A 72089-nucleotide genomic window follows, 5' to 3' on the forward strand; every position below is an offset into this window, starting at 1 on the left:
AGCACTGACTAATTACTAATGGGTATATATATGATTTGAGTTTATTATATATAACTTCTGATTTCAGTTTATTATATATAACTTCACTAGATATAATCGTCTACTATATATAATTATTTAGTATATATACTTCTATTAGATTTTTGCTATAAATAGTAAGCCTCCATATCGAACATTATAGAGCTCAAATAGTCAGAGACTGACATCATGATGGAACAAAAAGTCATTTACATGCCCCTAGCAAAATGCCTAGTAGTAACGGAGTCTAACCCAACGATCATTCAGACAAACATCCATCAATCAAGAGGGGTGAAAATGATAACGATAGTACAGTTGAGAAAGAATCTTAGCCATGATGAATCTACACTTGCTGCCATTGTTGTATTTGAAAAGGGGGAGCTCAAGTGTGCCAACCTCAACAAAAACTTTATTGCCACTACATGAACACCACGACCCAAAACAAGAAGATCAGATAATGGGTTTAACCCCACTATGAGAGATAAATCACAAGATTAGTTTTATGTCGCCTGCCACAAACAGATGTCATGCGGCTCAACTTGAGCTAGTTGAATTCTACATGTAGCAAAATGACATGTTCACAGTCGGGTTTATTAGACCTACAAAGTTTCTTGTCAGTGATCACTAAAATGCTTGGCAAAGACACAAAGTCAACACCTCTACTAAAGAAGGGAGACAAAAACAAACCACTAAAACAACACATGTTCATGCAAAAATACCATCCAGACGGATGAAGAGAAGGGTCGACCAGAAGCGTCGACCACGATAATTTCAAAGAAAATAGAGAGTTATGATAAGTTAAGGTAAGATCAATTTTGAGTTCAAAGCAACAAGAACCAAAGACTGATGCGAAAATCACAAGATTAGTTTTATGTCGCCTGCCACAAACAGATGTCATGCGGCTCAACTTGAGCTAGTTGAATTCTACATATAGCAAAATGACATGTTCACAGTCGGGTTTATTAGACCTACAAAGTTTCTTGTCAGTGATCACTAAAATGCTTTGCAAAGACACAAAGTCAACACCTCTACTAAAGAAGGGGAGACAAAAACAAACCACTAAAGCAACACATGTTCATGCAAAAATACCATCCAGACGGATGAAGAGAAGGGTCGACCAGAAGCGTCGACCACGATAATTTCAAAGAAAATAGAGAGTTATGATAAGTTAAGGTCAGATCAATTTTGAGTTCAAAGCAACAAGAACCAAAGACTGATGCGAAAATCACAAGATTAGTTTTATGTCGCCTGCCACAAACAGATGTCATGCGGCTCAACTTGAGCTAGTTGAATTCTACATATAGCAAAATGACATGTTCACAGTCGGGTTTATTAGACCTACAAAGTTTCTTGTCAGTGATCACTAAAATGCTTGGCAAAGACACAAAGTCAACACCTCTACTAAAGAAGGGAGACAAAAACAAACCACTAAAGCAACACATGTTCATGCAAAAATACCATCCAGACGGATGAAGAGAAGGGTCGTCCAGAAGCGTCGACCACGATAATTTCAAAGAAAATAGAGAGTTATGATAAGTTAAGGTCAGATCAATTTTGAGTTCAAAGCAACAAGAACCAAAGACTGATGCGAAAATCACAAGATTAGTTTTATGTCGCCTGCCACAAACAGATGTCATGCGGCTCAACTTGAGCTAGTTGAATTCTACATGTAGCAAAATGACATGTTCACAGTCGGGTTTATTAGACCTACAAAGTTTCTTGTCAGTGATCACTAAAATGCTTGGCAAAGACACAAAGTCAACACCTCTACTAAAGAAGGGAGACAAAAACAAACCACTAAAGCAACACATGTTCATGCAAAAATACCATCCAGACGGATGAAGAGAAGGGTCGACCAGAAGCGTCGACCACGATAATTTCAAAGAAAATAGAGAGTTATAATAAGTTAAGGTCAGATCAATTTTGAGTTCAAAGCAACAAGAACCAAAGACTGATGCGAAAATTCTATGGACTAGTCGAAGTTATCCACAAGATTAGGAAGACATCATATAAGATCCAATTGCTCCTATGGATACGGACTAACCCTGTTGTCCACGTCAGTAACTTTAAACGTTATTATTCCGACCAAGAAAACATCAAGTAGAAGCAGGTGGTATAACGTCATGCAAAGAAGAAAGAGTTTCAAGTGAAGAAAGTTGGAAAGACACCAACAGAGAAGACTTAAAGAGTTAACAAACGGAGAAGTGCAACAGCTAGTTGAATTCTACATATAGCAAAATGACATGTTCACAGTCGGGTTTATTAGACCTACAAAGTTTCTTGTCAGTGATCACTAAAATGCTTGGCAAAGACACAAAGTCAACACCTCTACTAAACAAGGGAGACAAAAACAAACCACTAAAGCAACACATGTTCATGCAAAAATACCATCCAGACGGATGAAGAGAAGGGTCGACCAGAAGCGTCGACCACGATAATTTCAAAGAAAATAGAGAGTTATGATAAGTTAAGGTCAGATCAATTTTGAGTTCAAAGCAACAAGAACCAAAGACTGATGCGAAAATTCTATGGACTAGTCGAAGTTATTCACAAGATTAGGAAGACATCATATAAGATCCAATTGCTCCTATGGATACGGACTAACCCTGTTGTCCACGTCAGTAACTTTAAACGTTATTATTCCGACCAAGAAAACATCAAGTAGAAGCAGGTGGTATAACGTCATGCAAAGAAGAAAGAGTTTCAAGTGAAGAAAGTAGGAAAGACACCAACAGAGAAGACTTAAAGAGTTAACAAACGGAGAAGTGCAACAGAGAAGAAGAGTTTCAAGTGAAGAAAGTAGGAAAGACACCAACAGAGAAGACTTAAAGAGTTAACAAACGGAGAAGTGCAACAGAGAAGAAGAGTTTCAAGTGAAGAAAGTAGGAAAGACACCAACAGAGAAGACTTAAAGAGTTAACAAACGGAGAAGTGCAACAGAGAAGACTTAAAGAGTTAACAAACGGAGAAGACTATCAAATCTAAAACATGTGATGGCTTAGTTTGGAGAGCATTAGATTGAATATTGGAAGGTCTGGCTTAGTTGAGTTGGGAGATGACGAAGTTGCATAACTTGACTATCAAATCTAAAACATGTGATCTTAGTTAGGAGAGCATTAGATTGATGACTAAGTTGCATAACTTGACTATCAAATCTAAAACATGTGATGGCTTAGTTAGGAGAGCATTAGATTGAATATTGGAAGGTCTGGCTTAGTTGAGTTGAGAGAGCATTAGATTGAATATTGGAAGGTCTTGTGTTTGATCTGCATTCATCGCACCTGATAGTTTAGTTGATTATTATTTCTTTTTAAAATATAATGAATTAATGGAAATAGCTTTACTTATGAATTTTTATTTTTAACGTTAGCAGGGATAGCTCAGTTGGGAGAGTGTCAAACTAAAGATTTGAAGGTCACGTGTTTAATCTCCACGTTCACTGCACCTGTTTCCATGTGCATAAGCTGACTATTCAATAAAAAATTAGTTATTATTTATTTTTAAAATTTCAATGAATAATGAATTAGCGGAAATACCAAAGTTGGTTGCATAAGTTCATTAAGTTGCATAACTTTATTCAATCTAAAATTATTGATTATTTCTTTTTAAAATATAATGAATTAGCAGAAATGCCCTTACTTATGATTTTTTTTTTTTCAAATTTTAGCGAAGATAACACGATTTTGAGAGCATCAGACTGAAAATCTGAAGGTCACGTGTTTGATCCACGTTCATCGCACCTGATTCATTTCACATAACTTGACTCCTGACTATTCAATTTAAAATTAGTGATTATTTCTTTTTAAAATATCAATGAATTAGCTAAATACCTTACTAATGAGTTTTCATTTTTTAATGTTAGCGGGGATAGCTTAGTTGGGAGAGCGTCACTGTAGATCTCAAGGTCACGTGTTTGATCCACGTTCACCCCACCTAATTCAAGTTGACTAACTTGCATAACCTAAATATTCAATCTAAAATGAGTGATTATTTCTTTTTAAAATTACTTGACTATTTAATCTAAATTTAGTGATTATTTCTTTATAAAATTTCAGAATTTTCATTTTCAATGTTATACGGGATAGCTTAGTTGGGAGACCATAATATTGAAGATTTGAAGGTCACGTGTTTGACTATAAATGCTCTATAAGAATTTCTTTATTTATTTGACTATAAATGCTCTATAACACATTTAGGAAAATGACTCATTTTAGTGCATGAAACAATAAAATTGATGTTCCGGTAGAATTGTCAATACATTCTACTTTCAATGTTGCTAAGTTGAGTCCTTTTGATATAGGTGATGATTTTTCTGATTCGAGGACGAATCCTGAAGAGAGGGATGATGATAAGAATCACGATGTACATTCTACTTTCAATGTTGCTGAGTTGAGTCCTTTTGATGTAGATGATGATTTTTCTGATTCGAGGACAATCCTTTTGAAGAGGGAGATGATGATAAGAATCACGGTGTTCCAACTGGACCTATTACACAACCCAAGGCCAAAAAGATTCAACAAGCATTCATACTTCATCTACAAAATTGGATAGGCTAGGTTCAACCATCATTTCATGTGTTACAAGCTGATTTGTTTGAGTCAAGACCATTTGGAGATTCAAAAGTAAATATTTGCATGGTTGAAGTAGTGGATGAAGTTGCAAGCATCATTTCAGGAGTGGTTAGAAAACTTTATTTATTATTTTAATTTCATAAAGTTTGTAATGCTCAAATTGACTTCGTCTTCTCTGTGGAGATTTGAAGGGATCGAAATTAAATCATGGCCACTAACTTCTTTTGTGGGAGAATATAAATACCCACAAATTATTATGGAAAAGCATATTTGTGATCAATGAAATTGATCTCTCAAGTGGAGACGATCCCCCTTATAGAAATCTGAGCATATCTTTGTCATTTCTAAGTTTCATGCAATTCTTGTGGTAGATTGCATCTGAGTCATTCAATCAAGCCTTGATCAAGTTCGATTGTGAAGTGTCTCAATTTAGAAAAAGGTTCCAAATCTTGTTTCTCTTGGATCTCATCATCTAACTCTAGCTTTATCTCTTGGTTGATCCAAATTTTGTATAAGAAGGTGTTAATTTCTTTAATACAAGGGTTCTTGCTTCTACAAAAGCTTGGCTCGTTGGGCTGAAGATTACGATTGGTCTATCATCCTTCAACGGGATCTTCTATCCCCATGACTAGCTCTGATGCGGTCGTTCTTCTAACGCCGATGACACGTCCAGTTGCTGAGATTGGTAATGTGAGTTTGTAACCCATCCATTGAGGTTCTTGGAATGATTCTATCCCTTATCGTTTCCATGTTGGGAGTTGGATCATGGATCTTGGGTGAAGGAATCCTTGATTTACCACCCTTCGAGTTGAAGGAAGTGTCAAAAGGCTAGTTTTTTTTTCTTCAATTTTTTTCAATTTTATTGATTGTTTTTTGTGATTTTATTTGATTTTATTTGATTTTATTTCAATTTTGTCAAACTCACTCACGTGCTCATCTCAATCATTTCAGCCTTGTTGGCGTTCAATAAGAGACCTTGGAAATAACCTGTAACTATTCAAGTGGATTATCACATTAACAATTTAAATCAAATAAAGTGACATTAACCATTTGAATCACCTCAACCCCACTTGTTGAACTTGACCAAATGTCTATAACATAACACTAACAAATGTACAAAGTAACACAAACAAAGGTACAAAGTAACACTAACAAAGGTACAAAGTTCATAAAAGTCTTTTTAATCTAAAGTACCATTGAACTTGACCATTATATTGCCTCTCAAACGTAGGTAAAAGTTTAAATTTGGGTCTCCTTGTCAAACTTACTCGGGTGCTCATCTCAACCATGATGGCGTTCAACAAGAGAGACCTCGAAAATAGCCGGATTATCGCATTAACCATTTGAATCACTTCAACCCCACTCATTGAAATTGAAACAAATATCTATAACATAACACTAACATAGGTATGATGTTCATAAAAGTCTTTTTAGTCTAAGATACTGTTGAACTTAACCATTAAAGTTCCCCTCAAAATGAGGTAAAGTTTAAATATAATTGGTGACAAAAGATGAAACTATAAAATAAAAAGAAATAAGAAAATAATATTCAATTTCAGAGAATCAAACCAGAATCTCCTAGGTGAAAGCCAAATATCCAAACAGTTGGACAACAATGAATTTTTGGTGTAGTTGTCCTAAAGTCTTTTGTCTAATCGCTGAAGAGTTTTACTATGATGTTTTGGGTAATGTCTAACTCTTCGACACGTCCTTTCATGTGTGTGATAGAGTTCTCAGAGTTACCGCGACATTTCTTGCTGTTCAATCGTGTGGCTCTTTCTTCAAAAGGGTCAACATCAAACGTCATGTCTTTGATTGCCAACCCATCCAGAGGAGCGTCGATTGCATCGATTCCATCAATAGTCTTCCCATGAGTTTATGGTGCATGACCCATTTTTTATACCATTCACCTTCGAGCGCCACCATAGTTTTTCATCGTCCATGAGATGCATTGCGACCAACGTAACTCTTAGGTCCTATGAGTAAGTTCCAGTAACCTTCAAGTATTGTTCTACGTCAAAAATAAAGCTTTTTAATTCCTTAGCATCCCAGTTTCCATTTGGATTTTAAGTTTGTTAAGCCCACATGAACTTGGCTTGAGGTGTGGTTCTCTACTGCCCAACTTGTCAAACTCACTCGGGTGCTCATCTCAACCATGATGTCATTCAACAAGAGAGACCTCGAAAACGACTAGATTATCGCATTAACCATTTGAATCACCTGCTCATTTCAACCATGATGTCGTTCAACAAGAGAGACCTCGAAAACGACTAGATTATCGCATTAACCATTTGAAATTGAACAAAATATCTATAACATAACTCTAACAAAGGTACGAAGTTCATAAAAGTCTTTTTAATCTAAGATAGAAACTGTAAAATAAAATGAAATGAGAAAATAATATTCCATTGCTGGGAATCAAACGCAGGTCTCCTGGGTGAAAGCCAGATATCCTAACCGCTGGACAACAATAGATTTTTGGTGTTAATGTCCTGAAGTCTTTTGTCAGATCGCTGAGGAGTTTTAGCATGATCTTTTGCTTAATGTCTAACTCTTCTACACGTCCTTCCTTGTGTGTGTTAGAGTTCTCAAGGCTACCGCGAAGTTTCGAGCTGTTCGATTGTGTAGCTCTTTCTTCAAAAGAGTCAATATCAAATGTTAGGTCTTTGATTGGCAACCCATCCAGGGGAGCGTTGATTGCATCGATTCCATCAACGATCTTCCCATGAGTTTATGGTGACTGACCCATTTTTTATACCATTCACCTTCGAGCACTACCATAGTTTTGCATCGTCCATGAGATGCATTGCGGCTAACGTAACTCTTAGGTCGCATGAGAAAGTTCCTGGAGCCCTCAACTCTCTGGTTGTATGATAGAGTTCTTAGAGCTACCGCGACATTTCGAGGTGTTCGATCGTGTGGCTTTTTCTTCAAAAGAGTCAACATCAAACGTCAGGTCTTTAATTGGCAACCCATCAAGGGGAGCGTCGATTGCATCGATTCCATCAACGGTCTTCCCATGAGTTTATGGTGCATGACCCATTTTTTATATCATCCACCATCGAGCGCCACCGTCCATGAGATGCATTGTGGTCAACATAACTCTTAGGTCCTATAAGCAAGTTCCTGTAACCTTCAAGTATTGTTCTACGTCAAAAATAAAGTTTTTTAATTCCTTAGCATCCCGGTTCCCATTTAAGGGGTTGTGTTTTTGGATTTTCAGTTTGTTAAGTCCAACATGAGCTTGGCTTGGGGTGTGGTTCTCTACGACCCTCCTTATCAAACTCACGCTGGTGCTCATCTCAGTCATCTCAGCCATGATGGCGTTCAACAAAAGAGACCTTGAAAATGACCGGATTATCACATTAACCATTTGAATGACCTCAACCTCACTTGTTGAAATTGAACAAAATATCTATGACATAACACTATTAAAAGTTCAAAGTTCATAAAAGTCTTTTTAATCTAGAATACTATTTAACCTCACTTGTTCATAAGAGTCAAATGTTTTTATAAAATTCAACATGAAATTGGGATTTTGGAAAATTCTAATTTTCTAAAAGGACAAATATAAAATAGCATTTATGTCCAATTTAGAAAATATGAGAGGAATGTCATGCCATTTAGGTCAAATATTTTTATAAATGTCATGCCATCCGAATTTCAGAAGATTATGAATGATATTTTCATTCCTTTCAAACAATTTCGATGTTTATATTGATGATGTATTGATATCTTCTAAAACCATTAAGGTCAACATTTTAAACATCTACGTTCATTCATTAATGTAATCAAAAGAAAACAGCTAGTTGTATCCATACCCAAAATCAAATAATATCAAACTCAGATCCGTTTTCTTGGATTTTAAATTTATTTGAGCCTTATTAAAACTCATCCAATGGTCTTTGTCTCAAACTTTGGTGATGACGTATCCTAGAAAAGCAAACTTCTAAAAAGATTTAGGTTCTCTCAATTACGTGTCTTATATCCTTCAAGATATTAGGCACATTTACAAATGTCTTGATGAGTGTCTTCAAAATAATACAAAGTCTTGATTTGTAAGGGATATCTCTACAACCCAAAAAAATCAAATCATTAGTCAAATAAACTCTCTACTTAAGTCTTATTGACTCAAGGGAAGATCTCATAATGAAACGTGACCCATCAAATATCCGATATGGAGGTATCTAAAATTGTGAAAGAGGACAGAGAATCAATTATCATATTTCATTCAAAAGCCTCTAATAATACCATATAAATTACAAAATAGTAATAATAAAAAAAAAAAAAAAAAAAATTCATTGTACTCTGGGTACAAAAATTTTAAAGAAAATTTAATTAACAAAACTATTTTAATTTTAAAGAAAATTTAATTAACAAAACTATTTTAATTTTAAAGAAAATTTAATTAACAAAACTATTAAAATCTATTCAACAGTCAAATTTAGTTTTAGAAAAAGAAGGGAATAATCTTGTTTCAAACAAAAAAATAATTTTGCTAGATAGAAGTAAGTTTTGTTGTGGTTTGATTTTAAAATTCTACCTATAAAAGAACTTGAAAACACTTTGGGAGATTATCTACGGGAGAGTTTGAGTTTCTAACAAAGTCTCTCTTCTCTTCTCTGTCCTCTCAAACTGATACTAATCCAACCAATCATTTGCATGGACTCAAAAGTTCAATTATCTATAAAAGAAGTTGAAAACACCTTGTGAAAGTCTGTAAGGATACTACGACCTCTAGCTTTGCAAAATCCAGCGTTGTTGGCGCTTATCAAAATCGCTGCCACAATAAAGTTTAACAAGTGGTTCTATGGTGTAGTGGTTAGCACTTTCGACTTTGAATCTAACGACCTGTGGTTAATTCCCGATAGGTAATCCACCAATTTATACAAAATTGGTCCATAGCCGATTCGGTAGGGTCACTTTTGGACCGATAATCCATAGAAGGGGTCACTAAGGTTGATATCATACAAAATTGGTCCATAGCTCAATGTTAGAGCATTTAATTGAAGATCAAGAGGTCACCAATTCGAACCTAGTTGGGCCCTTCTATCTTGGATAGAAATTTGTTACACTTTTTGGACTGACACTATGTCTAAGGGGTCACTAAGGTTAAAATCCTACAAAATGGATCCATGGCTCAGTGGTAGAGAATTTGACCGGTCACCCGTTTGAACTTGGTTGGGCCCTTTTATTTTGGATAGACACTTTTTACACTTTTGGTCTGACAGTCTGTAGAAGGGGTCACTAAGGTTGAAATCATGCAAAATGGGTCCTTTGACCGGTCACCCGTTTGAACTTGGTTGGGCCCTTTTATTTTGGATAGACACTTTTTACACTTTTGGTCTGACAGTCTGTAGAAGGGGTCACTAAGGTTGAAATCATGCAAAATGGGTCCATAGCTCAATGGTAGAGCATTTGACTGTAGATCAAAAGGATATCAGTTTGAATCTGGTTGGGCCCTTTTATTTTGGACAGACAATTTGTTCGATTTACTCCTGACCACCGAGTGTCTAAAAGAATAAGAATGATTACCTGGTTGGGCCCTTTTATTTTGGACAGATACTTTGTTCGATTTACTCCCGACCACCGAGTGTCTAAAGGAAAAGAATAAGAATAACCGATTCCAAACCTTATTCCAAAGTCCTCCACCACATAGAACCATGTACTTAGAACCTAAGGGCCACTATTCTCGGACAAGAACCAAGAAATCATTAAGAAAAAAGTGTGGTATCTAAGCACCCACTATGAACATGGTTAAAAACTTAGCGCCGCTATTCTCGGACAAGAACCAAGAAATCATTAAGAAAAGAACTTAGCGCCGCTATTCTCGGACAAGAACCAAGAAATCATTAAGAAAAGAGTGTGGTATCCAAGCACCCTCTTTTAACTTGCAATAGGTGCTTCGAGAACCCACCGAAAATGGGTCATGACTCCCTTTTTATTTTCACTTACCCCTCCTAAATCTATAAAATGTCTCCTATTTTTATTCATTTTCTCTTTTCTTAAGTATCAAAATCTTAAATAAAATGGAAGAGCTCTCTAGAATATTCTTCTTTGCCAATAATTTCACATAATTTAACATTTTAAAAATCGGTAAATTAAAAAAATCCTACATTGATATATTCGCAATTTCATGTAGTCTTCCTAAGTTTGCCGGCAACATTATTTGTTGTCGAGCTTGATAATGTGAGTTTGTAACCCATCCGTTAGGGTTCTTGGAATGATTCTCTAGATTATCCCTTCCATGTTGGGAGTTGGGCCATGGGTCTTTGGTGAAGGAACAGTTGGTTTACGGCCCCTAAAAGTTAAGTTAAGGCTAGTTTGACATAGTATCATTGTCTTTGAGATAACAATTCTTTTCTATTTTATCTAAATTTTTTAAATATGGGTTCATTTCCAAATGCATGCTAACACCCTTATTGTTGAATAAATGACATGAAACTAGTTTCACATAGTAACGTTGCCTTTTGCTCCTATTGGTGGAAGGATAATAGGTCGATTGTACCTATAGAGTAGTTTTAAGCGTGACAACCAGACTAATTTTTTTTTTTAGTTAAAAATTAGAATTATAACAATTTACCTAAAACCAATGTAGAAAAATGAAAACATATGAATGGTAAACTCAAACATTTCAAAGAAATAAATAAATAAGTTTTGATGGTACCAATGGTGACCAGAAAACAATCAACCAAATTTATTTCAAACATAGAAAACTTCAACATCTTGTAAAGCAAATAAATCAAAGGGCCTAATATAGTAGAGAAATAAAAAAATGTTACCCTCATCAGGCCATAAGTGATTAATGGACGTTGATTTTGACCAATTCCTACTATTTTTTTTCTATATTTTGAAACTATTTTAAGCACTTTTCTCTTGTACTCTTTATAATTTTACCTTTTAAGGTTGTAAATATTTGTGCACGGGTGACTATTATGATTATCAGTCAACTGAGTCAAGTGGAAATAAATTTTGAAGATGAAATTAAAGTATTAATTTTGATGTCATCTTTACTTGAGTTTTGGGATATTGTTATTAATGAGATTCAATCTAATGCCATTAATAATTCACAGTGATAATATTCAAAATACTTGACAAAAAAGAATGGTCAACATAAGATATTTGAAACAAATAAATATTTTGTCCTCTGATATATCAAATCACTCCTTTGAAATTCCTTAATAATAAACCTCAAGTCTTACCTCTTTTATAGAGAAAAGTTCCTTAAATAGAAGTCTTATTAGATACTTCTAAGCATTTAGAGATTAACTAGACATAAAGCTAAACATTCTAAAAAAGAATTAGGGGTTAAACTTTCAAGTTAACGTAATTTAAGAAACTTATGATTTTTATATTATCAAGAGTTTAATTGAGCTAGGTCGATTCAATCTAGTGGACCCAAGAATTGAACCGAACCAAACCAACTAGTTAGTAACATGATTTAGTGGAAGCATTTTCACGCAAAGTAGAAGCAATAATGGAGGGTTTGAAATAATATAGTTTTCACCCCTTGTTTCTCGAGTGAATATTGAAATAATATGGTTTTCCTGTTAAGTTTTGCACAGAAGAAAGAAAGACTGGGATGTAAAGTATTATTTCAATTTGTTTGTAATATACAACAATATATAAATTACTATAAGAAATATATAAAATTACATGTTTTTCAAGAGCTTCAATCAACACTGGAGGGTTACTTTTGCAACCACTCTAAAGGTGCTCAAGATCACAACGAGTTAGATAAAACAGCTCTAGAACTTTGAATCCAATAACTTGAGTTTGACTCGTGATAGAATCTCTCTTCTTGTGGAATCTGCATAAAATAGTAAAACCATTCCAAAATCAATTTTTACAAGGGGTTCTATGGTGTAGTGGTTAGCACTTTGGACTTTGAATCCAACGACCTGGGTTCAACTCCTGGTAGGACCTTTTTAAGAAATGACCTTGATGCGAAAACACAGAATAAGGAACGACAATGCAAGACATTTTAAAACAAAAAGGTGTTACCTAGCATTCGATGCGAAAACACAAATTTTCTTGAGGCATAAGGCGTAACATTCTCGAGTTATTCCGAACTTGCTCCGCTATCATTTGAACCCATAATAACTAGCAACTTGTTAACCATGATGTTTGCATTAACCTAGGTGTTTTCTTGGATTCTTGGTGATCCTAGGTTTATGCATAACGTCTTGGGTCAAGCTTGGAACTTATAAGTTCTTAGGAATAGCCCAACATGATATTATGCTCGTAGTATCTTATCACTTTAGTTATCCTAGGAGGTAAAGTCATATGGATCGTGATGAACATTTTCTCCCATATCTTGGTTTCGCTAACTAAAGTTTTCCAATAACTCCCAAACTTGATTACCTTATATAACCTCTCGGGATAAGGGTTCATACAACATTTCATAAAATAAGATCTATTGAGAAAACTTGAGAAAAGGTTAAATTTTGAGTTGACTTGGACAGTTTAGTTGAACTGGCCGTATCATCATTTTCTTCCTCTGAACAGAAAGGGCTAGGGATTTATTTGATAACTTCTCGTGGATCGTAGCTTAAGATATTCGATACCAAAGTTCATCCGAAATCTGATTTATCACTGGAGATAAAACAAAGAATTTCTTATTGGGTAGCCGATTCTAGGGGTTTCAAGGCCCTATTTCTTTATTGAACCCCTTCCATATCCTATCTTCAAGCTAAAGGAATTGGCTTGGAGGAACGTCTTTAAGTGTAGGACCTTAATTTCCAAAAATCGTTCTCGGTATGCAACTCACTCGAAATGCCAAATTTTCGATCTTATGGGTAGCTTGTTCTACGATGTCTCAGCTCTCGATTCCTTCATCAAGTTTACTCAACTTCTTCCTCTGAAGCTAGAGGAATCCTTTATTTGAAGGAAAAGAGATCGTAGATAGGAATTTTGACTCTTATCCCCAATTTAATTTCGAAACCTATTTCCTTCAATTTTGCACGCTCTCGAGGTTATTTTTCTTCGTGGTCTTCTATGGAAGCATTCCTTGGAGGTACAGAAACTGATTGGAATCATTCTTGCTCGACGAGTCATCATGTATCCTCGTATTGGATTTCCAAGTTTTTCTTGAAGTTCTTCAATGGCGGATTGAATTGGGGGAATGGTTTCTGGGCACTTTCAGCACTCTATTCCTTCATAGAACTCGTGGGTAATCTTGTTGAGAAACTGTAGGAATAAGTTTGAAGAGAAATGGTGGAGGATTGCTCTCGAATTTGGAAGAAATCTGAGAGTTGGAGATCCACAATCTAAACGCTTATTGCCTTCAATTGGGGGATTGACCTTTCTCGATTCTTATTCCGTATTGTTGCTCCTACTTCCGACCTCATAGGAGGAGCTTAAACCAACATTGAGAGCTCCAGAATCTTCGTTATGTAGAGATCAAACTTTCTGGATAATTTTTTGGAGATATGAACTCCGATCATAGCCTTACCGATCTTGACTTTGAATACTAGTCGTTGGATGTGATGATCCATGCGTGTTCGTTCTAGATCATATCAAATTTTGGAGGAGATCCGACGGTTGAGATTTAAGTGTGAAAGATTTTTTCTGGATGGTCACGGTAGATGCTCTGATTCGAATTAGAGTGCAATTTCTGTAACTATCCATTCTTTTAGGGGTATTTTGGTAATTTGTCACTTTCTGAATATTTTATTATTATTTTTCTCGAAAAATCCTAAAATTTTCTACAAAATTCTCTTCGATCTTTTATCATTTTTTCCTTTTTCTGAATCTTGAGATTCCTTCTAGATAAGGAATTACAAATCAGGAAAGATTCTTGATAATTGATAAAATGACTTTTTTGCCCTTTTGATTTACTTTTTCCTTTCCAATCCTTTTCAAAAGGCCTTTTAACTCCTTGCAATCACTTGTTAAGGTACACGAGTGTCCTGACTAAGTCCTTTGTTCTTGCTTAATTCTTTCATTTTTTTCCCTTTCTATCCTTTGGTTCTTTCATGAGTGGCTTGTTCTTATGGGAGATAATTTCCTTCATTTTTGGGTGTTACATATACATACTCGTTACAAACACAAAATAAGAAGCAGACTCAAAAGAAGAACAAAAAATACTAGATTAAAAACAGAGGTTAGTCCATGGCCGACACTCCAAAGTCTGCTCTCATCCATGACCAACTCTTAGTTACTTGAAAAAAAAATGATAAACATGGAGTGAGTAAAACTTAGTAAGTAGCCTACTAGTAGGTTCTTAATCGCGACCATAAGCTAAGATATTACTTCTTGTTATGTTTTGAGGATCTTATACTGATCTTGAAAACCTTCCCCTAAAATAACCTTCAATTTTCTCCCCATGAACACAATCTTCTCCCCATCTATCTTTTTTAAACACTTTTGAAAGTTAAAAGAGTAGTTTTGAAGTTTTTTTTTTTTTTTTTTTTTTTTTTTTTTGAAAATTCAACTGTATTTTTTTAAAAAAGAATTATGAGTATTTTTAGATAAAGTGCAAAGTTCAATGGTATTTTTATTAATTTAGATTATAATTTTAAAAAAAAATACAAATTTTTGTTGATTAAGTTAATATTAATTTTTATAAAATACATAACACCACATCAAAATTAATTTATTCCTACAAAAATTAAAACTAAAAAATCAATTTATTTTAACACTAAAAAGTATACTTGGTTTGACTAAAACATCCCTTATCCCAACTATAAAGAATTTAATTCCAAGCTCTCTTCTAATAGACAAATGATTTATTAACCTCTGTTGTAAGATTTCACTTCATCAATTTACATAGCGTTCAACTATAAATATCGAATTTTAAAGTATTCCTCGGCAAAGTAAATCTGTTGAAACTATCTATCAAATGTGTTCCATGATGAATTGTGGAGAAGTGTTTCCTTCAATTCAAATTTCAATTAAGGATGTCAATGAAAAAAAAGTGCAATAGGCTAGAAGGTTTGTAGTGGAAGATAATAACAAGAGTCATGGACATCGTTTCGTTTACAAGTTGTATCATGTGTCTTATTCATGGTTACTTAAATCTCGTTGAATTGGTTCTCCTTTCACATAAGAGACATTTGTGCCTTAAACCGAACTCTTTGCAATAGCGAACTTATTAAAAACTCTTTGCTTGCTGCAAAATTTGCTTGACATAATTGGACCAAAGGACGGTATGGACGACCATAGCTCACTGAATTTGTCTCCAATCATGAAGTGTGACGTCGGATCTTTGTGCATACCATATTCATTAACTATAACATGGCAAGAAATTTTTTATGTTTTGACTGGGCATTCCATATTCTGTTGTTCTTATATATCTTTAGTTACTTGTGATTAAAGCAAAGAAGTATAGACATGGCTTCCAACCAACCCTTCCTTTATAGTTAGTTTGACGAATTGGTTTTTGTTATCATTTTATCGTTAACCCTTCTGCTCGATTTTGTGTTATGATATCATACAGGGAATGAGAAGCAACCTTACTTGGACAAAATTATATACTGTTTGATAATTATTGTTGATAACAAAGATAAATTGAATTATAAGCATTTTAAGTTCAAAAGTAACAAATTACTTGTACACTTTTACTTATAATCTTTGTATTCTTTATATAGCAATAAGGAAGGGAGGGATAGAAAAGATACTCATAATATCATTATGACTATGCCATATTTCATTAATAAAAGAGAGTAATACATCCACAAACACACACATATATATTTCGAGAGAGAGAGGGCTTATTATAAGTAGAGATAGCATTTTAGTAGTTGTATTGCTACTTGGGGATAAGGAACTCGAGAACTTCTTTAAAAGATGAGAGCTTATGAGTAGGTAGCGATGGATATATCACATGCACAAAAAGAAAGTTATGCACCTTTGTAATAAAAGACCAAGGAATATCATCGTTATTTATAACTTCTATCACAATAATATAAATTCTGCGAGGACGACGTTCTCTAGTCATACAAACCAGACCGTTCACCACACGCTTGTAGATGAAACGATGTCCACTATTCTCGTTATTCTTTTCAACAACGAACGTTCCTGCATTCCGCACTACTAGGATATTGACATCCTTAATTTGTACTAAAGCATCTAAAGGCAACCCTTCCACACGGCTCATTCTAACACCTTTGGTAAATAGTTCCCAGAGACATTGTTAGGCCGATTTTGTTCATGAATACTTAAGAATTTGATATTTATAGTTGTAGTTGAACGCTACTTAAATTGATGAAGTGAAATCTTACAATGGAGTCTAATAAAGCGTTTGTCCATTAGAATAGGTTGGAATTAAATTCTTTATAGTTCGAGATAATAGTTGTATTCTTTAAGTCATTGAGACTAGTGTTACTAGTACTTGTTAGTATATTTGAGTATAAATATTAAAATGATTAGTTATTAAATATTGTTTGAATTAAAGCGTTTATAATTCAAATGATCTTCATCACCTAATTCATAAAAAAGTAAATAAAATAATTAGGAAGCATTTATGTGCTAGATCAAAATAAGATGCATAAAAAGAACTTGCCGTAATTACTTTATTCATCGACCTTTAATCTTAAAAGTAACTTAAAATATTGCAATATTGTGATTCAATGGACTATTATAAAATTAGGCCCCAACTAAATAAACAATATTTTTAAAAGATGGGAAAATTCATAAGCCAACCAAAATATGTATTCAAAGATGAATTCACAACAACAATCACAAACAATATTAATTAGCATCTTGTCTTTTGGTTTGTCACATTTTCAAACACGAACAAACCTCAATTTCGAGTCGGTGAGTATTATGGATCATAATCGACAGTATTTTGCAAGTAGCTTTTAACATTCACAAAAGGTCGAAAGTTGAATTTCTTTAGAATGGTAACCAAGTAACCGATAATTATTGTTGAATTTCCAAAAAATACACCACAAATTTCATTTATAGATGTAAATGGAACCATTGATATAAAACCCTGATTATATAATTGCATCTTCACTAACAAACCCACCTCGGAGTGGTCATCTTCATCAGAGGCTGCAAATTAAGAAGCCTTCCAGGATTACTCAAAAGTGAACTTTTAAGACAAATGTAGCTATATTTAAGCAAGAAAAATTATGTTACATGTGGTTGGGATACCACAGAGACACCAATGCAAGCAATCACTACCACCAGAAGTTTCTTTGATATTGTAGTTGGATCTATGAGACTCATCCCTCAGATGTGAAAGAGTAGTTATATCCAACATTATTACTTGTGTGTCTCTTACCGTACTCTCAACAAATGGATCGCTTGATCTATTCTACTATACTTTACTTCCTCTTGATAACGGTGTGGTATTGACACAACTCATATTGCTGATAATCATCATTTACATTCATTTCTTCCTCCTTTCTAACTTCTTCATTCTCACATTAAACTTTTTTTATTTAAAAAAAAAAATTAAACGTGAAAAGGGAGAAAGAAGGAAGAAGAAAAAAGAAAACCCTTAATTTTGAAAGCTTATCAAATACTCTTTGACCGATGTAAAGAAAGCTTGAGAATAATTTATTCTCACGTCCCTCTTTGACACTTGTTGGATATATATCCATCCTTTACATGTTGTATCATAATCATATCATATCGTAAAAACTTCGTGGTTATATCCTTCCCTAATTTATCATAGCCTTAACGTCCTTAGACATATCATAGTTGTGTCGTTACCTGAATGTACCTTAGTCATAACGTTACAGGAACGTATCCTAACGCTATCGTTCTATCAATCTATCATAATTCTATCCCTTTATACCCATAACGTAATCGTATTGTTTTATGAATCCATCATGTCCATGTCGTTTTTATCAATCTGTCATACCCAAGCACTTCGATACGTAACCAAACCATAACGTTTCATGAACATGTCTTACTCCTATCGTTACATTACGTTTAGTGCATCCTTCTCGTATCTTATCGTTACATTACGTTTAGTCGCTGAAAGTGTGACTATTGGGTATGGATAAGCAGGACCTCTTGGTTCGGGGAAAACCGGAGATGTTGGATAAGAAAGCTAAGCAGGCAAGTACAGGACGGACAAAATGCACATACAAATTGATTGACATGATCCCTCTCCCTCTCTCTTTGGCTAGTTGGCTAGTTGCACGAAAATCGGGAAAGCATACCAGGTAGGGAAAGAAAGGCTGCTCGATCTCCTGTAAGGCCAACCCTCAACGGTGAGTTCACCAGGCAATACTATAAGTCCGATAGAAGTCCAAGGTTTCGTCTACTACGGACTAGGAAGCTCTTGGAAGAGCTAACATGAAATGAGAAATACATTCGATTACGGCAACTAATAGATAGCAAACTTTTTGGTAGAAACTGAATGATCCCTTGGCTCGGGCAAGAAAAGGAAAAGGTAGTCGTACTCCTACCTTTTTCGTCGGACGATAGGAAAGTTTTTGTAGCGCCCGAAAAAAAAATGGTTACAATAGGGGCAAACTAGTCATTTCGCCCTTATTAGTTGAGGGGCCTGTTTTGGCTGAGTTAAATGTTAGGCTATGGAGCCTGATACTTATTTATAGCTTGGTCAACGGTTATATCCAGTAAAGTTATATTTGGTAAAGCTATATATAGTAAAGCTATATATGGTAAAGCTATATCCGGTAAAGCTATATATGGTAAATAGCTATATATAGTAGATGGCTAAATCTGGTAAAGCTATATATAGTAAACTAAACCATATATATATCTGGTCTGGTAAAGCTTTGAAGATGTACTTTTCTATTCTCTGTACTCTCTTGTTGTACATACCTAAAGTCATCAATACAAAATCCTTTTAGCCAGAGTTCTCCTTGCAACTTTTCTCTATCTCATTCTTTGTGTTCATCTAGATCGAGCGTGTGCGTTGTTGTGCGATCCTAATAACTGGTATCAGAGCTAACGACTGATATCGATCCTAACAACTGGTATCAGAGCCAGGCGGAAGTCAGAGCCAGGCGAAATTCACCACGATCTGTGAAGATGGAAAGTTCAAAGATTGGAACTGAGAAGTTCGATGGATCCGATTTCGGTTTCTGGAAGATGCAGATTGAAGATTATCTGTACCAGAAAGATCTTCACGAACCTCTGTTGGGGGTGAAGCCGGATACCATGACCACGAAACAGTGGAAGCTCAAGGATCGATAAGCCTTGGGGCTGATCCAGTTGATGCTATCCAGAAACGTGGTGTTCAACATTATCAAGGAGAAGACAACGTCAGGTCTGTTGAAGACGCTGTCGAATATGTACGAAAAACCGTCGGCTATGAACAAGATGTATTTGATGCGGAGATTATTATGAGTCCTTGTGAGAACTTCGTTATGAGCAAACATAAACGTGTTAGCTTCACAAAGACTGTTAGAGAATTGAAGAAAAGTACCAGAGGGGGTTGCGTCGTCCGGAAGCGTCGCTGAAGCTCCAGAGGGGGTTGCGTCAGCCGGAAGCGTCCCTGAAACTCCAGAGGGGGTTGCATCGCCCGGAAGCGTCGCTGAAGCTCCAGAGGGGGTTGCGTCGTCCAGGAGCGTCGCTGAAGCTCCAGAGGGGGTTGCGTCGTCCAGGAGCGCCGCTGAAGCTCCAGAAGGGGTTGCGTCGTCCGTAAGCGTCGCTGAAGCTCCAGAGGGGGTTGCGTTGCCCGGAAGCGTCGCTGAAGCTCCAGAGGGGGTTGCGTCGCCCGGAAGCGTCGCTGAAGCTCCAGAGGGGGTTGCGTCGTCCGGAAGCGTCGCTGAAGCTCCAGAGGGGGTTGCATCGTCCGGAAGCGTCGCTGAAGCTCCAGAGGGGGTTGCGTCGTCCAGGAGCGTCGCTGAAGCTCCAGAGGGGGTTGCGTCGTCCGGAAGCGTCGCTGAAGCTCCAGAGGGGGTTGCGTCAGCCGGAAGCGTCGCTGAAGCTCCAGAAGCTCCAGAGGGGGTTGCGTCGTCCGGAAGCGTCACTGAAGCTCCAGAGGGGGTTGCGTCAGCCGGAAGCGTCGCTGAAGCTCCAGAGGGGGTTGTGTCGCCCGGAAGCGTCGCTGAAGCTCCAGAGGGGGTTGCGTCGCTGAAGCTCCAGAGGGGGTTGCGTCAATCGGAAGCGTCGCTGAAGCTCCAGAAGGGGTTGCATCGTCCGGAAGCGTCGCTGAAGCTCCAGAGGGGGTTGCATCGCCCGGAAGCGTCGCTGAAACTCCAGAGGAACTCTAGAGGGGGTTGCGTCGTCCGGAAGCGTCGTTGAAGCTCCAGAGGGGGTTGCATCGTCCAGAAGCGTCGTTGAAGCTCCAGAGGGGGTTGCGTCGTCCGGAAGCGTCGCTGAAGCTCCAGAGGGGGTTGCGTCAGCCGGAAGCATCCCTGAAACTCCAGAGGGGGTTGCATCGCCCGGAAGCGTCGCTGAAGCTCCAGAGGGGGTTGCGTCGTCCAGGAGCGTCGCTGAAGCTCCAGAGGGGGTTGCGTCGTCCAGGAGCGTCGCTGAAGCTCCAGAGGGGGTTGCGTCGTCCGTAAGCGTCGCTGAAGCTTTAGAGGGGGTTGCATCGTCCGTAAGCGTCGCTGAAGCTCTAGAGGGGGTTGCATCGCCCGGAAGCGTCGCTGAAGCTCCAGAGGGGGTTGCATCGTCCAGAAGCGTCGCTGAAGCTCCAGAGGGGGTTGCGTCGTCCGGAAGCGTCGCTGAAGCTCCAGAGGGGGTTGCGTCAGCCGGAAGCGTCCCTGAAACTCCAGAGGGGGTTGCATCGCCCGGAAGCGTCGCTGAAGCTCCAGAGGGGGTTGCGTCGTCCGTAAGCGTCGCTGAAGCTCTAGAGGGGGTTGCGTCGTCCGTAAGAGTCGCTGAAGCTCCAGAGGGGGTTGCGTCGTCCGGAAGCATCGCTGAAGCTTTAGAAGGGGTTGCGTCGGCCGAAAGCGTCGCTGAAACTCCAGAGGGGGTTGCGTCGGCCGGAAGCGTCGCTGAAACTCCAGAGGAGGTTGCATGGGCCGGAAGACTCGCTTAAACATCAGAGGTGAAGCAAGTGGGAGTTGATGTTGAGTTGCTCAAAGATTCACTGAGTGATGTTGTAGCGGATACTCATGAAACTCCTGAGACTCTTGCTGAGAAACCAGAGGTGAAGCAAGTAGGAGTTGAGGTTGAGTTGCTCAAATATTCACATAGTGATGTTGTAGCGGATACTCAAGAAACTTCTGAGACTCTTGCTGAGAAACCAGAGGTGAACAAGTGGGAGTTGAGGTTGAGTTGCTAAAAGATTCACATAGTGATGTTGTAGCAGATACTCAAGAAACTCCTGAGACTCATGCTGTTGGCGAGGAACCCGGTCTATCATTCAAAACACAGAAGGCGATGCCATTTCACTCGGAGATTAATTGAAGATGGTGATGTGTTTTGAGAAGATAGAGGGTGCAAAGAATTCAGCAAACATGTTGACAAAATGTGTTGATGTTGGAATATTGAGGTTGTGCAAAATCTCAATTGGTATGGTGCAGTGAAGATGCTCATGGTCGTTTGAGAGTGAAATTCTTGGTTGACTAGATCAGTCTCCAAGTGGGAGAATTGTTAGGCTATGGAGCCTGATACTTATTTATAGCTTGGTCAACGGTTATATCCGGTAAAGTTATATTTGGTAAAGCTATATATAGTAAAGCTATATATGGTAAAGCTATATCCGGTAAAGCTATATATGGTAAATAGCTATATATAGTAGATGGCTAAATCTGGTAAAGCTATATATAGTAAACTAAACCATATATATATCTGGTCTGGTAAAGCTTTGAAGATGTACTTTTCTATTCTCTGTACTCTCTTGTTGTACATACCTAAAGTCATCAATACAAAATCCTTTTAGCCAGAGTTCTCCTTGCAACTTTTCTCTATCTCATTCTTTGTGTTCATCTAGATCGAGCGTGTGCGTTGTTGTGCGATCCTAATAACTGGTATCAGAGCTAACGACTGATATCGATCCTAACATTAAAATGGGGAAAAGAGAAAGAAGAGGGAAAGAAGATTAGGGTTTTGAGGAAGGGGAGGAGATCGGATCAGAACCGACGCCGGAGAACCAAGTCCCCAATCTAAACCGTTGAATAGCTCGAGGCAAGGTGTTCTCACGAATCGCACCTTCCTATTTCGACAAAACGTTCAAGAACTTCAGGTTAGTCCACGAGTATCTACATTGAGAAGTCATCAAGATTTTCGTGTGCTAGCAACGTTTTGTGTTGATCCTTGGACTCTTACCCCCAACCGCGCCATCTGGTTAAGTTCTGAAGTGAAGGCGGCCAAGATCGGCGTTCGAATCGGAGTTTGAAGATAACGTGATTTTCGGTAAGAACTTGTGTTTTTCTCCGAATTTGAACTCAAATAATAAGATCTGTGATCATCAGAAAAATTTAAGAAAATTCTTTCCAAGGAGTAGAATATGAGGTCTACAAGTTTCGTGAAGAAAATTTAACGAATCGGATTACGGATTGGAAGATAAAAAAAATCGGAAGAAAATAGATCGAAACGGGAAAGAGACCTGGAAAATGAAGGCAGAAGAGAGGGTGGAGGCCGCCACGCGTCAGACGGCGTGCGGAGGAGAGCGACGGAACCGGTGATCGACATGTGTCGATCACTGGCTGGTGAGGCGCGTCCTCACCCGGCAACGGGCACGCGTCAGGCGCGCGGACCCGGCCGGCCCGACCCGCGCCGCACGCGAGCGCCCGACCGGTGCCTCTGACCCGCGCCTGCGTGGGGGAGAAGCGCGTAGGGCATGCGCGCGTAGTGACCTTCCAGGGCACGTGCGTCGCGCGTGGGGGTGCGTGCGTCGCGCGTGGGGGCGCGTGAGGCACCGTTTTTCTTCCCATTCAGTCTCTGTTTGCTTGTTTTCCGACCCGATTTTGATGCTGACCCTATTATTATGTGAATTAGGACCTGTGAAGAAAATTCCAGAATTGTTGGAATCCATTCCGTCAAGAAAACTCGAACTCGGGAAGGCACGCGTCGACCAAGTAAGTAGCCATTTGGATTTCCACGAGCAGTACTTGTAGGAACCGCTAGGAACAAGCATGCATGCTACCACCTATGAAATTAGCTAGCCTGACTTAGCGTGTTATTATAGAAACTGCGAATATAAGATGATTATGGAAAGCTAGATACAAATGTGTATTAAATCTGTTTTGGTTGAGACTCTGATAATGTATGTATGCATGAGGAGGTTGGGAAACTTGTGAAATCTGCGCTCCGGGTAAAGATGGACGTTATCTTCCCGTTGAGCATGTTTTATAATCTTTCTTGATGAATAGGAAGAAATTATGAGCTTTGATTAGGATGCTTATGGCTAAATAAGCTAGACGAGACCCTAGATTGGGGAACCTCTAGAATACCATGCAATTAGACCCGCGAAATGATTACCGGCGGAACCAGAACCCAGAATTTAAAACCTGATAGGTTTGTGACACCAGGCACGAGAATCCTAGAGAAACACGAATCTTAGTCTAAGGCACCAAGTTCCACCCTAGAAAGAATAATAGGTCACCACGGTAACTATGGGTAGCCCGCTAGAGTTGAGTAGTGAAGATAGTGTCATCAGAACCTCCACTTCTCTCTCTCCTCCGATACCATACCGTCGAGATAGAGCTCCGGTACGGTGATCGTTGAGCTTTGCAGATCCGGATAGGGAAGTGTGACAGGTGTCCAGACCTAGTGGTGATAGCTAAGGGGTCTTCTGAACAGGACTCCTGGGCCGTAGAAATCCGTCCCTGAGCGGGGGACATGGAGCCACTTAGAATGACTCAGTAGCTGACCGACACATAGGGGGTCGCACCCCGTTTTGTGGATGTATGGTCCCGTGTGAGGGTCGTCAGTTAACCTCCACGGATGATGCTCAGAGAGAGAGTCACGTATTCAGATCCAGCCATACAATCTCCTCAGATTTGCTTATGAGGTCGCGCCTCACCTTAGGACACTGATCATTTCACTGCATAAGATGGGCAAGCCTTTTATGATACAGAAAAGAGAGTTGTAGCTTAGATCACCCTGCTTAGAAACCCGAGAAAGACTGTGGTTACCTACCAAGATAAGGATGCGAAAAGAGCCTACAAGTAGGCTGCTTACTGAGTATTCTTTTATACTCATTCCTTTCTACTCTTTTTTTTTTCAGGCGAGTGAGGCCAGGGATCGAGGCGGGAATGCATGCTGAATCTTAATGCCACAGAGGAGTGTCCCGGGGCGTCTAAGAGTCTGTGCATAATTTTGTTTAGATTTGTCATGCATCGTTTTGTAAACCGCTTACTTACTATTCATATTTGAACACCATGTTTTGGATTTTAAACCTCCTTCATAATTGTTAAAGTTTTCTTTTGTGTAATCTCGTTTCTCTATTGGTTCTTACACGATTTCATTGCATAGTCTGTTGGTCCGGCTCTTAATTTCGAGATTCAAATTTTGGGCTGTGACAGTTTTAGCTTAAAGATTGAATCACACCTGGTAAGAAAGGCGGGCCTAGCAGGTTTCTCCGAACGTATAAACAAAAAGAGGAAGCAATCGGTCCTAAAGAGGATACCGATACGCATACATTCTCACATGGAAGAACCTAGCTGAACCGGATCAAGGGTCCTAACCTAGTCCGACTGACCTTCTTTGGCTGCCCCCGCCCCTTGTAACAAGGTCAACCCGTACGTGCTTTTTCTTTTCGTTTAGGGAGATGGCTTACCAGCACTTTCGGCTCATAGTAGCAGTATGAAAAGCGGAATCCTCATCCTGAGTTGAGTTCGCATTGCCATACTAATCGACATCATCCAAACCAAGAGCTCCTATTTTTTCTTTAACAAAAGCGGATCTAACATTTTCGAGAAAACCAACCTCTTTTAAAGGAGTCGCTCTGCCTTGATCACCGTGGACATATGCAGCTTCCACTTTACTTTTGCCTACCATGAAAAGGAAAGTTCCCTCACGATAGGCCCTCCCAGCTCCCGAATGTCTTTCTATCAATCGAGAGAGGTATAGAATAGTACAACAAACCAACAAAACAAGAATGGACTCATAAGATGGGCGGTCAGGGAAGCGATTTCATTTGTGTTATCTGCCAAGGAAATGATCAAGGAATTCTCTATACACGGCTGAGAGATGACCGTATTGTTGCACATCCTGAATAAAGTACCATAGGCAAGCGAAGCTTTTGAAAATGAAAGCGTGTAGAACTCAGATCCACTTTCTCTTCGATTCATAAACTTTGGATCTGATCTTCCTTTCATCTCCGGGTGACTAAGAGAGAATTTAGGCCTAGCGTGCATCCGATTCGGTCAACAATAAGGTACAGAGCAGATTGATTAAATGGGCTTGAAGTTCCATTATCGTTTGGTTGAAGATCTCTACTAGGTTTAGTGCACTTTGGTAGTTGCGAATGTTGTCGTAATCGAATGTCTTTCTCATTCGACATTCTCTTTTACCAAGCACTCATACTCGCCAGGGTTGATGAGACAGTTCGTGAGCTAATTGGGTTTCAAGATTGCGTATACGCAAAAATAGCTCGCTTTCGACTTTCTCCTCGGCGTTTTATGCCCGGTTCTGGTTCAAGAAAGGGCCTGATCTCTTTAATTGGAGCACATTGATGCCGAAGGAGTCTTCAGAACCGATGGGAGAGGCTATGATGAGTTCAGGCTATTGAAATAGCATGGCTGATACCACAAAGAAAGGGTATCTAAGTCACACTAGTGGAATAGCTTTTTCATAATAATTATCTCGATATATGTTACCAAAAACCTGCTTGATGACTGATAAGGTAAAGGGGTTTCAAAAGACAAAAGAATGAAAATTGTATGTGTGATAGAAAAGAAGATCTTCTTTTTTTTTTTTCAGTGTGCGCGGTTCGCCTGCCTTCCTGACCACGGATAGGCTATGGGGCTTTGCACTTCGGCCCCTGAGAATACCACATCAAGGTGACAGGATTCGAACCTATGGCTCTCTGAAACTTCTTCATCGGTTATTTGGGCGCATCTTTCTTAAAAAGATTGTGACGACAGATGATCTATGTGACGACAGCGGACAACATGCTTGCCTTCTTGACCACGGATAAACTATGGGGCTTTGCACTTCGGCCCCTTTGAATACCACATCAAGGTGACAGGATTCGAACCTATGGCTCTCTGAAACTTCTTCATAAACTATGGGGCTTTGCACTTCGGCCCCTTTGAATACCACATCAAGGTGACAGGATTCGAACCTATGGCTCTCTGAAACTTCTTCATTGATTATTTGGGTGCATCTTCCTTAAAGGGATTGTGACAACAGATGACCTATTTGACGACTGCAGATAACATAATGAAAAGTTCCTAGAAAGAATACAATAGAACAATTTGTGTAATGCTCTTTTTGAAGTCTGGCTCGAGACGATCTTTATTCTACCAAGAATATGTTTCATTCTCTATTCTCATCTTCTCCCTTTGAATACCACATCAAGGTGACAGGATTCGAACCTATGGCTCTCTGAAACTTCTTCATCGATTATTTGGGTGCATCTTTCTTAAAGGGATTGTGACAACAGATGACCTATTTGACGACTGCAGATAACATAATGAAAAGTTCCTAGAAAGAATACAATAGAACAATTTGTGTAATGCTCTTTTTGAAGTCTGGCTCGAGACAGATGACCTATTTGACGACTGCAGATAACATAATGAAAAGTTCCTAGAAAGAATACAATAGAACAATTTGTGTAATGCTCTTTTTGAAGTCTGGCTCGAGACAGATGACCTATTTGACGACTGCAGATAACATAATGAAAAGTTCCTAGAAAGAATACAATAGAACAATTTGTGTAATGCTCTTTTTGAAGTCTGGCTCGAGACGATCTTTATTCTACCAAGAATATGTTTCATTCTCTATTCTCATCTTCTCGGTTCAATGTTTGAAAACCACATTTTAAATCATATTATCTTGCATAATTCATTTTGATATAATATTGTTGAGGGCATTTTGAGAATCAAACTTGAGACCTCTCACACCCAAAACGACAATCATACCACTTAGACCACATTCCTTTTGGTTAGGCACCATTGATAACTATTTTATAAATTTTTTTTTCCTTTCAAAATTATGCTTTTTTTTCTTTTTTGGAGGGGCATTCCGAGAATTGAACTCGACACATCTTGCACCCAAAGCAAGAATCATACCACTAGACCAAAGCCTTTACTATGGACTATATATTAAGTTGTTTATGGAATGTATCGTCATTATTTCATTTATTTTCTTTGTTAATGAAATCCATGAGCAATTATTATTATATCTTCTAGATCTAGACCGCTGTTAAATTGATCTAGAACCGCTGTTAAATTATTTACATAGGGTTAGACCGCTGTTAAATTATTTACATAGGATAGGGTTAGACCGCTGTTAAATTATTTACATAGGGTTTGCGATAATTACTGTAGAGAGAGAAGAAAAAACAATAGAAGTTAATTACTGTAGAGGGAGAAGAAAAAACAATAGAAGTTAATTACTGTAGAGGGAGAAGAAAAAACAATAGAAGTTAATTACTGTAGAGGGAGAAGAAAAAACAATAGAAGTTAATTACTGTAGAGAGAGAAGAAAAAACAATAGAAGTTAATTACTGTAGACGGAGAAGAAAAAACAATAGAAGTTAATTACTGTAGACGGAGAAGAAAAAACAATAGAAGTTAATTACTGTAGACGGAGAAGAAAAAACAATAGAAGTTAATTACTGTAGAGAGACAAGAAAAAACAATAGAAGTTAATTACTGCAGGGAGAAGAAAAAACAATAAAACTTAATGAGTTTGAATACTAACCTTTTGTAGTTCAAACTCCTTTTTCCTCACGAACCGATTTCGAACCACCATTAGTGTCTTGTCCACTATCCTCCGGCCTTAGAACGGGATTGACACTCAAAATTCCACTCAAATGTTTGGGATTATGTGGCAAGCTTGCATGTTTGAGTTAACCTAATTTTGACACTCAAAATTCCACTCAAACTTGTGGGGTTTATTTGGCAAGCATGCAAGTTTGGTTAAACCAAATTTTGACACCTCAAAATTTCACTCAAACTTGTGGATTTTTCCATTAAATGAAGTCAACATTTTGACTTTCTTCATTTTAATTCGACAATTAATTTGAATAATTAATTTCAAATTAAAGTAACATTAAATGATTAATTAAACTATTTAATTAATATTTAATATTAATTCAAATGCCAATCCCAATCAATTCCGGCACATAATTGATTAAGATATTTAAATAATCTCAAATTCTCTCTTTTTGTTTAATTCGTAAATAAAACAAAAATGTAGTTAAATATATCGTGTATATGTAGCGCATATTCCCTAATTTGAATTCGAACACTTCGAACTCACTCGTCACACTGTTCTATGGTTTAGTCCGATATGAGCTAGCAGAGGGACCTAATGGACCTATAGATCATGGGCTCCAACGATCCAAGATTAACCGGTTAAACTCATTAACCTGGTTCACCAACATTCGTTAACTACTAGGACACTCCACTATAGCCTAGTAATTGCACTCCCCTCACTATAGATATATTTCTATCCATTTGATATAACCATGATTAGTAAGTCGATCCTTCACAGGTTGTTCGTAACTAGAGCTAGGTCAATTTACCATTTTACCCCTGAAGTTACTTCTTGTTCCTTATGTCTCACTGATCCTGTAATGAACAATTGGTTTGTGGTCCAACCAGTAAACCGAATCCCTCTCAGACCAATGAGAGGGTGGGGCCCCTTGTTCAAAACCTGGAGTCAGTGCTTAAGGGAACTACCTGTCTTCTATCCCTAAAAGTGTGTAGGAGTGAATTCCATCTTGCACCCCACGTCCCGAGCCATTCACTCAGTCTTACCCCTGAAATGGGAGGCCTATTGAGTCGGCGAACTAGAGCCACTCTCACCTGTGCAAATCTAAGGATAATTTCGAATAAACAGGAGTTCATGATTAGCTCAGGATTAAAACCGAGTTACCTAGGTTATCGAATGAAAAGAAAATCAGTCTCAACAGTAAACGACATTATAAAGTGAGAGTGGTTTTCTTCATGGTCCGATCTTATGCAATACTCATTGCATAGGACGCCCCCACTCACATGTCTTCACATGTACAATTTAGTGAACACATTGGTTATATCATATACAAAAGTGGGCCGCATCCATAGTGTCCCCAAGGTACTCAGCCTTATCCTTATACTATAGATCATTTTGACTATATACTTGAACTTCATCCACTCTTATGTCTCTACATATAGTTCAAGTAATCATACTATAGCCAGAGTGTTCTTAGTTTATTGGATTTAGATTAATGATCGTAAAGTTCACTTTATTCAATAACAATTTTTACTGAATAAACAACAATAATAACTTTATTGAAAATAGAATATGTTTTTGTTTACAAACTATAAGTTTTAGAACACAAGACCCTAAACGTCTCGTCATGAATAATAGTGAAAATGAAAAAAATAACGCTACTCATTAGGTCATAAATAAGGAAATATTGAATAGAAATAAAATAGTAATAACAAATAGTTTCTTTTGGAGATGCGAGGTATCGATCCCCGTATCTCTCACATGCTACATTCCCACGATTTTACATCAAAAAACTCTAAACTTCCCGTCATCAATGATATTGAAAGTGAAAAACTATCCCCGCTCATTATGTCGTAAATAAGGAAAAATTAAAAAAAAAAAACTAATAACTTCCCGTCATCAATGATATTGAAAGTGAAAAACTATCCCCGCTCATTATGTCGTAAATAAGGAAAAATTAAAAAAAAAACTAATATATTTAGTAATCATTTCCTTTGTTGATGCATGGTATCGATCCCAGTACTTCTCACATGGGATGCAAACGCTCTATCATCTAAGCTATATCCTCAAGATTTTTATGTCACAAAATCCTAAACATCTCGTCATCAATAATAGTGAAAATAAAAAAATAACACTATTCATTATGTCATAAATAAGGAAAAATTGTGGAGATGTAGCTTAGATGGTAGAGCGCTCGCTTTGCATGTGAGTTATACGGGGATTGATAACCCGCATCTCCAAAAGAAAGTATTTTTTGTTATTATATTTTTTCATCTTCACAATTATCGATGCCCCGCATCACCAAACCAAACTATTTGTTATTAATATTTTGATATTTTTTTATTTTCACTATTATTGATGATGGGACATTTAGGGTTTTATGATGTAAAAATCATGGGGATGTAGCTCAGATGGTAGAGCGCTCGCTTTGCATGCCGAGAGGTATGGAGATCGATACCCCGCATCTCCAAAATTAAGACTATCTATTATTAATTATATTATTTCTTTTCAATTTTTCTTTATTCATGACATGTTGGGTAGCAATATTTCTTCATTTTCACTATTATTGATGACGGGAAATTTAGGGTTTTATGATGCAAAAATTGTGGGGATGTAGCTCAGATGGTAGAGCGCTTGCTTTGCATGCGAGAGGTACGGGGATCGATACCCCGCATCTCCAAAAGAGATAAATTATTGATGACTTTAGGTAGCAAACTTTTTGGTAGAAACTGAATGATCCCTTTGGCTCGGTCAAGAAAAGGAAAAGGTAGTCGTACTCCTACCTTTTCCATGGGACGATAGGAAGACGGGCTTAGCAGGTTTCTCCAAACGTATAAACAAAAAGAGGAAGCAACCGGTCCTAAAGATTATACCGATACGCATACATTCTCGCATGGAAGAACCTAGCTGAAAAGACGAATCCTCATCCTGAGTCGAGTCCACATTGCCATACGAATCGACATCGGCCAAACCAAGAACTCCTATTTTTTCTTTAACGAAAGCGGATCTAATAGTTTCGATAAAACCAACCTCTTTTAAAGGAGTCACACTGCCTTGATCACCGTGGACATATGCAGCTCCCGCTTTACCTTTGCCTACCGTGAAAAGGAAAGTTCCCTCACGATAGGCCCTCCCAGCTCTCGAACTTCTTTCTATCAATCGAGAGAGGTATAGAATAATACAACAAACCAACAAGACAATAATGGACTCATAAGATGGGCGGTCAGGGAAGCGATTTCATTTGTGTTATCCGCCAAGGAAATGATCAAGGAATTCTCTATACACGGCTGAGAGATGACCGTATTGTTGCACATCATGAATAAAGTACCGTAGGCAAGCGAAGCTTTTGAAAATGAAAGCGTGTAGAACTCAGATCCACTTTCTCTTCGATTCGTAAACTTCGGATCTGATCTTCCTTTAGTCTCCGGGTGACTGAGAGAGAATTTAGGCCTGACGTGCATCCGATTCGGTCAACAATAAGGTACAGAGCGGATTGATTAAATGGGCTTGAAGTTCCATTATCGTTATATCGAAGATCTCTACTAGGTTTAGTGCACTTTGGTAGTTGCAAATGTTGTCGTAATCGAATGTCTTTCTCATTCGACATTCTCTCTTACCAAGCACTCATGCTCGCCAGGGTTGAGGAGACAGTCCGTGAGCTAATTGGGTTTCAAGATTGCGTATACGCGAAAAGAGCTCGCTTTCGACTTTCTCATTCGGCATTTTGTGCCCGGTTCTGGTTCAGGAAAGGGTCTGATCTCTTTCATTAGAACACATTGATGCCGAAGGAGTCTTCGGAACTGGTGGAGAGGCTATGATGACTTTAGGCTATTCAAATAGCATGACTGATACCACAAAGAAAGGGTATCTAAGTCACACTAGTGGAATAACTACGGGGCTTTGCACTTCGGCCCCTGAGAATACCACATCAAGGTGACAGGATTCGAGCCTATGGCTCTCTGAAACTTCGTCATCAGTTATTTGGGTGCATCTTCCTTAAAAGGATTGTGACAACAAATGACCTATTTGACGACAGCGGATAACATAATGAAAAGTTCATAGAAAGAATACAATAGAACAATTTGTATAATACTCTTTTTGAAGTCTGGCTCGAGACGATCTTTATTTTGCCAAGAATATGTTTCATTCTCTATTCTCATATTCTCTAACTTGAGACCTCTCACACCCAAAACGATAATCATACCACTTAGACCAAATGCCTTTTTAGTAGATCTATAATTCTGAGTTGCTAACCAAATGCCTTTTTAGTAGATCTATAATTCTGAGTTGCTAACCAAATGCCTTTTTAGTAGATCTATAATTCTGAGTTGCTAACCAAATGCCTTTTTAGTAGATCTATAATTCTGAGTTGCTAACCAAATGCCTTTTTAGTAGATCTATAATTCTTAGTTGCTAGTCTATTTTTTCTTTCGGAGGGGCATTCAGAGAATTGAACTCGAGACCTCTTGCACTCGAAGAAAAAAGAAAAGTTATTTTCTAGTGTAAGTTTTATAATTCCATTTGAGACATATATCGTGGAGTAGTAAGGTTGCTGTTGAATTTTGCTTTCTCTGCTCTGAGGCTCATCTTTTGAGAAATGAACACAAAAGGCTCATCTTCTGAGAAATAAACATAGGGGCATTCCGAGAATTGAACTCGGGACCTCTCGCACCCTAAGCGAGAATCATACCACTAGACCAAATGCCCTTTTTAAAAAAAATGGAACATTTTTTACTCCTACTCAAAATATTTTTTTCTCTCAAGTTTGAAATCTATTTTTTTGAGCGGTTGTTGGACTATAAAACAAAAAGTTGATGATCTAGTATTTTACTTGTAAGTAAGGCATGTAATATTGAATTGTTCTAATATGCAAGTGTTATCAAATAAACTACAACCCAACAAATGAATCAAACTAATCAGTTTAGGTTGGGTTGGATTTATTCGGCTCAGTTCATCAGTTTGTTTGATTTAATTCTTCTATTTTTCTTTGTATGACAAGCAAATTAAGTTGTATTGAATGTACCATAGTTTGATTTATGACAAACTCATATGAAATATAATTGCATTAATAGTACTAAGAGTTGGAATCTATAAACATTTCATGAACTTAAGTGCAACTCACGCTTCATTAAAGACGAGATAAACTTTAGTTAAGTAACTAGAACTTTAAATTACTTCATGTGGAGCTTCAATTACTCTATGTTAGCTACTATCTTTAGGATTTACTAATTGGACACGAGTTCTTGGATTTAGGGGATTGTTTTATGTAATTTTCAACTACAACTTATGTTTTCAAATTTTTAGGTCATAATTTAGGTAGTGGTTGTATATTATGGATGAACACTAGAGTTTCTATCCCGTTCACCACAACTACTCTAGTTTTTGTTTGAAGGCTATAATTGTCATCTATGTTGTATGGCAATAAAGTTTGTTTAGATGAAATTTTAGTTACAGTTGCATATTTTACTTCTTGCTAGTAAAAAAATTTTTTCTTAGCATAATATGAATTTAGTTGCAGAGTTATTAGGAATAAGATGGAGAAATAAATTTTCTTTAAAATAATAAACAGACACAAGTTCATCTTTGTTGTTGTCTAATTGTGAATTTACAAAAAAACTTAACTAATATGAAATATCAAGAATATATCCTATACGTCATTCAAGATGACAATAAATGGAGTTAAATTGAACGCAGTTTTAGTTTCATGTTTAGTAGGTTCAAGATGAAGCATAATTGTATGAATGATATTAAAGAGAAATTCGTGTTTTATTAGAAGAGACCAACTTCATTTAAGGTACTAGGAGTTTAATCTACTTCCATTGTAATTTCAATCACTCCACAATGATTACAAATTTAGGGTTGGCTAATTGGACATCAATTATCAACTTTAGGTTATAATTTAGGTAATAGCCATTATAATGTTAATGAGCATAAGAGTTACAATTCTTCCATGGACCATATGTGTTATAGTTAAATGAATATATATATATATATTATGTATGTTGAGGTTTGGGTAAAGCACAAAGTAGTAAGGAATACCATTGTCAACTCTAGAGCCGCCCACAACTCATGATGGAGACCGATGCAAAATAGTTTAACATCCTTTGGCATCAAGATACAGGAAAGATGAACGCCGTCAACTTGGAAGCTTTACCTGTCTTAAGAGTCACAATGAGAACTCTAATCAAGCTGGAGTCTTGGACTAGGCAAATTGTTTAGTGATAGTTGAAATGGATGACTTCAACGTCATGTTAGGAATGGACATCCTGCTGAAACACAAAGTCATTTACATGCCCCTAGCAAAATGTCTAGTAGTAATGGAGTCTAACCCGACGATCATTCAGAAAAACATCCAGCAACCAAGAGGGTTGAAAATGATGTCGATACTATAGTTGAAAAAGAATCATAGCCATGATGAATCTATGCTTGCTGCTATTGTTGTAATTGAAAAGGGGAGCTCGAGGGAGCCAACCTCAATAGAAACCTTGTTACCACTACATGAAACAAACCACTGAAGTAACACATGTTCACACAGAAATATCATCTAGATGGATGAAGAGAAGGGTCAGTCGGAAGCGTCAACCACAATAATTTCAAGAAAAATAAAGAGTTCATATAAGTTAAGTTCAGATAAACTTCGAGTTCAAAGCAACAAGAACCAAAAACTTTTGTGAAAATACTATGGACTAGTTAAAGTTATCCATAAGATTATGAAGACATCATATAGAATCCAATTGCTCTTTTGGATGCGGACTAACCTTGTTGTCCACGTTAGTAACTTGAAATGTTATTATTTCGACCAATAAGACATCAAGCAGAAGCAGGTGGTATGACGTCATACAAATAAGAAAAAGTTTCAAGCGAAGAAAGTAGGAAAGACACGAACAGAGAAGACATGAAGACTCAACAAATCGAGAAATGATTTTCAACAGCATCTAGTAGGTTGGAAGAGACTCCTCATTATGAGATCAGCTGGAAGCGCATTGAGAGATCTAAAGTCAGCCTCATCCAATAAATTGTGTGGGGGCAGATGTCACAGTCATGATTGCCCAAGGCGTGTTGCCTATGGTTGCATGTTGCATGTCTCAGCCATTCTTGTAAACGATTTGTTGTCCAAGGCGGTTATTTGGGCAATGTTATTGTTTACCAATCATTTGGGCAACACGCCTTGAGCAATCATGACCGTCACAATTGGCTAAGACATTTGTTGTCCATATGTTATTGTTGTCCAAGAGACTCCTCATTCTGAGGTCATGATTGGCTAAGACATTTAAAGAAGTTTTACCTAGGGCAACTTCTATCACAATCCTCTTCTCGCTCTTTGAAAATTCTTTAAATGTTATTGTTCACTGGTTATTTGGGCGCATCTTTCTTAAAAGAATTGTGACGACAGATGACCTAGGTATGACTTCTATTGGGAGATCAGTGCAATAGAGAATCTGTGTCCCTTTCCTGAAACCTTCAGCGGACAACCTAACAAAGAGTTCCTAGAAAAAATATCATAGAACAATTTGTGTAATGCCTTTGAAGTTAGGCTCGAGGCTTTATAATGCCTTTGAAGTTAGGCTCGAGGCTTTATCTTATCTCCCAAGAATATGGTTCATTCTCTATTCACATAGAAATTTTGCAATAGAAAGTGGTACCCTCATCTTCTATTACAAAACTTTCTCAAGTCCTCATGGAATGATTTGAAAGTGGTACCCTCATCTTCTTTTATAAGACTACCTCGGCCTTCATGGAATTATTATGCTATGTTGATTCTTAGAAGGGAGAAGGAGTAAGAGTAGATGACTGTTTATGGTCCAAGTCCCGAAAAAGTAAGTCTTTATGTCAAGAAAGGAGAGGAATCCTCTTAGTTTCCAAGATTTAAAGAGAATCATACATACACAAATTTCCTTTGTTTGTTTATTTTTGTTGTTTGCTTGCTTCAATTAACATGTTATAAAGACACTGGTAAATTATAATTAAATATAGCTTTTTTTTTTTTTTTCTTTCCAAATATCCATTTGAATTACTTCTTGGTTCAAGGTTTAAAAAACCTATTTCAAATCTTATTATATTGCATGCTTCAATTTGATTAATTGTTGGGGCATTTTGAGAATCAAACTCGAGACATCTTGCACCCGAAGCGAGAATCATACCACTAGACCAAATGCCTGGTAGTGGATCTATCATTTTTAGTTGCTCGTCCATATCTTTTATTCCCCTCAATATTTAAAATTTATCCACATATTTTTGTTCAATTCTAGAAATAGAAATGATATCCATAGAAATACATAATTTTATAATGCAAATAAGAAAAACTCGTGATCAAGTTTTAGATAAAAGTAGCAAACATGTTGAAACTCATAATTTATCCACATATTTTGTTTGGTAATTTTAAACTCATTATTTTTATTTGTTCATTCCACCTAATTTGTAAAAAAAAAATTATACCACTAGACCAAATGCCCTTATAGTGGATCTATCATTTTTAGTTGCTCGTGTGTATATGTTTTTCGCACCTCAATATATGAAATTTATCCACATATTTTTATGCTTTAGAACCTACTATTATTATCATGTTAACTTCACATGGTCTATCACACAGTTGAAGTAGCATTGCCACTAGAGCCCATGCATTCCTTTGGAATAGATATGTTAAAAATTAGGCCCATTTGATAACTATTTTTTTTTTTTTTTTTTAATTTTAAAATTATGTGTTTTATCCTTTTATAATAAAAAAAATAATAAAAGAAAAGAAAAGAAAACATTTGAATTTTAAGCAAAATTTCACACCAAACTAAGTTTTTGAAAAATATTTTTATTTATTTATTTTTCTTTATTTTAGTTTTCCAAACATAGATTCATTTGGAGTGGCTAGTTTTCAAAACTACTTCTTTGCTACAGTTGAACAACGATTAACTTTCTTTAAGTTTATGTAGTTTCTTTTTATTACTATGTTTACTTCTATCTCATGTTACTCCATTTGTATTTACTTCGTTTTATACAAAAGTTCACCGTAATTAATAAATCCATGTGCTTAATACATTCCCTACAAAAATAAACTTGTTTGTATAAGGATAAATTACAATGAATACGCACCAAAGAAATCCAAAAAATAAGTAGAAGGTAGAGATTTTCACTCAAACACATAGTGACAAAGTGTGACTGCATGGCTCACATGCAATTCTACCACAAGAATGGCATGAAACTTGCATAGATGATGCTCGGATTTTGAAGGGAAACTTCTCAACTTGAGAGATCAATTTCATCCCTCACAAATCTGATTTTTACATAATAATTTGTGGGTATTTATAGTCTCCTACAAAAGAAGTTAGTGGCCGGGATTTAATCTCGATCCCCTTAAATCTCAAAAAAAAAAAAAAAAACGAAGTCAAGTTGACAATTCTACCATTACAAACTAACAACTCATGTAATGATGCTTGCAACTTCATTTGCTCGTTCAACTGTGTAAATATTCACTTTTGAAGTTCCAAATGGTCCTTCCTTAATCTAATAAGCTTGTAACACATGAAATAATAGTTGAACCGAGCCTATCAAATTTTGTAGATGAAGAATGAATGCTTGTTGAATCTTCTTGGCCTTGGATCGTGTAATAGGTCCAGTTGGAACATTTGGAACACCGTGATTCTTATCATCTTCCCCCTCTTCAAAAGGATTCGTCCTCGAATCAGAAAATCATCACCTACATCAAAAGGACTCAAGTCAGCAACATTGAAAGTAGAATGTGCTGAAAATTCTCCTGGAAAATCATTTTATATGCATTGTTATTAATTCTTTGAAGGACTTGATAAGGGTCATCCCCTCTTGGATGTAACTTTATCTTCCTTTGAGATGGGAATCACTCCTTGCGAAATTGTATCAAAAGCCAGTTACCGGGTTGAAAAATGATTTCATTCCGTCCTTTGTTAATTCTTGAAGCAACATTGAAATTTTGTTTCTCAATTGTCTCCTTTCCCTCTTTATGCAATGTTTTGATCCCATTTGCCTTACTTGTGGCTGCTTTACTCACAAAAATATTAGAATGAATAGAAATCAAATCAAGACGCGTCAGTGGATTAAATCCGTAAGCAACTTCAAAAAGAGAACAATGAGTGGCAAACATTCGTCCCAAGACTTAATATTTTTACAAATAATAGCCCTAAGCAATGCTCCTAATGTTCTATTAACCACCTCAGTTTGCTCATTAATATGAAAATGACATGTGATTATTCATTTTTTATGTTATCTGGGATGACTTAATTATGACTTAATTGGGAGAGCATTGTGTTTTTTTTATCAACTTGACTATTCAATCTAAAACATGTGATTATTCATTTTTTATGTTATCTGGGATGACTTAATTGGGAGAGCATTAGATTGAATATTGGAATAGGTTGACTAAGTTGCATAACGTTGACTAAGTTGCATAACTTGACTATTCAATCTAAAACATGTGATTATTCATTTTTTATGTTATCTGGGATAGCTCACTTGGGAGAGTGTCAAACTAAAAGATTTGAAGGTCACGTGTTTAATCTCCACGTTCACCGCACTTGTTTCCATTTGCATAAGCTGACTATTCAATAAAAAAATTAGTTATTATTTATTTTTAAAATTTCAATGAATAATGAATTAGCGGAAATACCGCACTTGGTTGCATAAGTTCATTAAGTTGCATAACTTTATTCAATCTAAAATTAGTGATTATTTCATTTTAAAATATAATGAATTAGTAGAAATACCTTTACTTATGATTTTATTTTTCAAATATTATCTTAAAAAATTAGTTATTATTTATTTTTAAAATTTCAATGAATATTGAATTAGTGGAAATACTGCACTTGGTTGCATAAGTTCATTGAGTTGCATAACTTTATTCCATTTAAAATTAGTGATTATTTCTTTTTAAAATATAATGAATTAGCAGAAATACCTTTACTTATGATTTTTTTTTTCAAATATTAACAAAGATAACTCAGTTTTGAGAGCGTCAGACTGAAAATCTGAAGGTCACGTGTTCGATCCACATTCACCGCACCTGATCAACGTCACATAACTTGACTCCTGACTATTCATTTTAAAATTAGTGATTATTTCTTTTTAAAATATCAATGAATTAGCTAAATACCTTACTAATGAGTTTTCATTTTTAATGTTAGCGGGGATAGCTTAGTTAGGAGAGCGTCATTGTAGATCTCAAGGTCACGTATTTGATCCACATTCTCCGCACCTGATTCAAGTTGACTAAGTTGCATAACTTGACTATTCAATATAAAATTAGTGATTATTTCTTTTTAAAATCTCAATGAAGTAGTGAAAATATCTTTACCGATGAATTTTTATTTTTAATGTTAGTGGGGGTAGCTCAATTTGGAGAGCGTCACTGAAGATCTGAAAGTCACGTGTTTGATCCACTTTCACCCCACCAAATTCAAGTTGACTAACTTGCATAACCTAAATATTCAATATAAAATGTGTGATTATTTCTTTTTAAAATTACTTGACTATTTAATCTAAATTTAGTGATTATTTCTTTTTTCAAATTTCAAAATTTTCATTTTCAATGTTATAGGGGATAGCTGAGTTGGGAGACCTTAATATTGAAGATTTGAAGGTCACGTGTTCGTTCCACCTTCACCATATCTGATTCAAGTGGTATAACTTACTAATCTAAATTTAGAGATGATTTCTTTTTAAAATTTCAATGAATTAGCATAAATAATTTTACTGATGAATTTTCATTTTAATGTTAGCGTGGATAGGTGAATTGGGAGTGGGAGTGGGTCTGTAGATCTAAAGATAGCGTGGATTCCTAATTATTTATTTGACTATAAATGCTCTATAACAATTCTTTATTTGACTATAAATGCTCTATAAGACATTTAGTAAAATGACTCATTTTATTGCATGGAACAATAAAATTGATGTTTCCGTAGAATTGTCAATACATTCTACTTTCAATGTTGAGTCCTTTTGATGTAGGTGACGATTTTTCTGATTCGAGAACGAATCCTGAAGAGGGGGATGATGATAAGAATCACGGTGTACATTCTACTTTCAATGTTGCTGAGTTGAGTCCTTGTGATGTAGGTGATGATTTTTCTGATTTGAGGACGAATCCTTTTGAAGAGGGGGATGATGATATGAATCACGGTGTTCCAATTGGACCTATTACACAACCCAAGGCTAAGAAGATTCAACAAGCATTCATACTTCATCTACAAAATTGGATAGGCTAGGTTCAACCATCATTTCATGTGTTACAAGCGGATTCGTTTGAGTCAAGACCATTTCGAGATTCAAAAGTAAATATTTGCACGGTTGAAGTAGTGGATGAAGTTGCAAGCATCATTTAAGGAGTGGTTAGAAAACTTTATTTATTATTTTAATTTCATCAAGTTTGTAATGCTCAAATTGACTTCGTCTTCTATGGAGATTTAAAGGGATCGAGATTAAATCACGGCCACTAACTTCTTTTGTTGGGAGACTATAAATACCCACAAATTATTATGTAAAAGCATATTTGTTATCAATGAAATTGATCTCTCAAGTTTTGACGATCCCCCTTATAGAAATCTGAGCATATCTTTGTCATTTCTAAGTTTCATGCAATTCTTGTGGTAGATTGCATCGGAGTCATTCAATCAAGCCTTGATCAAGTTCAATTGTGAAGTGTTTCAATTTAGAAAAAGGTTCCAAATCTTGTTTCTGAATCTTGGATCTCATCATCTAACTCTAGCTTTATCTCTTGTTGATCCAAATTTTGTATAAGAAGGTGTTAATTTCTTTAATACAAGGGTTCTTGCTTCTACAAAAGCTTGGCTCGTTGGGTTGAAGATTACGGTTGGTCTATCATTCTTCAGCGGGATCTTCTATCCCTATGACTTGCTCTGATGCGGTCGTTCTTCTAACGCCGATGACACGTCCAGTTTTCAAGATTGGTAATGTGAGTTTGTAACCCATCCATTGAGGTTCTTGGAATGATTCTATAGCTTATCATTTCCATGTTCGGAGTTGGATCATGGGTCTTGGGTGAAGGAATCCTTGATTTACTGCCCTTTGAGTTGAAGGAAGTGTCATAAGGCTAGTTTTTTTTTTTTTTTTTTTTTTTTTTTTTTTTTTCAGTTTTTTTTTTCAATTTTATTGATTTTTTTTAGTGATTTTATTTCAATTTTGTCAAACTCACTCAGGTGCTCATCTCAATCATTTCAGCCTTGTTGGGGTTCAATAAGAAAGACCTTGGAAATAACCTGTAACTATTATACTGGATTATCACATTAACAATTTGAATCAAATAAAGTGACATTAACCATTTGAATCACCTCAACCCCACTTGTTGAACTTAACCAAATGTCTATAACATAACACTAACAAAGGTACAAAGTAACACAAACAAAGGTACAAAATTTATAAAAGTCTTTTTAATCTAAAATACCATTGAACTTGACCATTATAGTGCCTCTCAAACGTAGGTAAAGTTTAAATTCGGGTCTCCTTGTCAAACTCACTCGGGTGCTCATCTCAACCATGATGGCGTTCAACAAGAGAGACCTCGAAAATAGCCGGATTATCGCATAAACCATTTGAATCACCTCAACCCCACTCGTTGAAATTGAAACAAATATCTATAACATAACACTAACATAGGTACGATGTCCATAAAAGTCTTTTTAATCTGAGATACTATTGAACTTGACCATTAAAGTTCCCCTCAAAATGAGGTAAAGTTTAAATATAATTGGTGACAAAAGATGAAACTATAAAATAAAAAGAAATAAGAACATAATATTCAATTTCAGAGAATCAAACCAGAATCTCGTAGGTGAAAGCAAATATCCAAACCGTTGGACAACAATGAATTTTTGATGTAGTTGTCCTAAAGTCTTTTATCTAATCGCTGAAGAGTTTTACTATGATATTTTGGGTAATGTCTAACTCTTCGACACGTCCTTCCATGTGTGTGATAGAGTTCTCAGAGTTACCGCGACGTTTCGAGCTATTTGATCGTGTGGCTCTTTCTTCAAAAGGGTCAACATCAAACGTCAGGTCTTTGATTGGCAACCCATCTAGAGGAGCGTCGATTGCATCGATTCCATCAACAGTCTTCCCATGAGTTTATGGTACATGACCCATTTTTTATACCATTCACCTTCGAGCGTCACCATAGTTTTGCATCGTCCATGAGATGCATTGCGACCAACGTAACTCTTAGGTTCTATGAGCAAGTTCCAGTAACCTTCAAGTATTGTTTTACATAAAAAATAAAGCTTTTTAATTCCTTAGCATCCCGGTTTCCATTTAAGGGGTTGTGTTCTTGGATTTTAAGTTTGTTAAGCCCACGTGAACTTGGCTTGAGGTGTGGTTCTCTATAGCCCAACTTGTCATACTCACTCGGGTTCTCATCTCAACCACGATGTCGTTCAACAAGAGAGACCTCGAAAACGAATGGATTATCGCATTAACCATTTGAATCACCAGCTCATCTCAACCATGACGTCGTTCAACAAGAGAGACCTCAAAAACGACTGGATTATCACATTAACCATTGGAATCACCTGCTCATCTCAACCATGGTGTCGTTCAACAAGAGAGACCTCAAAAATGACTGGATTATCGCATTAACCATTTGAAATTGAACAAAATATCTATAACATAACTCTAACAAAGGTACGAAGTTCATAAAAGTCTTTTTAATCTAAGATAGAAACTGTAAAATAAAATGAAGTAAGAAAATAATATTCCATTGCCAAGAATCAAACCTCGGTCACCTGGGTGAAAGCTAGATATCCTATCCACTGAACGACAATGGATTTTTGGTGTTGATGTCCTGAAGTCTTTCGTCAGATCGCAGAAGAGTTTTAGCATGATCTTTTGCTTAATGTCTAACTCTTCTACACGTCCTTCCCTGTGCGTGTTGAGTTCTTAGGGCTACCGCGACGTTTCGAGCTGTTCGATCGTGTGGCTCTTTCTTCAAAAGAGTCAATATCAAATGTTAGGTCTTTCATTGGCAACCCATCCAGGGGAGCGTCGATTGCATCGATTCCATCAACGATCTTCCCATGAGTTTACGGTGCATGACCCATTTTTTATACCATTCACCTTCGAGCACTACCATAGTTTTGCTGATGGCTTTAATATAACACATGCGGAAGCAATTTGGATCTTAGGCACTTTTAGAACATCAATTATAGTAAATAACTAGCATGTTCATAAGTATTAAAACTTAATGAGTTTAGATACTAACCTTTTGTAGTTCAAACTCCTTTTTCCTCACGAACCGGTTTCGAACCACCTCTTGTGTCTTCTCCACTATCCTCCGGCCTTAGAACGGGATTGTGGAATCCGGTGAGTGACTAAACTTGGGAGAGATTTTGTATATGTGAAGAGAGTGTTTGTGTGAGGTTTTTCTCAAGGTTTTTCACCAAGAAGAAGAAGACCTTCTATTTAAAGAGTCTTGCATGTTCATGCAAATTTGAGATCACCAAATTTTGACACTCAAAATTCCACTCAAATGTTTGGGATTATGTGGCAAGCATGCATATTTGAGTTAACCAAATTTTGACACTCAAAATTCCACTCAAACTTGTGGGGTTTATTTGGCAAGCATGCAAGTTTGGTTAAACCAAATTTTGACACCTCAAAATTCCACTAACATGGATTTTTCCATTAAATGAAGTCAACATTTTGACTTTCTTCATTTTAATTGAACAATTAATTTGAATAATGAATTTGAAATTAAAGTAACATTAAATGATTAATTAAACTATTTAATTAATATTTAATATTAATTCAAATGCCAATCCCAATCAATTCCGACACATAATTGATTAAGATATTTAAATCTTATTTAAATATCTCACATTCTCTCCTTTTGTTTAATTCGTAAATAAAACAAAAATGCAGTTAAATATATCGTATATATGTAGCGCATATTCCCTAATTTGAATTCGAACACTTCGAACTCACTCGTCACACTGTTCTATGGTTTAGTCCGATATGAGCTAGCAGAGGGACCTAATGGACCTATAGGTCATGGGCTCCAACGATCCAAGATTAACTGGCTAAACTCATCAACCTTGTTAACCAACATTCGTTAACTACTAGGACACTCCACTATAGCCTAGTAGTTGCACTCCCCTCACTATAGATATATTTCTGTCCATTTGATATAACCATGATTAGTAAGTCGATCCTTCACAGGGTGTTCGTAACTAGAGCTGGGTCAATTTACCGTTTTACCCCTAAAGTTACTTCTTGTTCCTTATGTCTCACTGATCATCTAATGAACAATTGGTTTGTGGTCCAACCAGTAAACCGAATCCCTCTCAGGACAATGAGAGGGTGGGGCCCCTTGTTCAAGACCTGGAGTTAGTGCTTAAGGGAACTACCTTTCTTCTATCCCTAAAAGTGGGTAGGAGTGAATTCCATCTTGCACCCCACGTCCCCAGCCATTCACCCAGTCTTACCCCTGAAATGGGAGGCCTATTGAGTCGGCGAACTAGAGCCACTCTCACCTGTGCAAATCTAAGGATAATTCCGAATAAACAGGAGTTCATGGTTAGCTCAGGATTAAAACCGAGTTACCTAGGTTATCGAATGAAAAGAAAATCAGTCTCAACAGTAAACGACATTATAAAGTGAGAGTGGTTTTCTTCATGGTCCGATCTTATGCAATACTCATTGCATAGGACGCCCCCACTCACATGTCTCCACATGTACAATTTAGTGAACACATTGTTTATATCATATACAAAAGTGGGCCGCATCCATAGTGTCCCCAAGGTACTCGGCCGTATCCTTATACTATAGATCATTTTGACTATATACTTGAACTTGATCCACTCTTATGTCTCTACATATAGTTCAAGTAATCATACTATAGCCAGAGTGTTCTTAGTTTATTGGATTTAGATTAATGATCGTAAAGTTCACTTTATTCAATAACAATTTTTACTGAATAAACAATAATAATAACTTTATTGAAAATAGAATATGTTTTTGTTTACAAACTATGAGTTTTAGGACATAAAACCCAACAAACTCCCACTTGTACTAAAACTCTATTCAATTTTTCCTTTTTCCTTATTTATGACATAATGAATAGTGTTATTTTTTTATTTTCACTATTATTGATGACGAGATGTTTAGGATTTTGTGAGGTAAAAATCTTGAGGATATAGCTTAGATGGTAGAGTGTTTGCATCCCATGTGAGAAGTACTGGGATCGATACCATGCATCAACAAAGGAAACGATTACTAAATATATTAGTTTTTTTAAAATTTTTCCTTATTTACGACATAATGAGCGGGGATAGTTTTTCACTTTCAATATCATTGATGACGGGAAGTTTAGTGTTTTTTTATGTAAAATCGTGTGAATGTAGCATGCGAGAGATACGGGGATCGATACCTCGCATCTGCAAAAGAAACTATTCGTTATTACTATTTTATTTCTATTCAATATTTCCTTACTTATGACATAATGAGTAGCGATATTTTTTTCATTTTCACTATTATTCATGACGAGACGTTTAGGGTTTTGTGACGTAAAAATTGTGGAGATGTAGCTTAGATGGTAGAGCGCTCGCTTTGCATGCGAGTTATACGGGGATTGATAACCCGCATCTCCAAAAGAAAGTATTTTTTGTTATTATATTTTTTCATTTTCACAATTATCGATGCCCCGCATCACCAAACCAAACTATTTGTTATTAATATTTTGATATTTTTTTATTTTCACTATTATTAATGATGGGACATTTAGGGTTTTATGATATAAAAATCATGGGGATGTAGCTCAGATGGTAGAGCGCTCGCTTTGCATGCGAGAGATACGGAGATCGATAACCCCGCATCTCCAAAATTAAGACTATCTATTATTAAATATATTATTTCTTTTCAATTTTTCCTTATTCATGACATGTTGGGTAGCAATATTTCTTCATTTTCACTATTATTGATGACGTGAAATTTAGGGTTTTGTGATGCAAAAATTGTGGGGATGTAACCCAGATGGTAGAGCACTTGCTTAGCATGCGAGAGGTACGAGGATCGATACCCCGCATCTCCAAAAGAGATAAATTATTTTTTTAAGTATGAGTTAATTTAACATGTTATGTATAAGGTGGCTACGAGAGAAAAAGAAAAGATACTTATATAAGGATTATTATATCATTATGGCTATGTCATTTATCAAGGATTATTATATCATTATGGCTATGTCATTCTTATAGGTAAAAAGAGAGTAGTGTCCCACAAGCACATATAGAGAGAGGACTTATTGTAAGTGTAAAGAAAACCTATGTCATTTATCAAGGATTATTATATCATTATGGCTATGTCATTCTTATAGGTAAAAAGAGAGTAGTGTCCCACAAGCACATATAGAGAGAGGACTTATTGTAAGTGTAAAGAAAACAATCTAGTAGTTATACTCGAAATTGAGGTTTGTTCATGTTTGAAAATGTGACAAACCAAAAGACAAGATGCTAATTAATATTGTTTGTGATTGTTGTTGTGACTTCTTCATCTTTGAATACATATTTTAATATTTATACTCAAATATACTAACAAGTACTTGTAACACTAGTCTCAATGACTTAAAGAATACAACTATTATCTCGAACTATAAAGAATTTAATTCCAACCTATTCTAATGGACAAACGCTTTATTAGACTCCATTGGAAGATTTCACTTCATCAATTTAAGTAGCGTTCAACTACAACTATAAATATCAAATTCTTAAGTATTCATGAACAAAATCGGCCTAACAATGTCTCTTGGAACTATTTACCAAAGGTGTTAGAATGAGCCGTGTGGAAGGGTTGCCTTTAGATGCTTTAGTACCAATTAAGGATGTCAATATCCTAGTAGTGCGGAATGCAGGAACGTTCGAAGTTGAAAAGAATAACGAGAATAGTGGACATCGTTTCATCTACAATCGTGTGGTGAACGGTCTGGTTGGTATGACTAGAGAACGTCGTCCTCGCAGAATTTATATTATTGTGATAGAAGTTATAAATAACGATGATATTCCTTGGTCTTTTATTACAAAGGTGCAGAACTTTCTTTTTGTGCATGTGATATATCCATCGCCACCTACTCATAAACTCTCATCTTTTAAAGAAGTTCTCGAGTTCCTTGTCCCCAAGTAGCAATACAACTACTAGAATGCTATCTCTACTTATAATAAGCCCTCTCTCTCTCGAAATATATGTGTGTGTGTTTGTGGATGTATTACTCTCTTTTATTAATGAAATATGGCATAGTCATAATGATATTATGAGTATCTTTTCTATCCCTCCCTTCCTTATTGCTATATAAAGAATACGAAGATTATAAGTAAAAATGTACAAGTAATTTATTACTTTTGAACTTAACATGCTTATAATTCAATTTATCTATGTTATCAACAATAGTTATCAAACAGTATATAATTTTGTCCAAGTAAGGTCGATTCTCAGTCCCTGTATGATATCATAACACAAAATCGAGCGGAAGGGTTAACGATAAAATGATAACAAAAACCCATTCGTCGAACTAACTATAAAGGAAGGGTTGGTTGGAAACCATGTCTATACTTCTTTGCTTTAATCACAAGTAACTAAAGATATATAAGAACAACAGAATATGGCATGCCCAGTCAAAACATAAAAAATTTCTTGCCATGTTATAGTTAATGAATATGGTATGCACAAAGATCTGACGTCACACTTCATGATTGGAGACAAATTCAGTGAGCTATGGTCGTCCATACCGTCCTTTGGTCCAATTATGTCAAGCAAATAGTTTTTAATAAGTTCGCAATTGCAAAGAGCTTGGTTTAAGGCACAAATGTCTCTGATGTGAAAGGTGCAGCAATTCAACGAGATTTAAGTAACCATGAATAAGACTACAGCTTGTAAACGAAACGATGTCCATGACTCTTGCTATTTTCTTCCACTACAAACCTTCTAGCCTCTTGCACTTTTTTGTCATTGACATCCTTAATTGAAATTTGAATTGAAGGAAACACTTCTCCACAACTCATTATGAAACACCTTTGATAGATAGTTTCAACAGATTTACTTTGTCGAGCAATACTTTAAAATTCGATATTTATAGTTGAACGCTACTTAAATTGTTGAAGTGAAATCTTACAACAGAGGTTAATAAATCGTTTGTCTATTAGAAGAGAGCTTGGAATTAAATTCTTTATAGTTGGAATAAGGGATGTTTTAGTCAAACAAAGTATACTTTTTAGTTTTAAAATAAATTAATTTTTTAGTTTAAAATAAATTGATTTTTTAGTTTTAATTTTAATCCCAATAAATTAATTTTGATGTGGTGTTATGTATTTTAATAAAATTAATATTAACTTAAGAAACAAAAATTTGTATTTTTTTTAAAATTATAATCTAAATTAATAAAAATACCATTGAACTTTGCACTTTTATCTAAAAAAAAATACTCATAATTTTTTTTTAAAAAAAAATACGTTGAATTTTCCAAAAAAAAAAAAAAAAAAAAAAGAAGCTTCAAAACTACTCTTTAACTTTCAAAAGCGTTTAAAAAAAAGATAGATGGGGAGAAAATTGTGTTCATGGGGAGAAAATTGAAGGTTATTTGAGAGGAAGATTTTAAGATCCTGAAAACATAACAAGAAGTAATATCCTAGCTTATGGTCGCGATTAAGAACCTACTAGTAGGCTACTTACTAAGTTTTACTCACTCCATGTTTATCATTTTTTTTTTCAAGTAACTAAGAGTTGGTCATGGATGAGAGCGGACTTTGGAGTGTGAGCCATGGACTAACCTCTGTTTTTAATCTAGTATTTTTTATTCTTCTTTTGAGTCTCCTTCTTATTTTGTGTTTGTAACGAGTATGTATATGTAACATCCCAAAAATGAAGGAAATTATCTCCCATAAAGAATAAGCCACCCAGGAAAGACCCAAAGGATAGAAATGAAACAAATTAAAGGATTAAGCAAGAACAAAGGACTTAGTCAAGTCACTCGTGTACCGAGTATGTATATGTAACATCCCAAAAATGAAGGAAATTATCTCCCATAAGAATAAGCCACCAGGAAAGACCCAAAGGATAGAAAGGAAAAAAAATTAAAGGATTAAGCAAGAACAAAGGACTAAGTCAAGTCACTCGTGTACCGAGTATGTATATGTAACATCCCAAAAATGAAGTAAATTATCTCCCATAAGAATAAGCCACCCATGAAAGACCAAGAGGATAGAAAGGAAAAAAATTAAAGGATTAAGCAAGAACAAATGACTTAGTCAAGTCACTCGTGTACCCTAACAAGTAATTTCAAGGAGTTAAAAGACCTTTTGAAAAGGATTGGAAAGGAAAAAGTAAATCAAAATGGCAAAAAACTCATTTTATCAATTATCAAGAATCTTTCCCAATTTGTAATTCCTTATCTATAAGGAATCTCAAGATTCAGAAAAATGGAAAAATGATAAAAGAGCGATGAGAGATTTGTAGAAAAATTATGGATTTTTCGAGAAAAATAATAATAAAATATTCAGAAAGTGGCAAATTACCAAAATACTCCTGGAAGACTGGATAATTACAGAAATGTCACTCTAATTCGAATCAGAGCATCTACGGTGACCATCCGGGAAAAATCTTTTGAACTCAAATCTCAACCGTCGGATCTCCTCCAAAATTTGATATGATCTAGAACGAACACGCACGGATCATCACATCCAACGACTAGTATTCAAAGCCAAGGTCGGTAAGGCTATGATCGGAGTTGATATCTCCAAAAAATTATCCAGAAAGTTTGAACTCTAAATAACGAAGATTCTGGAGCTCTCAATGTCGGTTTAAGCTCCTCCTATATGGTCGGAAGTAGGAGCAACAATACGGAATAAGGATTGAGAAAGGTCAATCCCCCAATTGAAGGCAATAAGCGTTTAGATTGTGGATCTCCTACTCTCAGAGTTCTTCCAAAATTGAGAACAATCCTCCACCATTTCTCTTCAAACTTCTAAATAACGAAGAATCTGGAGCTCTCAATGTTGGTTTAAGCTCCTCCTATAAAGTCTAAAGTAGGAGCAACAATACGGAATAAGAATCGAGAAAGGTCGATCCCCAAATCGAAGGCAATAAGCATTTAGATTATGGGTCTCCTACTCTCAGATTTCTTCCAAATTCGAGAGCAATCCTCCACCATTTCTCTTCAAACTTATTCCTAAAGTTTCTAACAAGATTACCCACAAGTTCTATGAAGGAATAGAGTGCTGAAAGTGCCAAGAAACCATTCCCCCAATTCAATCCGCCATTGAAGAACTTCAAGAAAAACTTGAAAATCCAATCCAAGGATACTTGATGACTCGTCGAGCAGGAATGATTCCAATCAGTTTCTGCACCTCCAAGGAATGCTTCCATAGAAGACCACGAAGAAAAATAACCTTGAGAGCGTGCCAAATTGAAGGAAATAGGTTTCAAAATTAAATTGGGGATAAGAGTCAAAATTCCTATCTACGATCCCTTTACCTTCAAATTAAGGATTCCTCTAGATTCAGAGGAAGAAGTTGAGTAAACTTGATGAAGGAATCGAGAGCTGAGACATTGTAGAACAAGCTACCCATGAGATTAAAAATTTGGCGTTTCGAGTGAGTTGCATACCGAGAACGATTTTTGGAAATTAAGGTCCTACACTCAAAGACGTTCCTCCAAACCAATTCCTTTAGTCTGAAGATAGGATATGGAAGGAGTTCAATGAAGAAATAGGGCCTTGAAACCCCTAGAATCGGCTACCCAATAAGAAATCCTTTGTTCTAAGATATTCGTTACCAAAGTTCATCCAAAATCTGATTTTTCTCCAGCGATAAATCAGATTTTGGATGAACTTTGGTAACGAATATCTTAGGCTACGATCCACGAGAAGTTATCAAATAAATCCCTAGCCCTTTCTGGTAACATCCATCTTTAAGTTTCACCAAGAAATCGAGGAGAGAAACGTTGTAAATGTGGCTGTACAGGCCGAGTTTCAGATGGCGGCGATGCGAAAAATGCGCATTTCTTGTTCAAAGGAAGAAAACGATGATACGACCAGTTAGCGATAAATCAGATTTTGGATGAACTTTGGTAACGAATATCTTAGGCTACGATCCACGAGAAGTTATCAAATAAATCCCTAGCCCTTTCTGGTAACATCCATCTTTAAGTTTCACCAAGAAATCGAGGAGAGAAACGTTGTAAATGTGGCTGTACAGGCCGAGTTTCAGATGGCGGCGATGCGAAAAATGCGCATTTCTTGTTCAAAGGAAGAAAACGATGATACGACCAGTTAGCGATAAATCAGATTTTGGATGAACTTTGGTAACGAATATCTTAGGCTACGATCCACGAGAAGTTATCAAATAAATCCCTAGCCCTTTCTGGTAACATCCATCTTTAAGTTTCACCAAGAAATCGAGGAGAGAGACGTTGTAAATGTGGCTGTACAGGTCGAGTTTCAGATGGCGGCGATGCGAAAAATGCGCATTTCTTGTTCAAAGGAAGAAAACGATGATACGACCAGTTCAACTACTAAACTTGCAGTTCAACTCGTTTTCTCAGTAGATCTTATTTTATGAAATGTTGTATGAATCCTTATCCCGAGAGGCTATATAAGGTAATGAAGTTTGGGAGTTATCAGAAAACTTTAGACCTTATACCTCAAGAAAATTTGTGTTGTCGTTCCTTATTTTGTGTTTTCGCATCAAAGTCATTTCTTCTTAAAGGTCGTACAATTTGTGTTGTCGTTCCTTATTTTGTGTTTTCGCATCAAAGTCATTTCTTCTTAAAGGTCGTACCGGGAGTTGAACCCAAGTCTTTGGATTCAAAGTCCAAAGTGATAACCACTACACCATAGAACCCCTTGTTAAAATTTATTTTGGAATGGTTTTCCTATTTTATGCAGATTCCACAAGAAGAGAGATCCTATCACAAGTCAAACTCAAGTTATTGGATTCAAAGTTCTAGACCTGTTTTATCTAACTCGTCGTGATCTTGAGCACCTTTAAAGTGGTTGCAGGAGTAACCCTCCAGTGTTGATTGAAGCTCTTGGAGAACATGTAATTTTATATACTTCTTATAGTTAATTTATATATTGTTGTATATTACAAACAAATTGAAATAATACATTCCCAGTCTTTCTTTCTTCTATGCAAAACTTAACATGAAAACTATATTATTTCAATATTCACTCGAGAAACAAGGGGTGAAAACTATATTATTTCAAACCCTCCATTATTGCTTCTACTTTGCGAGAAAATGCTTCCACTAAATCATGTTACTAACTAGTTGGTTTGGTTCGGTTCAATTCTTGGGTCCACTAGATTGAATCACTCTTGATAATATAAAAATCATAAGTTTCTTAAATTACCTTAACTTAAAAGTTTAACCCCTAACTTTTTTTTAGAATATTTAGCTTTGTGTCTGGTTGATCTCTAAATGCTTAGAAGTATCTAATAAGACTTCTATTTAAGGAACTTTTCTCTATAAAAGATGTAAGACTTCAGGTTTATTATTAAGAAATTTCAAATGAGTGATTTGATATACCACATAGGACAAAATATTTATTTGTTTCACATATCTTATGTTGACTATTCTTTTTTGTCAAGTATTTTGAATATTATCATTGTGAATTACTAATGGCATTAGATTGAATCTCATTAATAACAATATCCCAAAACTCAGGTAAAGATGACATGGAAATTAATACTTTCATTTTATCTTCAAAATTTATTTCCACCTAACTCAGTTGACTGATAATCAGTCACCGTGCATATATATTTACAACCTTAAAAGGTAAAATTATAAGGAGTACCAGAGAAAAGTGCTTAAAATAGTTTCAAAATATAGAAAAAAAAAATAGTAAGAATTGATCAAAGTCAACATCCATTGATCACTTATGGCACCACTTATGGCACAACACAACACAGATGAAGGTAACATTTTTTTATTTCTCTACTATATTAGGCCCTTTGGTTTATTGGCTTTACAAGATGGAGACATGAAGTTTTCTATTTTTCTACTTTGCATTTAGAAATGAAGATAAATTAGTCTAAGGGTTTTAGGCACATTGTTATAATTCTAATTTTTAACTAAAAAAAAAAAAAAAATTAGTCTGGTTGTCACGCTTAAAACTACCCTATATGTATAATCTAAGGGTTTTAGGGTTCTTGGAATGATTCTCTAGATTATCCCTTCCAGGTTGGGAGTTGGGCCATGGGTCTTGGGTGAAGGAACCGTTGGTTTACGGCCCCTAAAAGTTAAGTTGAGGCTAGTTTCACATAGTATCATTGTCTTTGAGATAACAATTCTTTTCTATTTTATCTAAATTTTTTAAATATGGGTTCATTTCCAAATGCATGCTAACACCCTTATTGTTGAATAAATGACATGAAACTAGTTTCACATAGTAATGTTGCCTTTTTCTCCTATTGGTTGAAGGATAATAGGTCGATTATACCTATAGGGTAGTTTTAAGCGTGACAACCTGACTAATTTTTTTTTTTAGTTAAAAATTAGAATTATAACAATCTGCCTAAAACCCTCCGACTAATTTTGCTTCATTTCTAAATGCAAAGTAGAATAATGAAAACATATAAATGGTAAACTCAAACATTTCAAAGAAATAAAACATATAAATGGTAAACTCAAACATTTCAAAGAAATAAATAAGATTTGATGGTATCAATGCTGACCAGAAAACAATCAACCAAATTTATTTCAAATATAGAAAACTTCATGTCTCCATCTTGTAAAGCCAATAAACCAAAGGTCCTAATATAGTAGAGAAATAAAAAAAATGTTACTCTCATCTATGCTGTCCCATAAGTGATCAATGGATGTTGATGTTGACTTTGACTAATTCCTACTATTTTTTTTCTATATTTTGAAACTATTTTAAGCACTTTTCTCTTGTAATTCTTATAATTTTACCTTTTAAGGTTGTAAATATTTGTGATTATCAGTCGAACTCAGTTAAGTGGAAATAAATTTTAAAGATGAAATTAAAGTATTAATTTTGATGTCATATTTACTGAGTTTTGGGATATTGTTGTTACTAAGATTCAATCTAATGCCATTAGTAATTCACAATGATGATATTCAAAATACTTGACAAAAAAGAATGGTCAACATAAGATATTTGAAACAAATAAATATTTGGTCCCATGTGATATATCATATCACTCATTTGAAATTCCTTAATAATAAACCTGAAGTCTTACGTCTTTTATAGAGAAAAGTTCCTTAAATAGAAGTCTTATTAGATACTTATAAGCATTTAGAGATCAACTAGACACAAACCTAAATATTCTAAAAAAATTAGGGGTTAAACTTTTAAGTTAAAGTAATTTAAGAAACTTATGATTTTTATATTATCAAGAGTTTAATTGAGCTAGGTCGATTCAATCTAGTGGACCCAAGAATTGAACCGAACCAAACAATCTAGTTAGTAACATGATTTAGTGGAAGCATTTTCACACAAAGTAGAAGCAATAATGGAGGGTTTGAAATAATATAGTTTTCACCCCATGTTTCTCGAGTGAATATTGAAATAATATAGTTTTCATGTTAAGTTTTGCACGGAAGAAAGATAGACTCGGATGTAAAGTATTATTTCAATTTGTTTGTAATATATAACAATATATAAATTAACTATAAGAAATATATAAAATTACATGTTCTCCAAGAGCTTCAATCAACACTGGAGGGTTACTTCTGCAACCACTCTAAAGGTGCTCAAGATCACAACGAGTTAGATAAAACAGCTCTAGAACTTTGAATCCAATAACTTGAGTTTGACTCGTGATAGGATCTCTCTTCTTGTGGAATCTGCATAAAATAGGAAAACCATTCCAAAATCAATTTTTACAAGGGGTTCTATAGTGTAGTGGTTAGCACTTTGGACATTGAATCCAACGACTTGGGTTCAACTCCCGTTAGGACCTTTTAGAAATGACCTTGATGCGAAAACATAGAATAAGGAACGACAACACAAGACATTTTAAAACAAAAGGGTGTTACCTAGCATTCGATGCGAAAACACAAATTTTCTTGAGGCATTAGGTGTAACATTCTTGAGTTCTTGAAATAAACTTGCTCCAACCAACTTGAAATCTTGAATTTATTCTCCTGATATTGTGCATCTAGTATCTATTAGAGACCTAGGACCAAGGGTAGATTTGGGGAATTTATTCTCCTGATATTGTGCAAGGACCAAGGTGATATTGTGCAAGGACCAAGGGTAGATTTGGGGAATTTATTCTCCTGATATTGTGCATCTAGTATCTATTAGAGACCTAGGACCTATTGTGCATCTAGTATCTATTAGAGACCTAGGACCAAGGGTAGATTTGGGGAATTTATTCTCCTGATATTGTGCAAGGACCAAGGGTAGATTTGGGGAATTTATTCTCCTGATATTGTGCATCTAGTATCTATTAGAGACCTAGGACCTATTGTGCATCTAGTATCTATTAGAGACCTAGGACCAAGGGTAGATTTGGGGAATTTATTCTCCTGATATTGTGCAAGGACCAAGGGTAGATTTGGGGAATTTATTCTCCTGATATTGTGCATCTAGTATCTATTAGAGACCTAGGACCAAGGGTAGATTTGGGGAATTTATTCTCCTGATATTGTGCATCTAGTATCTATTAGAGACGGAATTTATTCTCCTGATATTGTGCATCTACTATCTATACATTTGGGGAATTTATTTATCTATACATTTGGGGAATTTATTTATCTATACATTTGGGGAATTTATTTATCTATACATTTGGGGAATTTATTTATTTATCTATACATTTGGGGAATTTATTCCCTCGTGCATCTAGTATCTATTAGAGACGGAATTTATTCTCCTGATATTGTGCATCTACTATCTATACATTTGGGGAATTTATTTATCTATACATTTGGGGAATTTATTTATCTATACATTTGGGGAATTTATTTATTTATCTATACATTTGGGGAATTTATTCCCTCCTGATATTGTGGGGAATTTATTCTCCTGATATTGTGCATCTAGTATCTATTAGAGACGGAATTTATTCTCCTGATATTGTGCATCTACTATCTATACATTTGGGGAATTTATTTATCTATACATTTGGGGAATTTATTTATCTATACATTTGGGGAATTTATTCCCTATCTATACATTTGGGGAATTTATTTATCTATACATTTGGGGAATTTATTCCCTCCTGATATTGTGCATCTAGTAGAGACCTGGGGAATTTATTCTCCTGCATCTAGTATCTATTAGAGACCAACGACCAAGGGTACATTTGGGGAATTTATTCTCCAAGGACCAACGGTACATTTGGGGAATTTATTCTCCTGATATTGAGAGACCAAGGACCAACGGTACATTTGGGGAATTTATTCTCCTGATATTGTTCTATTAGAGACCAAGTGGGGAATTTATTCTCCTGATATTGTGCATCTAGTATCTATACATTTGGGGAATTTATTCTCCTGCATCTAGTATCTATTAGAGACCAAGGACCAAGGGTACATTTGGGGAATTTATTCTCCTGATATTGTTCTATTAGAGACCACCAAGGACCAACGACCAAGTGGGGAATTTATTCTCCTGATATTGTGCATCTAGTATCTATACATTTGGGGAATTTATTCTCCTGCATCTAGTATCTATTAGAGACCAAGGACCAAGGGTACATTTGGGGAATTTATTCTCCTGATATTGTTCTATTAGAGACCACCAAGGACCAACGGTACATTTGGGGAATTTATTCTCCTGATATTGTTCTATTAGAGACCAAGGGTACATTTGGGGAATTGGGGAATTTATTCTCCTGCATCTAGTATCTATTAGAGACCAAGGACCAAGGGTACATTTGGGGAATTTATTCTCCTGATATTGTTCTATTAGAGACCACCAAGGACCAACGGTACATTTGGGGAATTTATTCAACTGATATTGTTCTATTAGAGACCAAGGGTACATTTGGGGAATTTGGGGAATTTATTCTCCTCATATTGTGCATCTAGTATCTATTAGAGACCAAGGACCAAGGGTACATTTGGGGAATTTATTCTCCTGATATTGTGCATCTAGTATCTATTAGAGACCAAGGGTACATTTGGGGAATTTGGGGAATTTATTCTCCTCATATTGTGCATCTAGTATCTATTAGAGACCAAGGACCAAGGGTACATTTGGGGAATTTATTCTCCTGATATTGTGCATCTAGTATCTATTAGAGACCAAGGGTACATTTGGGGAATTTGGGGAATTTATTCTCCTCATATTGTGCATCTAGTATCTATTAGAGACCAAGGACCAATTGTGCATCTAGTATCTATTAGAGACCAAGGACCAAGGGTTGGGGAATTTATTCTCCTGATATTGTGCATCTAGTATCTATTAGAGACCAAGGGTACATTTGGGGAATTTGGGGAATTTATTCTCCTCATATTGTGCATCTAGTATCTATTAGAGACCAAGGACCAATTGTGCATCTAGTATCTATTAGAGACCAAGGACCAAGGGTTGGGGAATTTATTCTCCTGATATTGTGCATCTAGTATCTATTAGAGACCAAGGGTACATTTGGGGAATTTGGGGAATTTATTCTCCTCATATTGTGCATCTAGTATCTATTAGAGACCAAGGACCAATTGTGCATCTAGTATCTATTAGAGACCAAGGACCAAGGGTTGGGGAATTTATTCTCCTGATATTGTGCATCTAGTATCTATTAGAGACCAAGGGTACATTTGGGGAATTTGGGGAATTTATTCTCCTCATATTGTGTATCTAGTATCTATTAGAGACCAAGGACCAATTGTGCATCTAGTATCTATTAGAGACCAAGGACCAAGGGTTGGGGAATTTGGGGAATTTATTCTCCTGATATTGACCAATTGTGCATCTAGTATCTATTAGAGACCAAGGACCAAGGGTTGGGGAATTTGGGGAATTTATTCTCCTGATATTGTGCATTTTGTGCATCTAGTATCGCATGTAGTATCTATTAGAGACCAAGGACCAAGGGTACATTTGGGGAATTTATTCTCCTGATATTGTGCATCTAGTATCTATTAGAGACCAAGGGTTCATTTGGGGAATTTGGGGAATTTATTCTCCTCATATTGTGCATCTAGTATCTATTAGAGACCAAGGACCAATTGTGCATCTAGTATCTATTAGAGACCAAGGACCAAGGGTTGGGGAATTTGGGGAATTTATTCTCCTGATATTGACCAATTGTGCATCTAGTATCTATTAGAGACCAAGGACCAAGGGTTGGGGAATTTGGGGAATTTATTCTCCTGATATTGTGCATTTTGTGCATCTAGTATCTATTAGAGACCAAGGACCAAGGGTTGGGGAATTTGGGGAATTTATTCTCCTGATATTGTGCATCTAGTATCTATTAGAGACCAAGGACCAATTGTGCATCTAGTATCTATTAGAGACCAAGGACCAAGGGTACATTTGGGGAATTTATTCTCCTGATATTGTGCATCTAGTATCTATTAGAGACCAAGGACCAAGGGTACATTTGGGGAATTTATTCTCCTGATATTGTGCATGTAGTATCTATTAGAGACCAAGGGTACATTTGGGGAATTTGGGGAATTTATTCTCCTGATATTGTGCATGTAGTATCTATTAGAGACCAAGGGTACATTTGGGGAATTTGGGGAATTTATTCTCCTGATATTGTGCATCTAGTATCTATTAGAGACCAAGGGTACATTTGGGGAATTTATTCTCCTGATATTGTGCATCTAGTATCTATTAGAGACCAAGGGTACATTTGGGGAATTTATTCTCCTGATATTGTGCATCTAGTATCTATTAGAGACGTGCATCTAGTATCTATTAGAGACCAAGGGTACATTTGGGGAATTTATTCTCCTGATAGTGTGCATCTAGTATCTATTAGAGACCAAGGGTACATTTGGGGAATTTATTCTCCTGATATTGTGCATGTAGTATCTATTAGAGACCAAGGGTACATTTGGGGGAATTTCTTGAAATAAACTTGCTCCAACCAACTTGAAATCTTGAATTTATTCTCCTGATATTGTGCATCTAGTATCTATTAGAGACCAAGGGTACATTTGGGGAATTTATTTTCCTGATAGTGTGCATCTAGTATCTATTAGAGACCAAGGGTACATTTGGGGAATTTATTCTCCTGATATTGTGCATGTAGTATCTATTAGAGACCAAGGGTACATTTGGGGGAATTTCTTGAAATAAACTTGCTCCAACCAACTTGAAATCTTGAATTTATTCTCCTGATATTGTGCATGTAGTATCTATTAGAGATCAAGGGTACATTTGGGGAATTTTTATTCTCCTGATATTGTGCATGTAGTATCTATTAGAGACCAAGGGTACATTTGGGGAATTTATTCTCCTGATATTGTACATGTAGTATCTATTAGAGACCAAGGGTACATTTGGGGAATTTATTCTCCTGATATTGTGCATGTAGTATCTATTAGAGACCAAGGGTACATTTGGGGGAATTTCTTGAAATAAACTCGCTCCAACCAACTTGAAATCTTGAATTTATTCTCCTGATATTGTGCATGTAGTATCTATTAGAGACCAAGGGTACATTTGGGGAATTTATTCTCCTGATATTGTGCATGTAGTATCTATTAGAGACCAACGGTACATTTGGGGGAATTTCTTGAAATAAACTTGCTCCAACCAACTTGAAATCTTGAATTTATTCTCCTGATATTGTGCATGTAGTATCTATTAGAGACGAAGGGTACATTTGGGGAATTTATTCTCCTGATATTGTGCACGTAGTATCTATTAGAGACCAAGGGTACATTTGGGGAATTTATTCTCCTGATATTGTGCATGTAGTATCTATTAGAGACCAAGGGTATATTTGGGGAATTTATTCTCCTGATATTGTGCATGTAGTATCTATTAGAGACCAAGGGTACATTTGGGGGAATTTCTTGAAATAAACTTGCTCCAACCAACTTGAAATCTTGAATTTATTCTCCTGATATTGTGCATCTAGTATCTATTAGAGACCAAGGGTACATTTGGGGAATTTATTCTCCTGATAGTGTGCATCTAGTATCTATTAGAGACCAAGGGTACATTTGGGGAATTTATTCTCCTGATATTGTGCATGTAGTATCAGACCAAGGGTACATTTGGGGGAATTTCTTGAAATAAACTTGCTCCAACCAACTTGAAATCTTGAATTTATTCTCCTGATATTGTGCATGTAGTATCTATTAGAGACCAAGGGTACATTTGGGGAATTTTTATTCTCCTGATATTGTGCATGTAGTATCTATTAGAGACCAAGGGTACATTTGGGGAATTTATTCTCCTGATATTGTGCATGTAGTATCTATTAGAGACCAAGGGTACATTTGGGGAATTTATTCTCCTGATATTGTGCATGTAGTATCTATTAGAGACCAAGGGTACATTTGGGGGAATTTCTTGAAATAAACTTGCTCCAACCAACTTGAAATCTTGAATTTATTCTCCTGATATTGTGCATGTAGTATCTATTAGAGACCAAGGGTACATTTGGGGAATTTATTCTCCTGATATTGTGCATGTAGTATCTATTAGAGACCAAGGGTACATTTGGGGGAATTTCTTGAAATAAACTTGCTCCAACCAACTTGAAATCTTGAATTTATTCTCCTGATATTGTGCATGTAGTATCTATTAGAGACCAAGGGTACATTTGGGGAATTTATTCTCCTGATATTGTGCATGTAGTATCTATTAGAGACCAAGGGTACATTTGGGGAATTTATTCTCCTGATATTGTGCATGTAGTGTCTATTAGAGACCAAGGGTACATTTGGGGAATTTATTCTCGTGATATTGTGCATGTAGTATCTATTAGAGACCAAGGGTACATTTGGGGGAATTTATTCTCCTGATATTGTGCATGTAGTATCTATTAGAGACCAATGGTACATTTGGGGAATCTATTATTTCAGGGATACCACTTTAGTTATCCTAAGAGGTAAAGTCATATGAATCGTGATGATCATTCTCTCCCATATCTTGGTTTCGCTAACTAAGTTTTCCAATAACTCCCAAACTTCATTACCTTATATAACCTCTCGGGATAAGGATTCATACAACATTTCATAAAATAAGATCTACTGAGAAAACTCGAGAAAATGTCAAATTTTGAGTTGACTTGGACAGTTTAGTTGAACTGGCCGTATCATCGTTTTCTTCCTCTAAACAGGAAGAAGATGCGCATTTTTCGCATCGCCGCCATCTGAAACTCGATATTGTGCATGTAGTATCTATTAGAGACCAAGGGTACATTTGGGGAATTTATTCTCCTGATATTGTGCATGTAGTATCTATTAGAGACCAAGGGTACATTTGGGGAATTTATTCTCCTAATAGTGCATGTAGTATCTATTAGAGACCAAGGGTACATTTGGGGGAATTTATTCTCCTGATATTGTGCATGTAGTATCTATTAGAGACCAAGGGTACATTTGGGGAATCTATTATTTCAGGGATACCACTTTAGTTATCCTAAGAGGTAAAGTCATATGAATCGTGATGAGCATTCTCTCCCATATCTTGGTTTCGCTAACTAAGTTTTCCAATAACTCCCAAACTTCATTACCTTATATAACCTCTCGGGATAAGGATTCATACAACATTTCATAAAATAAGATCTACTGAGAAAACTCGAGAAAATGTCAAATTTTGAGTTGACTTGGACAGTTTAGTTGAACTGGCCGTATCATCGTTTTCTTCCTCTAAACAGGAAGAAGATGCACATTTTTCGCATCGCCGCCATCTGAAACTCGGCCTGTACAGCCACATTTACAGCGTTTCTCTCCTCGATTTCTTTGTGAAACTTAAAGATGGATGTTACAAGAAAGGACTAGGGATTTATTTGATAACTTCTCATGGATCGTAGCCTAAAATATTCGTTACCAAAGTTCATCCAAAATCTGATTTATCGCTGGAGATAAAACAAAGGATTTCTTATTGGGTAGCCGATTCTAGGGGTTTCAAGGCCCTATTTCTTCATTGAACCCCTTCCATATCCTATCTACAGGCTAAAGGAATTGGTTTGGAGGAACGTCTTTGAGTGTAGGACCTTAATTTCTAAAAATAATTATCTGTATGCAACTCGCTCGAAATGCCAGATTTTCGATCTCATGGGTAGCTTGTTCTACGATGTCTCAGCTCTCGATTCCTTCATCAAGTTTACTCAACATCTTCCTCTGAAGCTAGAGGAATCCTTAATTTGAAGGAAAAGAGATCGTAGATAGGAATTTTGACTCTTATCCCCAATTTAATTTCGAAACCTATTTTCTTCAATTTGGCACGCTCTCGAGGTTATTTTTCTTCGTGGTCTTCTATGGAAGCATTCCTTGGAGGTGCAGAAACTGATTGGAATCATTCTTGCTCGACGAGTCATCATGTATCCTCGAATTGATTTTCAAGTTTTTCTTGAAGTTCTTCAATGATGGATTGAATTGGGGGAATGGTTTCTGGGCACTTTCAGCACTATATTCCTTCATAGAACTTGTGGGTAATCTTGTTGCCTTCAATTGGGGGATTGACCTTTCTCGATTCTTATTCCGTATTGTTGCTCCTACTTCCGACCTTATAGGAGGAGCTTAAACCGACATTGAGAGCTCCAGAATCTTCGTTATTTAGAGTTCAAACTTTCTGGATAACTTTTTGGAGATATCAACTCCGATCATAGCCTTACCGACCATGGCTTTGAATACAAGTCGTTGGACGTGATGATCCGTGCGTGTTCGTTCTAGATCATATCAAATTTTGGAGGAGATCTGACGGTTGAGATTTGAGTTCGATAGATTTTTCTCGGATGGTCACGGTAGATGCTCTAATTCGAATTAGAGTGGTATTTCTGTAATTATCCAGTCTTCCAGGGGTATTTTGGTAATTTGCCACTTTCTGAATATTTTATTATTATTTTTCTCGAAAAATCCATAATTTTTCTACAAATTTCTCATCGCTCTTTTATCATTTTTCCATTTTTCTGAATCTTGAGATTCCTTCTAGATAAGGAATTACAAATCGGGAAAGATTCTTGATAATTGATAAAATGACTTTTTTGCCCTTTTGATTTACTTTTTCCTTTCCAATCTTTTTCAAAAGGCCTTTTAACTCCTTGCAATCACTTGTTAAGGTACACGAGTGACCTGACTAAGTCCTTTGTTCTTGCTTAATCCTTTAATTTTTTTTCCTTTCTATGCTTTGGGTCTTTCATGAGTGGCTTATTTTCCTTTCTATGCTTTGGGTCTTTCATGAGTGGCTTATTCTTATGGGAGATAATTTCTTTCATTTTTGGGGTGTTACATATATATACTCGTTACAAACACAAAATAAGAAGCAAACTCAAAAGAAGAACAAAAAAATACTAGATTAAAAACAGAGGTTAGTCCATGGCCCACACTCCAAAGTCAGCTCTCATCCATGACCAACTCTTACTTACTTAAAAAAAAAATGAACAACATAGAGTGAGTAAAACTTAATTGCGACCATAAGCTTCCCGTAAAATAACCAAAAGAGGTATGGGGATATTATTTCTTGTTATGTTTTCAGGATCTTATACTGATCTTGAAACCTTCCCCTAAAATAACCTTCAATTTTCTCCCCATGAACACAATCTTCTCCCCATCTATCTTTTTTTAACACTTTTGAAAGTGAAAGAGTAGTTTTGAAGTTTTTTTTTTCTTTTTTTTTTTTTTTTGGAAAATTCAACGGTATTTTTTTTTATAAAAATTATGAGTATTTTTTTTAGATAAAATGCAAAGTTCAATTGTATTTTTATTAATTTAGATTATAATTTAAAGAAAAAAAATACAAAGTTTTGTTGATTAAGTTAATATTAATATTATTAAAATACATAACACCACATCAAAATTAATTTATTCAGACTAAAATTAAAACTAAAAAATCAATTTATTTTAAACTTAAAAATTAATTTATTTTAAAACAAAAAAGTATACTTTGTTTGACTAAAACATCCCTTATCCCAACCATAAAGAATTTTATTCCAAGCTCTCTTCTAATAGACAAACGATTTATTAACTTCTGTTGTAAGATTTCACTTAGCATTCAACTATAAATATCGAATTTTAAAGTATTCCTCGACAAAGTAAATCTGTTGAAACTATCTATCAAAGGTATTCCATAATGAGTTGTGGAGAAGTGTTTCCTTCGATTTAAATTTCAATTAAGGATGTCAATGACAAAAAAGTGCAAGAGGCTAGAAGGTTTGTAGTGGAAGAAAATAACAAGAGTTATGGACATCGTTTCGTTTACAAGCTGTATCATGTGTCTTATTCATAGTTACTAAAATCTCGTTGAATTGGTGCGCCTTTCACATCAGAGACATTTGTGCCTTAAACCGAGCTCTTTGCAATAGCGAACTTATTGAAAACTCTTTGCTTGCTGCAACATTTGCTTGACATAATTGGACCAAAGGACGGTATGGACGACCATAGCTCACTGTATTTGTCTCCAATCATGAAGTGTGACGTCCGATCTTTGTGCATACCATATTCATTAACTATAACATGGCAAGAAATTTTTTATGTTTTGACTGGGCATGCCATATTCATATTCTGTTGTTCTTATATATCTTTAGTTACTTGTGATTAAAGCCAAGAAGTATAGACATGGTTTCCAACCAATCCTTCCTTAATATAGTTAGTTCGACGAATGGGTTTTTGTTATCATTTTATCGTTAACCCTTCTGCTCGATTTTGTGTTATGATATCATACAGGGAATGAGAATCGACCTTACTTGGACAAAATTATATACTGTTTGATAATTATTGTTGATAACAAAGATAAATTGAATTATAAGCATTTTAAGTTCAAAAGTAACTAATAATGTTTGATTAATCCACCACACCTAAATAGTGTGAAAGTTATCCTATTTATAATCAAATAAATTACAAGATACGAAAATACTAATAAATGGAAATAACAATAAATGAATACCTATGGGCAAATATTAGATATTTGCCTTATAATAAAATATCAAATATAATATATATAGTAAATTATAATTTATTACTAAATATCCTTAACACCCCACTGCAAGTTGAGCGTCGGATTTGAACGAACGTGAATCTTGGATCTGAAAAATTCAAAGAGGTTGAGAAACACTTTTCGTGAAGATGTCAACAACCTGGTTCAGAGGAGGCGTAGAGAAACACTTTCTTGGCCATCGAAAATTGCAGAGGGATCGCCGCTCAGCGGCGAGGCTGCCTTGGCTTCGGCGAGAATATGTCTAACCCATGAAGAGGGATTGTCGCTTAGCGACGATGCTGCCTTGACTTCGGCGAGAATATGTCTAACCCATGAAGAGGAATATGTCTCTAACCCATGAAGAGGAATATGTCTTACTTGGACAAAATTATATACTGTTTGATAATTATTGTTGATAACAAAGATAAATTGAATTATAAGCATTTTAAGTTCAAAAGTAATAAATTACTTGTACATTTTTACTTATAATCTTCGTATTCTTTATATAGCAATAAGGAAGGGAGGGATAGAAAAGATACTCATAATATCATTATGACTATGCCATATTTCATTAATAAAAGAGAGCAATACATCCACAAACACACATATATATTTCGAGAGAGAGAGTGGGCTTATTATAAGTAGAGATAGCATTCTAGTAGTTGTATTGCTTCTTGGAGACAAAGAACTCGAGAACTTCTTTAAAAGATGAGAGCTTATGAGTAGGTGGCGATGGATATATCACATGCACAAAAAGAAAGTTCTGCACCTTTGTAATAAAAAACCAAGGAATATCATCGTTATTTATAACTTCTATCACAATAATATAAATTCTACGAGGACGACGTTCTCTAGTCATACCAACCGGACCGTTCACCACACGCTTGTAGATGAAACGATGTCCACTATTCTCGTTATTCTTTTCAACTACGAACGTTCCTACATTCCGCACTACTAGGATATTGACATCCTTAATTGGTACTAAAGAATCTAAAGGCAACCCTTCCACACAGCTCATTCTAACACCTTTGGTAAATAGTTCCAAGAGACATTGTTAGGCCGATTTTTTCACGAATACTTAAGAATTTGATATTGATAGTTGTAGTTGATCGCTACTTAAATTGATGAAGTGAAATCTTCCAATAGAGTCTAATAAAGCGTTTGTCCATTAGAATATGTTGGAATTAAATTCTTTATAGTTTGAGATAATAGTTGTATTCTTTAAGTCATTGAGACTAGTGTTACTAGTAGTTGTTAGTATATTTGAGTATAAATATTAAAATGATTAGTTATTAAATATTGTTTGAATTAAAGTGTTTATAATTCAAATCATCTTCCTAACATAATTCATAAAAAAATAAATAAAATAATTAGGAAGCATTTATGTGCTAGATCAAAATAAGATGCATAAAAAGAACTTGCCGACCTTTTTAAAAGTAACTTAAAATATTGCAATATTGTGATTTAATAGCCTATTATGAAATTAGGCCTGAACTAAAAAAATAATATTTTTAAAAGATGGAAAAATTCATAAGCCAACCAAAATATGCATTCTAAGATACATAATTCACAACAACCATCACAAACAATATTAATTAGCATCTTGTCTTTTGGTTTGTCACATTTTTAAACATGAACAAACCTCAATTTCGAGTCCGTGAGTATTATGGATCATAATCGACAGTATTTTGCAAGTAGCTTTGAGCATTCACAAAAGGTCGAAAGTTGAATTTCTTTAGAATGGTAACCATGTAACCGATGATTATTGTTGAATTTCTAAAAAATACACCACAAATTTCATTTATAGATATAAATGGAACCATTGATATAAAACCCTGATTATATAATTGCATCTTCACTAACAAACCTACCTCTGAGTGATCATCTTCATAATAGGCTGCAAATTAAGAAGCCTTCCAGAATTACTCAAAAGTGAACTTTTAAGACAAATAAAGCTATATTTGAGCAAGAAAAATCATGTTACGTGTGACTGGGATACCACGGAGACACCAATGCAAGCAATCACTACCACCTGAAGTTTCTTTGATATTGTAGTTGGATCTATGAGACTCATCCCTCAGATGTGAAAGAGTAGTTATATCCAACATTCTTATACACAACATTCTTACTTGTGTGTCTCTTACAGTACTCTCAACAAATGGATCGCTTGATGTATTCTACTCTACTTTACTTCCTCTTGATAACCGTGTGGTATTGACACAACTCATATTGCTGATAATCATCACTTACATCCAAAACCAGAGTATAGCGGTCGACTATCGTCAAGGACACATTCACCATTTCCATTCCTACCGACGGAAAAGTTTTATTACATTCATTTCTTCCTCCTTTCTAACTTCTTCATTCTCACATTAAACTTTTTTTATTTTAAAAAAAATTAAACGTGAAAAGGGAGAAAGAAGGAAGAATAAAAAAAAAAAAAACCCTTAATTTTGAAAGCTTATCAAATACTGATAAGATAAGGAATCACTACAAGAGGAGTAAGATTCGGATTACCTTGTTGATCGAATATCTCAAGACAAGAAGAACACTTGATTGAGATTCGAATCACTCCACAAGCAAGATCGATCATGTCTAGCTTGAATGATTCTTGTTGATCAAATATCTCAAACACTTGTTTGAGATTCGAATCACTCCACAAGCAAGATTAATCATGTCGAGCTTGAATGATTCTACATGCAATCTAAACTACATAGAATTGCAAAGAAACTTAGTCATTGGCTAAAGAAAGCACAAATGCTTCTTTTACTACATTTTCCAAGTCTCCTTACAAATACAACATACATGGCTTTATATAGCCTCAAAATGAAACTACTAAAAACATATAGTTGTAACATTCATACTTAATGGCCATAATTAACCATTATGTATTTGTAACTTAAAGTAAATTAAAAGTCTTAAAATACAATAATTCTAAATTACTCTAAATTGTAACCCATACAAAATTTACAACAATCAAACTTCATTCTTCTTCAATGTAGCATGAATTGAAACATCTTTTGATAATTTTGACAACCTTATCTTCACATCTTCATTGAAGTATATTGTATGATTGATGTCTCTTGGTTTATATCAAATACTCTTTGACCGATGTAAAGAAAGCTTGAGAATAATTTATTCTCACGTCCCTCTTTAACACTTGTTGGCTATATATCCGTCCTTCACATGTCGTATCATAATCATATCATATCGTAAAATCTTTGTGGTTATATCCTTCCCTAATTTATCATAGCCTTAACGTCCTTAGACAAATCATAGTTGTGTCGTTACCTGAATGTACCTTAGTCATAACGTTTTTATCAATCTGTCATACCCATAGCGCTTCGATACGTAACCAAACCATAACGTTTCATGAACATGTCTTACTCCTATCATTACATTACGTTTAGTGCATCCTTCTTGTATCCTATCTCAAATATACCATTGAACACATGGTACCGTAAGTATTATCATACAATTCACATATTATAACATATCATAAGCATATCGATTCACAAACATTTCACACATATCAATATATATGACACTTGCAGAATCACGGGCACAGTCAACATCAAATATAACCATACGGATGGTAAGGCCACCTACCTAATTAGCTTAGGCTGGTGTCCCCAATTTATCCTTAAGAAAGTTTGATTTGTCCTTTGTATTAAAGTCAACCTATAGGAACATGACATCAATTTCAATCATTTCTCTAAATTTTATGATGCTCTAGTGTTATATTTCATGGGAATATTGCATGAGTAAAGTCTTGAAATGTCTATATGTTAAAACTGTTTAACACTTTCCAAATCTTGATTTTTTTTTTGTTTTTTTATTTTTTTTTGTTTTTTACTTGTGTTCCTAATCTTACTTTGGTGTGTTTGTCACATTTTTTTTTATCATGTTAGCAATTAGCCAATTTAATCAATTCATCCTTTATGTTTCTTTTTTTTTTAAATCATGTTAGTCATTACCTTTGGCTAATTTAATCTATTCTATTTATTTTATTTTATTGATGGACGTATCTTCCTAAAATATACTAAATAAAACTAAATAATTGGTTAAAAGAGGATATGAGATATAAGTTAAATCTCTTCCCATATAAGAATAACACATTCTCATGTCCATCTTTGCTACCATGTACTAAATTAAGGATTTTATTTCTCGTCAAAACCACAATTAAAGCACAAAATTGAAGTTGTAGTTAGTCAATTATAATGTTTGACATGCTAGTTTTCAAACTACTTTAAATGGTTGTAAAGAAAGCATAGAATAACTTAGTGTCACTAATCTGACACGTGTTGGGCATGTACTGAACACTTGTTAATACAATGGATACATTACAAATTTATAATTCATCGTATTAGACACTTGACTTTGAATATATTTTGAGAGTGAAACGTACATTAAGCTTTTTTTTAAGTGTGCAAATATATAAACTTATTTATATGAATTTATTTCTAATATAAAATTGATAAATTTTTTGAAATAATTCTTTTTAATTAATGTATCATTGTCACATCGGTGTCTAGTTTTTTAAGAATGACATGTTACTGTTAGGAATAGAAAAAGAAAGCTGTAAAGATAAGAAGAATTGGGAGAAATCTCTCATCCAATTGAAGAATGACTAAATCAAATCTAATTTAAATAACTCAATCAAATCTAATCCAAATAACTCAATCAAATCTAATCCTAAGAGTTACCATATCTATTTGATATCATATTTATGTCTCGTATCTATATAGATATCTTCATGAAAATAAGTTTAATTTATGTTGAGATGAAGAATAAAAATTGACACTTGACGTTGATACTTGGGACTTTGATTCCTCTTAGTGTGAAGCTTGCATCTTGCAATTACTTGGGTAGAGAATGTGTTTGTACTTAAAATTCACTCAAGAGAAAATAATCAAATAACGAACCATATTTGTTGAAACTATCTATAAAAGTGTTCCAAAGTGAGTCGTGGAGAAGATTTGCCTTAAAATCTAGATCCAATTAAGGATGTCAATGACGAAGAAGTGCAAGCTGTTGGAAGGTTTGCCGTGGAAAATTGCAGAGGTGGTAGATATAATTTAATTTACAAGGTGAATGGTCTTTTAAGTCCCATATAGGCTTACCGCCATGATTTTAATTTACAAGGAAAATTTCAGAGGTGGTAGATAAAATTTCATATGTCGGACTACCGCCATCCTATAAGCTCTTATCTTTTGAGGAATTCATCAAATTCCCTCTCCACAAGTAGCAGTATAACAGAATTAAAAACCACAAATAAAAGAAAAAAGAGATTAGGGAATTAAAAACCACAAACTAAATATGAAGGGAAAGGTAAATACAGAGGGTAAACAGAGAGAACAGTAAAGCTCAGAATAACTAAGTTGTACCTACTTTTTATACCACAGTAACAATGAACCAATGTAAATTAGTAACCATGAAAATATAATTATAGATATATAACATTTCAAGACTTCTAACAATGAACCAATGTAAATTAGAGAAATAATGTTGTAGAATTCAAACCCGAAACTAATGTCATGGGCTCATATAGGTTGACCCAGATTTCAAAGGACGGAATCAAACTTTCGTTAAAGATATATTCGTGACAACGACTTAAGCTAGCCAGGTAAGTGACCTTACTATCGGCAAGGTTATATTTGATGTTGACACGTGCCCTGTGGTTCTGCACGTGTCATATATATTGATATGTGTGAATTGTCTGAGGATCGATATGCTTCCTATATGTTATGTTATGTTATGTTATTATATGTGAATTGTATGACATGAAATACGGTAAATTGCATGATACATAACCCCGCTAGGAATATGTATGATATGTAACAGAATGAGAATGAGAATGACATGTAAGCATGAAAACGTGACACGGGGTTATGTTCATTAAATGATGACTGTAGGACTAGTGGGACCTCATGCATATTGTGTGATCATGCATTTGGGGGGATACCCCTATCCCATCACGAGGGTACGGACGCGTACATCCAAATGGCAGGACAACGATCGTTATGCCCTGCATAGCGCTGCCGTGACGGTTTTAGTTTTAACGGGTCCCGGTGGGCCCCCAGAGCATGCCCACCAGCTAGGGACAGTGGCCCAACGGTGTGCGAACTAGCTGGTGAGCTCATACTCGCACGTATGGGCTGCGTGTAGAGTATATGGTACACGTCCACGATTACCTGTTAGGATTACGCCGTAGGAAAAATGAAACGAAACGAAATGAAACGAAACGAAAGATAGGTCCCATCATTTCATTGCATGTGATTGTTGCATCTAACCCCAATAGTGGGGTCACTTACTGAGTATGGAAAAATGAAACGAAACGAAACGAAACGAAACGAAATGAAACGAAACGAAACGAAAGATAGGTCTCATCATTTCATTGCATGTGATTGTTGCATCTAACCCCAATAGTGGGGTCACTTACTGAGTATTTCTTTAAATACTCAGGCCATGTGCTACTACATTTTTCAGGTTAAGGCAAGGCATTCCTGTACGGCTGACGACGGCATCGCAACTCGAGATCAAAGCACATGCATATGATAGTGGTATTTATTTTCTTAGACTTAGGATAGAATAGGATGTTTTAAACTTAAACGCTTATTCCTGTACGGCTGACGACGGCATCGCAACTCGAGATCAAAGCACATGCATATGATAGTGGTATTTATTTTCTTAGACTTAGGATAGAATAGGATGTTTTAAACTTAAACGCTTATTTATTTTATTTCGGGTCTTTTGTTGTG

The 72089-nt window shown here is 35.8% G+C and overlaps 5 non-coding genes across 5 annotated transcripts; 3 read left to right on the top strand and 2 right to left on the bottom strand.

Annotated features, from left to right (window-relative positions):
• The first annotated feature begins 9981 nt into the window (after positions 1 to 9981).
• TRNAY-GUA (transfer RNA tyrosine (anticodon GUA)) lies at positions 9982 to 10053 on the top strand. Its single transcript has one exon. It is a non-coding gene; the product is annotated as a tRNA-Tyr (tRNA).
• A 2390-nt stretch (positions 10054 to 12443) lies between these two features.
• TRNAQ-UUG (transfer RNA glutamine (anticodon UUG)) lies at positions 12444 to 12515 on the top strand. Its single transcript has one exon. It is a non-coding gene; the product is annotated as a tRNA-Gln (tRNA).
• Positions 12516 to 30908: 18393 nt separating this feature from the next.
• On the top strand, positions 30909 to 30981 carry TRNAA-UGC (transfer RNA alanine (anticodon UGC)). Its single transcript has one exon. It is a non-coding gene; the product is annotated as a tRNA-Ala (tRNA).
• Positions 30982 to 32936: 1955 nt separating this feature from the next.
• On the bottom strand, positions 32937 to 33008 carry TRNAP-AGG (transfer RNA proline (anticodon AGG)). The gene has a single exon. It is a non-coding gene; the product is annotated as a tRNA-Pro (tRNA).
• A 19070-nt stretch (positions 33009 to 52078) lies between these two features.
• Positions 52079 to 52150, bottom strand: TRNAQ-UUG (transfer RNA glutamine (anticodon UUG)). Its single transcript has one exon. It is a non-coding gene; the product is annotated as a tRNA-Gln (tRNA).
• Between the last annotated feature and the right edge of the window lie 19939 nt (positions 52151 to 72089).

This window comes from Cucurbita pepo, chromosome 10 (assembly GCF_057944985.1).
Source record: "Cucurbita pepo subsp. pepo isolate OVF chromosome 10, ASM5794498v1, whole genome shotgun sequence".
Classification (NCBI taxonomy): domain Eukaryota; kingdom Viridiplantae; phylum Streptophyta; class Magnoliopsida; order Cucurbitales; family Cucurbitaceae; genus Cucurbita; species Cucurbita pepo.